The following is a 72,089-nucleotide window of genomic DNA, read 5'->3' as shown; positions in this document are numbered from 1 at the left end:
ACACCCTCAATCTTCCTTGCAATCTTCACTACTAGTTGAAATGGAGTATCAGTTTGCAACTCTCAAGCCATGCATATTTTAATATCATAATCGAGCCCCTCAATGAATCTGCGGACCCATTCTCTAACTGTAGGAACCAAGATAGGTGCATGACGGGCTAACTCACAGAACCTAATAGCATATTCTGACACTGTCATAGTGTCCTGACGAAACCGTTCAAACTCTGTGTGCCACGCATCTCGGAGAGTCTAGGGAACAAACTCTTTCAAGAACATTTCCTAAAATTGAGCCCAAGTTGGTGGTGTTGCATCGGCTGGTCTTCCTTCTTCATAGATTTGCCACAACTGATATGTTGTGCCTGACAGTTGAAATGTAGTAAAGACAACTCCGTTCACTTCCACAATACCCATGATACGGACAATACGATGACAATTTTCAAAAAATCATTGGGCATCCTCTGTAGTTGTTGCACTGGAAGTAGGTGGACTATACATGTTAAACCTTTCAAGTCACTTTTGTTCTTTTTCTGATGCCTTTGGTCCGACCTCAGGCCGAACCAAAATAACATGTTGTACCAGTATTACACCCGGAACCTGACCAACATGAACCTGTTGCTATGGAGTTGTGGTAGGAGTCTGGGCTACTCCCCCAATCTGCGAATATTTGGTGCAACGGAGATCAATCCCGCCTTAGTTAATGTACCACACATACTCAGGAACTATGCTAAAGTCTCCTGAAGTCCGGGGTTACAACAGGTGCTTCTGGTACCTGTCCCCTAACTGGAGCTACTGGTGGCTCCTCAACTGTTGTTCTGACAGGTGCTCTAGTCGCGGCACGTGCCCTTCCCCGACCTCAGCCTCAGCCTCTACCTCGCCCCCCGTGCCTCTTGCAGCCCTAGTAGTATGTGCGGATGCCTGCTCAGCTAACCCGGTAGCATGTGTCCTCACCATCTGTGAGAGAATAGGGATACAAAGACTCAAATTCTACAATCAACAAATCCGCACGATAGGAATGAAAGAAGTAGAAATTTCCGAACAGTTATGTAGCCTCTCGAAGATAAGTACAGACGTCTCCATATCGATCCACAAGACTCTACTAGACTCATTCGTGACTCGTAGAACCTATGGACCTAGAGCTCTGATACCAACTTGTCACAACCCAAAATTCCACTACAAGCATCGTGATGGCACCTAGAGCTCAGCCTAGTGATGTTTCTCGGTCAATACGGTACGGATTTAGATATTTCGGTTCGGTATTTTCGGTATTCGGTTTCTTAATATGCTATACCAATATCATACCTAATTATATTCGGTATGGTTCGGCTTTTCTTCTTTCGGTTTCGGTTTCGGTTTATTCGGAATGGTAACTTCGATTTGTGCGGTTTCAATATAATTAACTAGTGCATAGAGGCATAAACAGTAAATTTCCTAATTAAGTACTCACAAATATAAAAATAAAAACGTTCTACGCTCATATGACTATTGACAAATGTTTTGTCCAAAACCAACAAGTATCAACCTATAGAGAGAAAAAACGTATATAAAGAATAAATTTAATTATTAAAATTATTTTGTTACTTTCTTAGAGCTAATTGCTGAAGTTAGAAAATACAACAAGGACTAATCCAACAGATGCAATTAAATACACGAGAAGGAACACCCTAAACATGCATACCAAAGAAAAGTATTATGTAGCTTAATATGTTATAATCAATAATATGTGTATTGTGTAACTTATTATATATTTCAGTGCGGTATCAGTATTATTTTTTTAAATAACAAATACCATACCTAATACCAATTTTTTTAAAAAAACTTAAACCAAATAGCATACCAAATACCAAAATATCGAATACCATATACCAAAATTTTCGGCTTCGGTACGGTAATTTCGGTGCGACATCGCGACTCATTCAAATAATTTCCATAAACAATAAAAGCGGTTAATTAATTAAAAATGGTAAACGATTAAATGCACTCTAGGTTTTTAAACATGTAATAAATCATATAATTAAGCCAAGTTTAAGTCAATAAAGTGACCGTGTTAGAACCACGGGACTCGGGGAATGAATTACACCTTCTCCCCGGTCAACAGAATTTCTTACCCGGACTTTGTTTTCGCAGACCAATAATAAAAGAGTCAAATCTCCCTTTGAATATGGATTCAAATAAAAGGTGACTTGAAACACCCAAAAATCAAATTCCAAGTGGCGACTCTAAATAATAAAATAATTCCTACTTTTAAAATATCACTTTAATTGGAAAAACTCTTTAACCCACAATAATCCATAATACATATATTTTATGGGGTAGAAAAGGGTGTGACAGCTATGGCGACTCTGCTGGGGATTCTCAAGAATTCAAGCTACTTTATTTGGCTTTATTAGTTTTTGTATATACTATGATTTATTTGGGCCTAATGTGCTATTTGTTCGCTTTTACCGCTTTAATATTGTTAAATTGTACATATAAACTGTCTTCTCACGCACCTCCTCTTAGTTTTCTTGAAAATAAAAATTGGGCATTTGCTTGACATAGCCCGCTTTCTTTGAGATAGCCGAGGTGCTTGTCACCCGATGAAGGATTTTTAGTCACACATGTTTTAGGTGGGGATCACCACCAGCTAAGCCAGAAAGCAATGCTACCGGTACGCTGACCCTCCTCGGCTCGAGTCGTCCGCTCAAGTAAGTCAGTCTAGATACCTTCTCCAATAGGATTTAAACCTAGAAGAACAAACCTCATGCCGGATATCCCTAGTATATTCGCTTTATTTGCATCACATGCATTTGACTTAGCGAAGCTCGGCACAAGGGTCGGGTCCGTATAAGACAGGTATCCTCTTTGAGACCATCATGTTCACTTATGTGCTACTTGTTATATCATTTGGAAGGATTTCTTGCATTGTTGACTAGCTTTAGAAAATTAGTTTAGCGGAATTAACCGGAAAAAAAATCATTCTCCTAGTTTAGGACACATAATCCTTTTTTACTAAGATTTTGTAATAGTCTAGCGTGAGGTGTAAAGATTAATTTTCATAAAAATCAAAAGAGAAAAATACTCGATTTTACCGAACTACGCGGGTCTGATTCTCACCGGATGTGAGATACGTAGGCAAACCTCATCGGTTTCGGCCCCCAATATTCAAAAATCTAAAAATATTTTTCTTTAAATCTTTATTTAGAAAATCCCAAATTAAAAAAAATAAAATCAAAATATTTTCTTTCTTTTTAGAAGTCTTTCTTCGAAAAACAACATAAAACAAACTCTCTTTCTTCTTCAAGAAGTCTTTATTTTCAAATATTCTCTAAAAGAAAAAAAAAATTCGAAATCCAAAATTTTTTCTTTATAAGTATTTCTTTCGGAAATTATAAAGAAAAAGAAAAAGAAATCAAAATCCAAAAAAATAAAATGAGTTTAGTTTATTTACTTTATTCTTAATCTTCCTGAACTACGTAATGATCTGATTCATGCGGCGCCATGATACGTAGGCAATTCTCATCTGATTCGATCAAAGCCATAAATAAATTGAGTGAAAAAATAAACCGAAACAAAGAAAGAACAAAAACAATAATTGGAGTGAAAAAGAAAAGAGTTACAAAAGAATAATAGAGAAAAACAAAGAGCGAAAAACAACAAAAAGAGAAAAAAAATCAAAAAACAATATTTCAAAAAAAAAGGAAAAAAAAGAAAAACAATATTTCAAAAAAAGGAAAAAAAAGAAAAAAAAAGAACCTCCTAGAAGGAATCAGTTTACCCCTGTCGGTGAATCATACTCGAGCATGTTCCAAAATCTAGTCAAGCTAGGTCTACTGCTGCTAGTAGTCCCGAACCGGCCAAATCCTGAGTCCCCCTCGCACAAGGCTAATGCTAGATGTGAATGCCACTCTGGAGTAGTGGGACATGATACGAAATATTGTTGGACTCTTAAGAGAGCAGTGGAAGACCTTATCGAGGTCAAGGCAATAATGCTTAGGGATGAAGAGGCCCATAATATGATGAACAATCCTTTGCATGTTCACACCAATGGGCCAGTAGTCGGAATGATCCGTGAAGATGAGTAATTTGATCCGGCACTAAAGGCCATTTCATCCCTTTCTGAGACAGAAGAAAAGCAAGAAAAACGGTCTCCAAACCTGAAAGTCCCCCATCAGACGGGAGACTCGGTAGCCAGTCTTGCTATCCTTTCTGCGTGCAAATTATTTCAGGGTGTAATCCAGCTGTTTTACATTATTGTCTTACTTTCCGATGAAAACCCTTCTATCTTTAAAATTCAAAAAAAAATCAATTAAATGAAATTAATATTTCATTTCCTAGGAATGTCTCTTTTCTTAATCTTGTCACCTTTCTTATTCTCTTTTTGAGTTCTGTTAATGCAGATTTTAATAACATGACATGCTTGCAGATTTCATGCCCAGATCCTAAAACACCGTCAAACCTCGAAATAATGAATCAAGAAGCAGAATGTGTTGAAGATAAGGCTTGTGAGAAAATAAGTAAAGAATTGGAACACTAGGCCTAAGCCAAGATCCAAATGAAATCGGAAGAAGTTGAGATTCCCTCTCTTCGGATCATTGTTGAAGCCGAGATTGAGGATAAAGATTGGGTCAAGAACCGATTTGAATAATTGACACTGAATAATTGGTTGCAATTTGCCACAAGTAGTTGTTCCAAAAAAGAATGGCCCGTGTCTACAACAAGAAAGTGCGGCCCAGGAAATTTGAAATAGAATAACTCATTATGAGACGTATCCTCCCACCTCATGAAGAAGCTAAAGGAAAATTAGCTCAAAATTGGAAAGGTCCATACATGGTAATGAGAGCACTGCCAAAAGAGAGCGTTGTACCTGGGAAACATCGAAGGAAATGTCCTTGCAACAACAGTCAACGCAAGTGTAGTCAAAAGGTACTATGTTAGTTCCTCTATATATCATTAATGTTCTCCTGTTTGGATGAAGAAGGCTTTATTTCACACTATCCAAATATTCAACCCTTTGCAAACCCTTTGAGCCTGATTTTTTTTATTACCCTCTTTGGAACTTGGAAGTTATTATAAAAAAAAGCAAAAAAAATAAAAAAGACAAAAATAAAATAAAAAGAGAGAGAAAAAGAAAACAAAAGAAAACAAAACAAAAATCCAAACAAGTTCATGTTTCCTTGAACTACGTTCGACTTGATTCCGAAAGGATACGTAGGAAGCCTCTCTTTGGGTTCAATCACACCAAAATAAATATCCACATTTCCAAAAAAAAAAAAAAAAAAAACTGAAACTGGGGTTGATGTTACAATGGTTCGGCGATGGTTTAGCCTTAAAGGTTCCAAAGTTGTAATTCAATCCAAATCCCTTTTACCCAAATCCTTTTCAAATCCTTCCGATCAATCAATGAGAATGTTCAAAATTGGAGGATACAGTCACATGGATCTGGTGCAACCAAAATGAGAGAAATAAAATTAGAGTCTTATTGGTGAAAACCCTCATGGGCACCGTCAGGCAATGATGAGTAAAGAAACTAAAATGAGAGAGTCTTTTTAGTGAAAACTCGCAAGGAGCACTATAAGGCGATGGTGAGAAGAGAGAGGTCAACTGGTGAAAACCCATAAAGGGCGCCACTAATCTAAAAGAGGATCCTCATGGCCATTGGCATCGACATAGTCCTGGGCAAGGTTTCTCGATTTCGAGGCAAAAGTTGTAAGGCATTTCTGAGAGTCGGACGGTTTACACAGATCAGGCATTCAGTCCAAAAGGCATGTCATGTTCATTGAAATCCGCATGTACTCCAGATAAGTCCTTCTTTCCTTTCCTCGAAAGGGATACCTCTTGTCCAAATTCATTTGTTCATTCCATTGTTTGTTTTTCTTTGAATCCCTTTCGGTCTAACTCTGTTCCGAAACTAAGACAAAGAGGGATGGTAAGACTGATTTACAAGGCTCTCATTTGATATAAGCTAATTTATAAAAAAGAGGCACCTAACCTCGGCAGGGGCATCAAGTCAACCCCAACTGGCCATGGTGGCTGATACTTTTAAATCAAAAACTCTCGAAAGAAGGAAATCAAATTGAAATTTCCTGCAAGGGAAAAATGAAGTTGAAAAGGTTAAGTCCCAAGTGGATAACCGTTTTGGCAAAGTTTGAAAAGCCAAAAATTCCCCAATGCTATGAAATTGAAAGTTTTGGAAGAAAGAAGTCGAAAGTGAAATTCCATAAAGGTAAAATAAAGTTGAAAAGTTTAAGTCCCATGCGACCAACCGTCATGTAAAAGTTTGAAAAGACAAAGGCTCTTCAGGGCCAGAAATGCAAGTGGTATTCAGGAAACATCTAGTGGTAGGTTGAAATCATCATCAAAAGAAGATGAGCACAAAGTCAAGATGCCAAAGACATCAAGGCCACTAACCGACCACCACTTTTAAAACTCATAATTTTTCTTTGTTTAAAGAAGGAACAAAGTAATGCAGAATGGCGATTCCTAAAGGACGAATGTCAACAAAGGTGAGTTTCGCAAAATCTCTATTTTCTTTTATTTTCAACATACATCACTATTACAGATTATTTACGTAGCTTAACCCAGGTAGAACCTTTTCGCCTAGGGGGATCCAGCTCATAGTTCCGGGTAGAAGTACTCTTCGCCCAGGCTGTTTTTCGTAGCTTAACTCAGGTAGAACCTTTTTGCCTAGGGGATCCAGCTCATAGTTTCCGGGTAGAAGTACTCTTCGCTCAGATTGATTTACGTAGCTTAACCCAGGCAGAACCTTTTCGCCTAAGGGGATCCAGCTCATAGTTTCGGGTAGAAGTACTCTTCGCCCAAGCTGTTTTTCGTAGCTTAACCTAGGTAGAACCTTTTCTCCTAGGGGGATCCAACTCATAGTTTCGGGTAGAAGTACTCTTCGCTCATGATGTTTATAGTAGCTTAACCCAAGTAGAACCTTTTCGCCTAAGGGGATCCAGCTCATAGTTTCTGGGTAGAAGTACTCTTAGCTCAGGTTGTTTTACGTAGCTTAACCCAGGTAGAACCTTTTCGCCTAGGGGGATCCAGCTCATAGTTTCGAGTAGAAATACTCTTCGCTCAAGATATTTTACGTAGCTTAACCCAGGTAAATACTTTTCGCCTAGGGGGATCCAGCTCATAGTTTCGGGTAGAAGTACTCTTTGCCTAAGTTGTTTTACCTAGCTTAACCCAGGTAGAACCTTTTCGCCTAAAGGAATCCAGCTCATAGTTCCGGGTAGAAGTACTCTTCGCCCAGGTTGTTTTACGTAGCTTAACCTAGGTAGATCCTTTTCGCCTAGGCGGATCCAGCTCATAGTTCCAGGTAGATGTACTCTTCGCTCAACTTGTTTTTTGTAGCTTAACCCAGGTAGAATCTTTTCGCCTAGGGGGATCCAGCTCATAGTTTCGGGTAGAAGTACTCTTCACCCAGGCTTGTTTTACGTAGCTTAACCCAGGTAGAACATTTTCGCCTAGGGGGATCCATCTCATAGTTCCGGGTAGAAGTGCTCTTCGCCCAGGATATTTTACGTAGCTTAACCTAGGTAGAACCTTTTCGCCTAGGGGGATCCAGCTCATAGTTTCCGAGTAGAAGTACTCTTCGCTTAGGTTATTTTTCGTAGCTCAACCCAAATATAACCTTTTCGCCTGGGGGGATCCAGCTCATAGTTCCGGGTAGAAGTACTCTTCGCTCAGGTTATTTTTCGTAGCTTAACCCAGGTAGAACATTTTCTCCTAGGGGGATCCAGCTCATAGTTTCGGGTAGAAGTACTCTTCGCCCAGGCTTGTTTTTTGCAGCTTAACCCAGGTAGAAGCTTTTCACATAGGGGGGTCCAGCTCATAGTTCTGGGTAGAAGTACTCTTCGCCCCAGGCTGGTTTTGGTAGATTAACCCAAGTAGAAACTTTTTGCCTAGGGGGATCCAGCTCATATTCTGGGTAGAAGTACTTTTTGCCCATACTCGCTTTTCGCAGTTTAACCCAGGTAGAACCTTTTCGCCGAGGGGATTCATTTTTATTTCAGTAATACAGGGCACCAACCCCTGGTTACATTTCTTTTCCGTAATATAGGGTGTCATCCTGTGGTTACATTTCCTTTCAGTAATACAGGACGTCATACCATGACTACATTATTTTTAGTACTACAGGGTACCAATCTCTGATTACATTCTTTTTTCGTAATACAGGGTACCAACCCCTGGTTACATTTCCTTACCAGTATCAGGGTACACCAATCTCTAGTCGTTTTTCCAATATAGGGTCTCCACTCCCTAGTTTCTTTTATTTTAGACATAGGATCTCCATTCCCTAGTATCTATTTTTTTTCGGGGTACACCATTCCCGACCCTTTATTGCTTTTAATAAAGAAGTAGTTTAGAATTTTGTTACAATAAGTCACGAAATTTTCCTAGTGCAAACTGGGGCAGAAAAATTTCGTTCGTTTATTTATTTTGGTGTCTGAGTAGGTTTTACCTCAAGGAACAAGGTTCAAGATTACCTAAAGAAGAAGCCACAATTTAGAATAAAATAAAAGAAAAAATAGATGAATCCAAAATGCAAAAGCAGTTGAAAAGATATGGAATGCTCAAGACATGACTGAAGCCACGAGCATTGGAGTCCTGTTTTAATTAGAAGAAGCTATAGAACAATGAACTAGCGCCTATAGATAGCGAGCGTCAAGGTTTAGATCAGAGTCCGCATGAAGAACCAGTCAAGACTCAAGATCAAGTTTCAGAAGACTCATTGTCACACCCCCTTTCTACCCGCAAAATAATATGTGGATTAAAGGGTTTTTCCAATTAAAGTGACAAAATTGAGTAGGGATTATTTTATTTACAGAGTCGCCACTTGGAATTGATTTTGTTGGTGTTCCAAGTCACCATTTATTTGAATCCCTAGTCAAATGAAGATTTGACTCTATTATTATTGGTCTGCGAAAATAAAGTCTGGGTAAGGATTTTTGTTGACCGGGGAGAAGGTGTAAGACATTTTTCGAGTCCCGTAGTTCTAGCATGGTCGCTTTTATTAACTAAAGTTGGCTTAAATTAATTTTGGATAAAGTGTATTACATTAGCCTTGAATTACTATCGTCAAATGCCGCTTAAAAATTAATAATTAAATTTTATTAATTTTTTCTTGGAGCATGTAATCACACAAGGTCTTTATTTAATTATATATACTAAATCAAGATACGTGTCGGTACACATGGTTTAAATGTAATTAATCACCGAAGAACATAATTTATTAAACAAAGGTCAAGGAGCGAGAATGCACACGCGGCCATTTTTTATTAATTACATGGACCAAGGATCGTGTATGAGCACATGGTCAATATTTGGAACACACCTAAAATTGCCTAGCGTTTGATTATTTTACTAGAAGTGATTGAGTTACTAAATTATCTATTCAAGAGGCAAGGATATGACATTGAAATTATCTAATTAAATATGATATCAAACGTAGACAAACTCGTATTTGTTGTTATTTCATGTTGTTGGACCAGTTGAATGATTGGTTGAAGAAAATAGGTCAGCTTTGTTATTAAAAGAAAATGGGCAAACTCTTGAATTTTATTGGTATTGGGCTGCTGCAATTTTTGTATACAAAATGGGCCGGCTGAAATGAAACCATTTGGCCCAATTAGCTATATAAAGAAAATGGGCAGCTTTTTTGTTAAAGAAAAATAGGCCACCTTGGTTTGAAAACAAGAATGGACTAACAGGTTAACCCATTTGGCCCAATCATATTAATTTTAATTAACAATGTGGCCCAATAGCTTAACAACTAACCAAAAGCCCATTATGCATCATACACGGTTGTCACATAACTTATGAGATAATTTTTGCTTTTCTTTAAACGAAACTAAAAGAAATTAGAAAAAAATAGTAAAATCAAGAACAACATTTAAAAAGTGATTAAGTAAAGAAATATGAAAATTAGGAACAACAAGCATTCAGATAACGAAAAACTAACCACAACAGAAACCTTACGACTAAAACAGTAAAGTAATAAGAAATAGATCTTTATGCATTCTTCTAAAACTTTACAGTGAAAAGAATGGCAAAAACTTAAACCAAACAAATTTTTTTGTTTATTAGCCTACTCCAAGGTCTTTATATAACTTTTATATTTTTAAGTGAAATGCTACCATTACCTAGGAAATACTACTTGAAAACTAACATAGGGAAAGCTATTAAGCTAAATATATATATAAAAAAAAAGGAATTAAACAAAATCATGGATTTAATACTTAAACTACCAGATTCGATTTCAAGGTTACACTTTGACATCCGTCCATATTGAAGATGACATATAATCTAAATATGCTCAACTTTTCATCATCTGTTATTAAAGAAAAAGAGCTTGCATTACAAATATTTAGAAGGTTACCTGAAGAGCTGAAAATAAATACAACAGGGGAGGAATTGAAGCTCAGCAACAGAAAACAACAGAGAGCAACAGCAAAATCAGCAGAAATCCAGCAACAAATCATGTTTAAACAGCCCGAAAACTTTAGAGAAGAAACCCAGAACTAACTCTAAAGAAGACTTCTACTTTTCTAAAAGTTTGCACTCTAAGATTCATTCACAAAGCGCAAAAATTTTCAGCTTACTAAAGTATTCAGCTGCTGATGTTTTGTTCAACTATATGTGTGTTCAAGTAACTCTCAAGATCTCTGTAAGTGTAAGATAGAGTCCTTGAAGTGAGGAAATAACAACCCCTTAAATAGGCAAATAAAGTCCCTTTTTTGGGACACATTTTGGTTCACCAAAAATCAGTCCAAAAGACTGACTTTGTGTGCTAAACACTATTCAAGATCTGTACCAAAGGTGAAAGGACAGCCTGAAAATCTGCTATGTCAGAAGCAAGGAGAAAAACAAATGTCATTTCAGTAAAAGTAGGCTACTATGCCCTATTTTGTGATAAAATAACCTAAACTTCAGATTTTAACCATCAACAACAAACTACTTGCTCAACACAAATCAAACTTGAACAACTATGAACTGACAAAGCATAAACTAGACTAAAAACGTAATTGAACTAAGTATTCAAACCAACTTGATTGGAATGAATTCAATTTTTGCAAACTAATACTAAACAAACAATTAAATTCACAAACTAAATGCTCAAACCAGAACGAGCATCGTTAACAATCAGACAACGACTAACAACAACTAAATAATTGACAACTAAGTGAACGATTTAGCTAATACACTAAAGATCATGTTAAAATCAATAACAATCTAACAAACCACTAAACTAAATAGAGATAACTAATTAAATAAACCTAACTTGAAACTCTAATTAACAAAAAACAACCAAAACAGAAAAATCAAAAATCAGAAACTAATCTACTAATATAAAAAATCACAAATTAATTAAAGAGATGACGATTATACCTAACGAGTATGCTTGAAACTGGGCGAGCCACGAAAAAACTCCAGGGATGCCAAGAGGCAGTTGTCCGACTCCGAAGCGCACGTTTCTTTTGGGTAGATGCTAAGAACGAAATGAGTTTCAGCATCTCGCCAAAAGAAGCAAGTGTCTTTGAGTCGAACAATAGCTAAAATAGGGGCTCAGGGCATTTTGGTGGTGGTGAGGCAGTGTGAGCGGCGGCGGGCAGTGGGCAGCGGGCCGGCGACGACGGAGATTTTGGGGGTGAAATGGGTAGGAAATGATAGGTCTCGCGGAGCTCTATCGATTCATGTATGTGCTGTAGGGTGGTGTTGGCCGGAGCTTCAAGAATTTGAGCTAAAAAGTGGCGGCTAAAGTTTCCTAGATCTAAAATTCAAGGAGTTCGAGGGGTTTTAGAAGGAATTGGTTTGGAGATATGGGAAGATGAGGTTGTGGAGATTACATGGTGTTAATTTGGAGGTGTTTGGAGGTGGTCCGCCGCCGGTGGGTGATTTTCGACGGCGGCGGCGGAGAGAAGAGAGAGAGAGAGAGAGAGAGAGAGAGAAGAGAGAAAGAGTTATGGGGGAAATGAGGGAATTTTTCGGAATTTTGAGTCTTTAAATACCTCTTGAGAGATCAAATATGGACCATTAGATCAAGGGGTGATCAATAGGTGAGATTTGATCTTGGGTCACTTAATAAAACGACGTAGTTTTGAGGCAAAACTACGGCGTTTCAGACCCTTTCATGGGCAACCCCTTATCTTGCACGTTTGGCCACTTTCTCTTTCAAATTTGGCCCAATTTTTTTCTTAATCCTACTTATTAAACTAAATTTACACAAACAAATAAATTAACTAAGTAACTTATTCAAATGATTAATTAACTAGATTAATTCACCAATTGAATAGTTAGTTAATTCCTAAAATGCACAAATAAAGAAAGAACTATTTTTTGGTATTTTTATGATAGGAAATATGCAATCAAAGACACAAAAATTGGGAAAAATAATTAAAGTAACAAAACACTAATGACTTTAGGAGGTGTTTAAACAGTACAAAAATTAGGTATTCATACTCATAGATAGGAATCTTGTAACTCATAGCTGATAGGCTTGTTTAGTTTCTTTTTTATTAATAGCAGGATCGCGGACCGAAGCCTCGACGGAACCTCACTCGACTCCTCAACTCATCATTCTACCATTCTCCTTTAACTACACGTGACCTGATTCCCCTATAACCCGGGATATGTAGGTTGTCCAAAAATCAGGACTCGATTACACCCTATCTTTTATTTCTTTTCCTTTTGAATAACGGTTTGGTCAAAAATTAGTCACATGGCTCACCTAATCTTTGCCTGAAAACTCTTCATGTTTCCAAGCAAAAAGGGGTAGCTGTGAGCACCTAATTTTTTACTATATTTAATATAATATTTTTTAGGTTTGTTACATTTATTTTTATATAGGGTAAGAATTAAAAATAATTTAAAAGGTCAAATTATTACTATTAGTATTAGTTTTATTTCTTATCTTTATTTTAAAATAAAATAAATTAAAAAAAACCCAAAAAAATAAATATTTTTTAAATTTTCGGATGGGAATAAAATAATAGGAAAATTAAAAGCATGGAATAAAAAAATTAAAAGTAAAATTAGGTGGAAATTAGTTTTGTTAAAAAGTAAAAGAAAGTGGAAAATTAAAAAATAATAAAAGTAAAAGAATGTGAAAATTTAAAAAAAAATAAAAAGTAAAAGAAAAATGAAATTAAAAAATAAAAGAAAAGGTAGCTGAAAATTTTAATAAAAAAATAAAAGAAAGTGGAAATTTAAAAAAGAAAAGTAAAATAATTGAAAATTTTTTAAAAAAGTAAAATAAGTGGAAAATAAAAAAAAGTAAAGTAAAAAAAGTGAGAAATTAAAAAATAAAAGTAAATGAAAGTGGAAAATTATTTTGTTTTTAAAAAGAAGAAAAATGGGATGTGGGAATTCTTTATAATTAAAAAATAATAAAATAATTTTAAAACAAATCTGAAAAAATTCCGAAGTTTTTTCTATAAATAGAAGAGAAATGTGAGGAGAAAAGGGGGGAGAAAAAAGAGAAAAAAAAGAAGAGAGAGAAGAAGAAGAAAAGAGAGGAGGAATTGAGAGAAATTATTTTTCTTCATCTACGCTAAAGGTATTTCTACTCGTGTCATTCTTTCTTCGTCTTTCTTTCGACAAATCCAGCAAATCATCACCCAAACCCAACAAAAATACTTCATAACATCCCTTTTTACAAGCCAAAAAGTGGAGTCAATAGTTGAGGTCGAGGATTCCGTTGGAGCTCTGTTCACTAGGTTTGATGTTATTCGTCGCTTATGCTTGTTCGACGTTCGTCTGAGTTATTGTACCTGTTCTTGGAGACTCATTTAATTGGAAATTTTGCATTAAAGGTAATTCCATAATTCATTAACTTCACAATAATCTCAAACGTAGGAAAGAAACAAATCATGAATGCGCTAGAATGCTTTAGGTGTACTCTTAATTAATTGAATCATCGTGATTATGTATACGTTCGCGTGACATAATTACGATTCCCAAAACTAAAACCAAAGTATGCGTTCGCGCAACTTTGGGCGAAACAACCTTAAATATAATAAAAATGCTATTAATTGCGTGCACGTACACGTGACATGATTTTGGCACAATAAATAAAACGGATTTACACACGTGATTCATTTCAAAGATAATTCAATATTTTAAAATAAAAGAGGATAGATAAAACACGGAAACCAATAAATCACAGTTTATCTAAAATTAATTCAAGCCAAGTTGTAGTCAATAAAGCGACCGTGCTAGAACCACGGGACTCGGGGAACAGGTGACTTGGAACATCCAAAAGATCAATTCCAAGTGGCGACTCTGTAAATAAAATAATTCATACTCAAATTTGTTACTTTTAATTGGAAAAACTCTTTAACCCATAATAATCTATAATACATATCTTTTGGGGGTAAAAAGGAGGTGTGACACCACTCTATTAAGTAATTTCCAGGAGTATGTTGAAGAAGTGGCACTTACTTTCAGAAGCAAAAAAGAATAAGATCAACTACTCGATGGCTATGTTGGAGATTTCCTGTTATTTCCTTGCACCCTTTTATAAATGACAAGCTTATGCATTGTTTTTTTACGAGATGTGCCTATAGCGTTTTTCAAATAGAAAACTAACATTTTTAGATTGATAACTGATTTGTTGACATCTTGTAATGATTTGTTATGCAGAAGAACAAAAAAATAATGTGCCATCACTTCTCTCCTTGAAGTCCTAGAGAAAGGAAGACACAATTTCTTTGGTGTTGCATATATTGTTAATAAGGTATTGTGCTTCTTTATTACTCATTCCTTCGAGTAATGGTGATATGAATGTCTCGGTTTAAAATAGTCTCTTCTATTCCATCTCCGGAAGGAAGGCGCAAAATTTGTTGGAGATGATCTGTGAAGTGGTTAGTTACGTTCCTAGATATATTTTGGAAGATATTTTTTTAGGTTCCTTAATTCTGAAAGAAGGACTAAAATGGTACCTCATTTATTTTACCGATTAAACTTACTTATATGTAACTATTCATTAGCTTCTAATTTAGTTAATTTATTTCATTCCTAGATGGCTGAGACAGGGATGAAGCAAGTAGTACTAAAAGAAACAGTCCATAACAACATAAAGAAAGTAGTACTAGAAGAAACACATAGATAAAAATGCTCAGCCGAAACATGATTTCAAAAATAATAGTTCTTCCTTTCAAATACATCAGTGAAAACCCAAATCGTTTGCCGAAGTTGCCAAAAATATGAATAATTTGAGAACAGTAATTCTTCCAAAAATCATTTCAATAGTAAATAAAATATCTCATTTTATTTCCCAGATAACCAGTGTAAAACAAATGCATCACTATGCCCATCTGTCAACATGTGTGAAAAATAATGAATAATATGATACCGTACAGTATGAGGGAAACACACCTCTATGCATATATATCATGTGTGCATGTCAATGAAATGTATCTCAGAGATTGCACTCATGTACTCATAGTCTCAGTGTACTCAATCTCATTGTCTCGCATTCTCTCTCACTGTGCTCACCACACTCAATCACTCAGCGCTATACAATACTTGCTGCGACGTGCAGCCCGATCCCTATTTATAGTCGACTGCGCTCAATGGGAGTGTACAGACTCATGAGAGGCTCCTACAACCCAAGCGCTATAAGAACAGGCAACTCACGTGCTGCACGGACTGTCACACCTCTTTTTTGCCACACAAACCTTATTACGAGGTTGAGTTACAAGAGTTTTTTCAATTAAAGTGACGATTTGAAATGGTATTATTTATTATTTGGAGTCGCCACTTGGAATTGAGTTTTGGTGTTCCAAGTCACCTTTTATTTGAATCCCTCATCAAACAGAAGATTTGACTCCTTATTTATGGTCTACGAAAATAGAAGACTGAGTAAGGAATTCTATTGACCGAGCGGAAGGTGTGAGGCACCCCTCGAGTCCCGTGGTTCTAGCACGATCGCTTTTATTGACTTATGTCCGGCTAAAATCAATTCTTGGCTATTCTTTTATTTTTATTGATTATGGTTTGCCTATTATCACTTAATTAATTATTATATTTTATTAATTGTGTTCACCAAGATGCGGTACGCACACAAGGTACTTTTTTGAAATTAAATGTTAAACCAAGGTACGGAATGTACACGTGGTTATAACATAATTATTTTAAATTTAAAGGTATCGAGACGCGGAATGTGCACATGATCCTTTTATTATTTAAGCATATCAATCCAAGGTTCGAGTATGAACACATGAGCTAATATTTAAAGTGCGTCTAAAATTTTTCTAGCGTATTCATGATTTGTTTCTTTCCTAAGTTTGAGATTATTTTGAGGCCATGATTTATGGATATATGGTTATGGAAGGAATATGAAATCTTTTACCTAAATTATTTACAAGGTCGATTATACCACTAAGTTATAAAATAAAAATAAAATTGTGACAAACTTGTTCCTAGCGAATTTGGCAGATTAAAAGAGAACGGAGACAATATACCAAAAGCAATAAAAATATTCTTATTCCCAACTCTCATCTCAGTCATATCCAAACAATTTTTCATATCTATTTATCAATAAAGCTAATAGGTCTCTTAATAACGAGCAAGGTTCCATCACAACACAAAAATGAGATACGGTAACAAACACCTAGATACATAGAAAATGGCTAATAACATGTAGATCAATAACACAAAATGAGATATAATAAAGTGAGATAGAAGTGGACTTTTTTTGTGACTTTTATTTCCTTAAATTGTCTTCAAAGGCTACAGTCTAATGAAACAAGTGGATCTAAATACACATAAATAACAAAATTTTAAAAAATTCGTCTTGACTTTGCGCTACACTAAACTGGACAGTGTGCCTAACTCAATTCACCCAACTTTTATATAGGTTTACCAAATGGTCATTCCTCCTAAAATTATTTACTCAAATCTCGACTTAGGCCGTAGGGATTTTGCACCTCATAAACAAGCTTAAAAATATTATCATTTTCATCTTGAACAAAATTAACGAAGCCGAACTTACTTAATGAGAACATATCTATACAATGAGATTATTCATTTAAGACTAAGATGAGTTGAAATATATAGTAAAGAACAACCTAACAAAGTATAATTACCTCAACCAAACACAAAGTTGATAGACATGATGTACTGCACTTGATCACGAATTTGGTAATGTCTAAGACTTAAACTGCTAAAAACAAAACTAACGAACCTAACAAATGAGATAAGAATTGCAAAATTAAGATCTTTAAATAATTCACAAAGTATGACTAAAGGAAGACTACCACTCCTAGTATATTGATTCATATGAGAAAACCCAGAAAGTAACTTAGGAAATTTTTACATATTATTATTATCTCCGTTAGTCTATTCTATTGAATCATCCGATTCCCTCGAATATTATGCATAGAAATACACACATCTAAATAGCTTAGATATTCTTTGAACTAATTTAGTGAAACATATCAAATCAAAAGGAAACTTCACAACAAATCATTCAAGGAGGAACAAGAGATGTTCAAAATAATTATCTCATTCATCATCGTCAGGTATTATTAGCAAAAGAATATTGGGGAAGAACGGACCTTAAGGAGATTTTAGTATATATAGAAAGAATATGGAATACAACAACTTCCGACGACTGAATTAGATCAATAAAAGCGAACCACGACCAAAACACGAACCTCAATGGCGATAAACTCGAGCAAACCCGCAATCTTTCGAACTCGAACCACAAAGATAGAATTTTGTTTCTTTTGATAAAAGGAAGACAGAGGTGGTGACTTTCTTTTTGAACTAGAGTTTCATCAGAAGAAGAAAGTCATACTTTTTCCTTTATGTTTTCTCTCAATTTTCGTCCTTTTCTTTTTTCTTCTGAAGTGTGTTATATAGATGTGTATGTTGTATAACTGATGTGAGGAAGTGGTGAGAAGAGTGGGAGAAATGGAAAGTGATGGGTGGATATGTGGGGATACGTGAAGGATATGTGGAAAAATGGAGATTATGGTATTTTATTTTTAAAGTAAAAATCATATTTTACATAAAGTTTGATAACAAACTTTATCACTTTAACGTGATTTTACTTCATTTTTTATTTTATTTTTGTCTTTTATTTTAAAAACTAATTAAATTATGAAGATAATAAGAATAACCAACAATTCTTACAATATAAGAAAATTAAATATTTACATGTACTTTAAATGATACTAAGAAAGATTCTATAGCTTGCTTAATAAAAATACTAATTAAAAGAAAGCAAATATATTTATTTTTTGTAAAATTTCCTTTTCTCTTTATAAATAGAAACAAAGTTTGTACTATAAGTATGTGAATATATACTTTTTTTTTGTAATTATTAATTTTTGTCAAATAAAATCTATTAAAAGTAAGACAAAAATTTAAATATTAAGACTAGACCTAAAAGATATATTTACACTAAAATAGTATTGAATTTGGGTGTGGTAAAAAAATAGTTGTTCACAGTATGCCCCTCTTTGCTTGGAAACATGAAGAGTTTTCAGGCAAAGAAAATGAACAAGGTGATTGATTTTTGACCTCACTATTATTTAAAATGGAAAAGAAGATAAAAGAAAGATATGTGACCGAGCCTTGGTTTTAGGCAGCCTACATATCCCGGGTTATAAGGGAATCAGGTCACGTGTAGTTCAGATGAAAAATGACTGTTAGAGTATGCTTAGATGGAGAGCCGAGCGAAGTTCCGTCGAGGTTTCGATCCGCGGTTCCTACTATTATATCAAAAATGAAAAGAAAATTACATACTCTTGAAATCTAAGAGTTACAAATTCCTATCTAAATGCCATTTGGACTCTTGTCTTGATTCTTGACTTGCTTCCCCCATTGACTTTAGACTGAAACTTGATGCTCTCGATGCAACAGACTATGAAATATTCTCACAGGCTTGTTTCTTGATGAGATGATGAGAAGATGTATCTTGAGACCCTATGTCTCCACATACATTATGTCAAAATTGGTTGCGGCTGGTGTTGAGATCAAACGTTCCATTTTTTCTGGCGAGAGCTAGAATCTTATATTTGCACATCCAATCCGTACTTTGCAGAAAAACCTACAAACCATCAGAAACAAACAAAACGAACAAAAATTTTCTTCCCTAGCTTGGACTAGAAATGTTTTGTGAGTTATTGAAAATACAATAAACTATCTTTCCATTGCAAAATAAATAATTGAAAAAAAATGAGAGATTTGTTTTTATAATATTTTATAATAGGGATTGTCGTACCCTATGTTAACAAGAAGGAAGGCAACCAGGGGATGTAGTATCCTGTGTTAACAATAAGATGAGGCTCGTGGTAGTGTAGGATGCTACTAGGGAATGTCGTACCCTATGTTTGCAACAAGAAATGCAACCAGGGGATGTAATATCCTGTGTTGGCAATAAGATGAGGCTCGAGGCACTTTGGGATTCTACTAGGGAATGTTGTACCCTATGTTTGCAACAAGAAATGCAACCAGGGGATGTAGTACCCTGTGTTACCGATACAATGAGGCTCGAGGCACTTTGGGATTCTACTAGGGAATGTTGTACTCTATGTTTGCAACAAGAAATGCAACCAGGGGATGTAATACTATGGGTTGGCAATAAGATGAGGCTCGTGGCACTCTAAGATGCTATTAGGGAATGTCGTGCCCTATGTTAGCAATGAGAAATGTAACCAGGGGTTGTAGTACCATGTGTTGGCAATAAGATGAGGTTTGTGGCACTCTGAGATGCTACTAGGGAATGTCGTACCCTATGTTGGCAATGAGAAATGTAACTCGGGGATGTAGTACCCTGTGTTAGCGATAAGATGAGGCTCGTGGCACTCTAAGATGCTACTAAGGAATGTCGTGCCCTATGTTAGCAATGAGAAATTTAACCAGGGGATGTAGTACCCTGTGTTGGAAATAAGATGAGGCTCGTGGCACTCTGAGATGCTACTAGGGAATGTTGTACCCTATGTTGGCAATAAAAAATGTAACTAGGGGATGTAGTGCCCTGTGTTGAAGATAGGGTATTGATTCCCTAAAATTAAACTAAAAATAGCATGATTATATGTATATTTGAAGAAAATCAAGGATTTTGAGAACTTCACTTGGTGGGGTTCGTCCCTTCACGAACTGTTTCCTAAAACTGTTCAGTTCCTACTTTGAACAAAGAAAAATTCGTTAGTTTTAAAATGGTGGTCAGTTTGTGGCCTTGATTTCTTGGGTGACTTGACCTTGCGTCCATTACACTTGTTAGAAAAACTAACTTCGTCGATTTTCGTACAAATTGCCGGGAGATTCTATCCTTACTTTCTGGAGATCTTCTTTCTTAGCATCGAAATCTGACTTTTTTGCGCCTATCACCATTTGTGTTTATGGTGCAAACAACCTTGCTCCCAAATTTTTTTAACTGAGTAACTTCTGTTGACCCTTAGAACATTGTTCAGTCCTTCCAGCCTTTTGCTCGTGAAGGAAAATCACATATGGCTTTATGTCTTTGCCCATACGGTTTATGCCCAGCAATCTTTGCTTTATATAACGGGGAAACTGTAACCAATTTTGCGGCCTTTTGTTTGCTTTGCTTTGACAAGATTATACTGAAAGGGACTCAAAAATTTAATGCGAAAGAAAATAAGAAGGTGAACTAATAGGTATTACAACTTAATCAAGAAGTGTCCCTTTTAGAGGAAAGAATAAGAAAGGACTTCAATGAACATGACATGCCCTTTGGAATGGATGCCCGATCCGTTTGAACCGTCTAATTCTCGAAATTTGTTGTAAACTTAACTTTGACACTGAGTTCTTTGTCTTGACCATGCTTGTGTCGGGATGTACGAAGCCTTAAATCGATCAATGATGCCCTTTGTGGGTTTTCACCATTTGACCTCTCTCATTTGTTTTCTCTCAACTCATCATTGTCTTATAGTGCCCGTGAAGATTTTCACCAATAAGACTCTCTCATTTATTTTTCTCTCTTTACAATGGTTGAGGCATCACCCGTAGTATACTGACTTAGCATTCTCGAAAGTTGATCAGAAGGTCTTAGCAGGGAAAGGTAAAAAGAACTATTCAACTGAATTACAACTTTTGGAACCATTTTGATGGATCAACCATCGAAAATAAAATAAAATCATGCCCCAGTTTCTTTTTTGAATACTGGGAAATGTGGATTTTTGTTTTGGTGTGACCGAGCCCCAGAGTGAGGCTGCCTACGTATCCTTTCGAAATCAGATCGGACGTAGTTCAATTAACATGAACTTGTTTTGATTTTCTTTTTTGAAGTACATTGGTTCCAAAAGAGGGGAAAACAAAGAAATATAAACAAGGCTTCAAAGGGATAACTAGGGTTGACCAGTGTTTGGGTAGAGAGAATGATAGATTTTCGTCATCCCAACCTAAGAATGCTAAATATAAGAATGCCCTAACAGATCCATGTCAGACATAGTATCTCTTGACCGCATCTGCATTGACGGATATATCAGTCACCTTTCCTTCTATATCTGCCAAGTGTAGAGCTCCTTTTGACAATACTTTCTTGACGAGGTAAGGACCTTGCCAATTCGGAGAGAACTTTCCTTTTGCTTCTTCCTGGTGCGGAAAGCTACGTTTCAAAACAAGTTGTCCTACCTCAAATTGTCTTGGGCACACTTTCTTATTGTAAGCGCGTGCCATTCTTTGTTGGTATAACTGACTAAAACAAACTGCCGCCAAACACTTTTCATCAATCAAACTCAATTGTTCCAATCGGGACTTCACCCATTCAGTGTCCTCAATCCATGCTTCAACAATGATTCGGAGAGAGGGAATCTCAATTTCAGCAGGTATGACCGCTTCAGTTCCATAAACAGATAAGTAGGGCATTGCGCCAACTAATGTACGAACAGTTGTCCGGTTTCCCAAAAGAGCAAAAGGCAGTTTCTCGTGCCATTGTCTAGACCCTTGGATCATCTTCCTAAGAATCTTCTTGATGTTCTTATTCGCAGCTTCAACATCTCCATTAGCTTTGGGACGGTAAGGAGTAGAATTGTGATGCTCAATTTTAAATTGTTCACATATCTCCTTCATCAGATGACTATTCAAATTAGCAGCATTATCTGTAATAATGGTTTTTGGAATACCGAAACGACAGATGATGTTGGAGTGAACAAAGTCTACTATTGCTTTCTTGGTAATTGCTTTCAATGTAATAGCTTCCACCCATTTGGTGAAGTAATCAATTGCAAACACGATGAATCTGTGCCCATTTGAAGCTTTTGGCTCAATTGCGCCAATGACGTCCATTCCCCAAGCAACAAAAGGCCAAGGAGCCAACATAAGATACAACTCTAAAGGCGGCGAGTGAATCAAGTCACTGTGAATCTGACACTGGTGGCACTTGCGAACAAAATGAAAGCAATCTCGCTCCATAGTAAGCCAATAATATCCTGCCCGAAGGATTTTTTTTGCTAGAACATATCCATTCATGTGCGAACCACAAACTCCCGAATGCACCTCATTCATAATCATTTCAGCTTCTTTGGCATCTACACATCTCAACAAATTCAAATCTGGAGTTCTTTTGTATAGGATTTCCCCACTCAAAAAGAAACCATTAGAGAGACGCCTAATAGTTCTCTTTTGATTCCTATTAGCATGTTCCAGATATTCTCTTGTTTTCAGAAACTGTTTAATATCACGGTACCATGGTTCACCATCTGGTTCTGCATCAATTGTATTACAATAACCATGTTGATCCTGAATTTGAATTTCTAATGGGTCAATGTGAGTATTTCCCGGATATGGAAGCATTGAGGCCAGGGTTGCCAAGGCATCAGCTAATTCATTGTGAAACCTAGGAATGTACCTGAACTCGATGGACTTGAACCTTTTGCTAAGATCCTCTACACATTTTCTATATGGAATGAGCTTGATGTCTCGAGTCTCCCAATCACCTTGAACCTGCCGAATAAGCAAATCTGAATCTCCCATCACCAACAGCTCATGCACATTTAGGTTTATTACCATGTTTAGACCCATGATGCAAGCTTCATATTCTGCCGTGTTGTTTGTACAAAAGAAACGAAGTCGTGCCGTGGCAGGGTAATGTTTCCCAGTAGGTGATACAAGAATTGCCCCAATCCCTATGCCTTTGATGTTGCCAGCCCCATCAAAGTATAGTTTCCAAATTTGACTATCATCTTGGACTACTTCTTCAACTAAATTAACATCTTCTTCTGAGAAATATGTTTTCAAAGATTCATACTCATCATCAACCGGGTTTTCTGCCAGATGATCAGCCAAAGCTTGTGCCTTCATGGCAGTGCGAGTGACATAAACAATATCAAACTCTGTGAGCAAGATTTGCCACTTTGCCAATCTTCCAGTTGGCATCGGCTTCTGAAAGATGTACTTCAGGGGATCCATTCGGGATATGAGGTAAGTTGTATTGGCCAAAAGATAATTCCTAAGCTTCTGGGCGACCCAGGTTAAGGCGCAACATGTCCTTTCTAAAAGAGTGTATTTGGTCTCATAAGTGGTGAACCTTTTGTCAAATAATATATTGCTTGTTGCTTTTTGCCTGTGGCATCATGTTGACCAAGAACACAACCAAAAGAACTATCCATTACTAACAAATATAAAACCAGAGGCCTACCAGGTTCCGGCGGGACCAATACATGGGGATTTGACAAATATTCCTTGATCTTATTAAAAGCTTCTTGGCACTCATCTGTCCACTTTATAGCGGCGCTCATTTTAAGCAACGTGAAAATGGGCTCACATGTGGTTGTAAGTTGCGCGATGAACTTGCTGATGTAGTTCAACCTCCCGAGTAAACTCATGACTTCTGTTTTGTTCCTCGGGAGAGGCAGCTCTCGAATGGTCTTTATCTTGGAGGGATCTAACTCAATGCCTCATCGACTAACTATAAAACCCAAAAGCTTCCCAGAAGGAACTCCAAATGCACATTTGGCTGGATTGAGTTTGAGATTGTACCTTCGTAGCCTTTCAAAGAACTTTTTCAAGTCTTGCACATGGTCAGCTTGTGTTCTGGACTTAATGATCACATCATCAACATACACTTCAATCTCTTTGTGCATCATGTCATGGAATATGGTAGTCATGGACCTCATGTAAGTTGACCCTGCGTTCTTCAAACCAAATGGCATGACTCTATAACAATAAGTTCCCCATGGAGTGGTGAAGGCGGTCTTTTCTGTATCTTCTTCATCCATCAGAATTTGGTGATACCCGACATAACAATCCACAAAAGATTGGATCTCATGTTTAGCACAATTGTCAACAAGGATATGAATGTTGGGTAAGGGAAAGTTGTCCTTTGGACTTGCTTTGTTTAAATCCCTATAGTCAACACAAACTCTGATTTTTCCATCCTTCTTTGGAACCGGCACAACATTTGCTAACCATGTAGTATATCAAATGACCCTGATCACATTTGCACTTAGTTGCTTCGTGATTTCTTCTTTAATCTTATCACTCATGTCTGTCTTAAACTTCCTTTGTTTTTGTTGGATTGGTGGAAAATTAGGGTATGTGGGAAGCTTATGAACCACTAAATCGGCACTCAAACCCGCCATGTCATCATACGACCAAGCAAATACATCTTTCTACTCGAACAAAACTTGAATTATGGCATCTCTAGTCTTTTGTTCAGTATGAATGCTTATTTTTGTTTCTCTGGTTTCTTCAGGACTTCCCAAGTTAATTGCCTCAGTTTCATTTAAGTTAGACTTAGGCTTATTCTCAAATTGATCCAATTCTCTTTTTATTTCCTTAAGAGCCTCATCTTCATCCTACTCAACTTCTTGATTCATTATTTCGAGATTAGACAGCTTTTTAAGATCTGGGCATGAATTCCGTGTGCATGTCATATTTTTAAAACCAGCATTAACGAAACTGAAAATGATAAGAAATTAACAAAAATTAGGGAAATGAAAAGACATAATTTTACTATGAAACTGGAACTTCATTTCATTGAATTAGAAAGGATAAAAGGGTTAACATCAAAGCAAAGAAATTAAACTAAAATATCTCGATTACAACCCTTAAAATAATTCAAATACAGAAAAAGTAACAAAACAGACTACCAAGACTCCTTCCTGATGGGAAGAGGAGTTGCTTCCCAGTTGTTGAGCGAGGTATCTGGACCAATCAACTGAATACTTTCACGGCTAGGGCCCTCACCAACTTGAACCATATTGATCTCATAGAACATCTCTTTGAGACCCTGGAAAGCTTCATCAATGTCATCCTCAGTAACAGGATTTTGGACTTCTTCAAATTGTGGCTTGACAAAAGAGTAGGTAATGTAAGGGATTGGTATGGACAAATTCCAACCATTCTTTTTGCGGGCCTTGGCTCTGTCTATGTCAGTTGATGTTGGTTTAAAACCTAAGCCAAAGGTATCTTTCTTCGAAAAAGGAGCAATAGGGTTCACAATTCCCTGCAGAGAGGATCCTAATCATTTTCCTAGTTCATAGTCATTCCTCAACATCAGCGCAACTACCATCATGGATGTGGATGAAATACGGGAATGTAGAATTGGGTTTCCTTCTTCAACTTGGTCAACCTCAATCACTTCAAAAGCTTGATATATGATGGATTCATATCCTTCCTTGGCCTCAATACATGGAAGGGACGGGTCTTTATAGACGGATGAGTCATCCTCCCCATGAACAACAACTTCTTGCCTGACATACTCGAATTTGACCATTTGATGTAGGGTGGATGGTACAGCTCTGGCCATATGGATCCACAGCCTTCCTAGAAGAAAATTATAGGAAATTTCCATATCCAACACTTGAAAGACAATGTTAAAATCAACCGGGCCGATTGTCATGGTGAGTTCGATTTCCCCAATAGTGTCTCTTCTTGAACCATCAAAAGCTCTGATGCTAACATTACTAGTCTGAATTTTGTTAGTGTCAATGTTCAGTTGTTGTAGAGTAGAAAAAGGGCATACATCTACACTTGAGCCTCCGTCAATCATGACTCATTTTACATAGTGCCCTTCACATTTCACCATAAGATGCAAAGCTCTATTGTGCCCAGACCCTTCCTCAGGCAAATCATCATCGCTGAAAGTAATTCTATTTACTTCAAAGAATCTTTTAGCCATTTTTTCTAGCTGATTCACTGTTGTCTTTTCTGAGATATATGCCTCGTTCAGGGTTTTGATCAACACACGGCGATGCTCTTCCGAGTGCAAAAGCAGAGATAACAAAGATATCTGAGCAGGGGTTTTCCTTAGTTGGTCAATGATTGAGTAGTCCTGCATTTTCATCTTCTTAAGGAATTCCTCTACTTCTTTTTCTGCAACGAGTTCTTTCACTGGCAAGTGACTTTCCCTGGCTTTATTAGCTTTTCTCAATTCCTCTGGTGAGTAGTACCTTCCAGAGCGGGTCAAAACCCTCATTTAATATGTTTCTTCAACTATCTCTTTTCCTCTATATGTCATGATAATTCCAGGGAATAGCTTTTGTGTTTGTCACCGGGACTTGTGCAACAAGTCGGATCACAACTGGCTCTGTTATATTTCTCAAACTATTATTCGGAACGATCTTTTGAATGCCCCCAGGGATGTAAAGTTTTGGCCCACCCAATTGAACCTCAAGCTTTTTTGTGCTTCCAGGGACATAGAGAATTATTTTTTCAGAACCTGCCAAGTTCAAACTAGAACTCGCACCTTTCACAATCAATGGTGCCAATTGCGGTGGGCTCTCTATCACTTTTTGTTCTTGCCCTATTGTTCCAACATCCATCTCTGTCTTGCCAGACTGCTTATAATCCCGATCATCATAAATCATCCCAATAAAATATGTATTATCATGAGCTGGGAGCGGATTGTTTGTGATATTAGGAGTATCCCCATTGTTTGTTACCACAATTGCTTTGCTTCAATCAAATTTTCAATGGCTTTCTTTAATGTCCAACAATTTTTGGTACTATGACCTTGGGTGTTAGAGTGATACTCACATCTTGCATTGGAGTCAAAACCTTTGAATTTGGATTCACATAATGCGGCATGATAGGTTTAATCAACTTCAACTGCATCAACTATCGATATAGGCTTGTATACGATTCCCCAATTAGGGGTGAACTCTTTCTTTGGCTCATGTTCTCTTACATATTCCTGTCGCGGACGAGGATTATATGGCGCCTGAAAATTTGGCCAGAGTTGATGGGAGCCTTGTGGAATCGGTGCCCGCCATTGCTGGTGATTGGGAGGCCTAGCATAAGCCTTAGCATTAAACACTGTGTATTGTTGCGGGGGAACTGAGTACCGCAGACCCTGAGGTGGATAGTAATGTTGAGGAGAATTGGATTGTCCTTGTTGGAATTGCACATAAGAAGGAACTATTCCTCTTTGAACTCCCCCGAACCCAGATGCCATCATGGATCCTTCCTCTTTCTTTTTTCGAACTGCCTGGCCCACTTTGAATTGCTTGCGTGGTCGCCTTAAGGGCTGCCTGACTCACAATTTTGCCTGACTTCATGCCATTCTCAACAATTTCACCAATCTTAATCGCCTCAGCGAAAGGTTTACCAATGGCGGCCAACATGTAATGGAGGTAATCAGGATCCTGAGCTTGGAGAAAATAGTCAATCATTTCTGCCTCTTTCACTGGTGGTTTGACCCTAGCAGCGTACTCTCTCCACTTGATTGCATATTCTTTGAAGCTTTCTGTTGGTTTCTTATTTATGTTGACGAGAGAGGAGTGGTCTGGAACTATATCAATATTGTACTGAAACTGTTGGACAAAATCTTGAGCCATGTCGTTCCAAACATGCCAGTGAGATATGTCTTGATCTATGAACCACTATGAAGCAATTCCTGTCAAACTTTCCCCAAAATAATCCATGAGTAATTCTTCTTTGCCTCCTGCTCCCCTTAATTGGTTACAATACCTCTTCAAATGGGCAATGGGATCACAATGCCCATCATACTTATCAAACTTGGGGGTCTTGAAGCTGGGTGGCAAATGAACATGGGGGAACATACATAGATCGTTAAACAAAACACTCTTGTGGCCTCCCAAACCCTGTATGTTTCTCATGGTTTGTTCCAGGCTCTTCATTTTTCTGGTCATTTCCTTTTGTTCCATATTCTTGTCGGGCTTTTCGATCACGATTGGGAACACGTTTTGAGGAGTATGCTTGTATGAATCTGGAATCTTGAAAGCCAGTTCTGGAGAGTAATGTTGGGAATCATGAGCATTCAGTTGTGGATCATTGTTGGACTTTTGAGCAAGAGTCGGTTGAGGAACAGTGGAAGTAGGGACAATGGGTACACAAGGTGGGTCATTTCTGAGGGGTGCGGTTGGAGGACGTGGAATGGAGGTACTGGGGATAGTGGGAAGGTTAATGCTCGGACTAAATCTAGGTTGGTACAATGGGTTACTTGTTATGGAGATGGGCACTTGATTTGCAACTGACACATTATGAAGATTATCCGAAAGCCCTATGGGTAGTGAGGGCGGTTCCTGTCCATTCACCCAAGCTTGGTACATCTCTGCCAATTGTTGTTTCAATACTCTTACTTCTTCAACCAGTCCCGTACCTTGTTCGACCAATTGTCCATGGACATCATCATTATCTGACTCATTCTCACTGTTGTTTACCATTCTACTTTTTCCTTTTGATCTCATGTTGTAAGGGTGAGTCGCTAGTTTAAACCACAAACCAACCACCTCTGTTTAACTCTATCTTTTAAAATGACAAACAACAAACGTGTTAGAGTTAGGCATTTTGCAGATATTAATCACACATTGTATGTCATGCACCTAGTGCCATTTTCATTTCTAAAATGATCTTGGAAGGCTTCATGCTTCATCCCGGCTTATTGGTTTATTTTCTCTTGAATTTAATGCTCTTTTTTTCATTTCTTTTTTAGATTAATTATGGCTATGATCGCATCCGATGAGGATTGCCTATGTATCATGACACCACATGAATCAGACCATTATGTAGTTCAGGGGAGAAATAATAACGATTTTGATTTTTGATTTTTTTTTAAAAAGAATAAAATAGAACAGACTAAAATATTTTTCATTCATTTTCAACCAATTTTTTATATACAATGAGAGAAAAGGAAATATATAGAAACTGACTCTACTGACTCTAAAGATATGATCATGACTGGAATAAAATAAACATTGATAAGAATAAAAGACTCCAAATATAAAATTAAAATGCGACAAACGAAAATGAAACTAAAAGCTAATTGATTGCACTAAAACTTTAGTCTTCAATGGTCTTCTTGCTTAAATTGATATCATCAATGATCTGCATCTCTTGGCCTCCATTCTCCCCCCAAAGTCTCGTACAAATTTTGAAACACCACTGGCAACTGTGGGATGAGGGCACGTGCCTGTTGACCAACTTTCTCATTGTTTAGATGGCGATGATCATCATGAATATATGTTGTTTTTTCTGTGAATCAAAGTACTTGCTCTCTTGCTTGCCCCATATTAACGTGACAATTCTGCAACCACATCTGGGTAGTGTTGAGGGTGTGCCCCATCTGAGCCTCCCGCCCCTCATATTCTTCAATGCGACGGTTTAGCACACCTCTCTCAATCATCCACTATCGCCGCTCTGCCTCAATATTTGCATGTTGATGACCCCTCTTCTGCCTTTTTATTTCTTCTAATTGTGCATGAATCTGACCCTTTGAGTGTATCCAGTGGGCCTTTTCTCTTTCAAACTGCTCTTTCTGCTAATCAAACTCCAATTGTTGTTGGTGCGCGTCCTCTTCAATGATACTCAAGTCTTCTTACAGCTTATGTATTTCAGTATTTTTGTTCGCCTCAACTCTTCTGACTAAACCAATCGTGTTTGCCAGTTCTTCTTCTAAGCGGGCCGCCTTATTTTTAGCATGTTTTAGATCTTTATCCATGACCTATAAGACAAATTGATAATCTTTCTCAATATTTAAACGAATCTGAGCGACTCTGGCTTGCTGCTGGGCTTGTTGTTTGGCTATGGTCATTTGAGCATGCTCCAATTCCTCTTTCAGCCTTTCTATAGTTCTTTGATCATTTCTCCTCTTGTTCGACCCCTCAGGCCTATCTCCAAACGACGAAGGATCATTAAACCAGGTAATATATTCAGGGATCACCTCTCTACGATCTCGGTCTTCTACCATCTCATTCAACTCTGAGACTTTACTTGCATACCAAAGTTTTATAATTTCTTCTTCGTCATGAGATTGATCTTTACCAAAATCATAACAGAACTTGCTCATATCTCGTGTTGGCGGCACCTTTTGTAGTCGTGCAAACTGGCGCATTACCCGAAGTGGAGCATAGGGCTGAACACCATCCAATCCTATGAGTACCAAATAAGAATGGTATGCATACTCATAGATGACCTCTTTAGAGGAAAACCAATCGTAATTCCAAGTGATCCGTTTGGCAGACAGAGTAAGAAGTAGTTCTTTCCAGGCATCTATCCCTTCTGGTAAGTCAGATTCGTCAATTCTTTTCTGGTGATCATAAGTATGATTGGGCCATAGCTCCCTAAAATCAGTGATTGTAGCATGACGATAAAAATGCTCCAAAAACCATATCTGTAGCAAAATGTTGCAACCATCAAAGTTTCGCGCGCCCAATTTACATCTAGTTAAAGCACGAAAAATGCAAGAAAGAATCATAGGGACCAAAGTATAATAATCCCCTTATGATGTCAGAGCCTCAACTACACCTGCCAAGCGGAGGTCAATGCGTCCTTCCCTTTCCGGAAAAACTACACGCCCCAAAAAAGCAACCATAAATGCAAACCTTCTGTGAACCTTCCATATTTCCTTATTTTCCTTTTATTTCAATTTTTCCACATTCCTTTCGAAATTGCATTCTAGGCCATACAAGTGAAACAGAAATCCCAACTTAACCCACTTGTCTCCTAAACCTTCATATTGTCCGTAATTTATGTTCAGGAACTTCAGAATCTTACCCTCATTCACATTTTTTGGTACTATGGGCCTTTGGCGGCAAAGATTGCGGGCCCACCCCTGAAAATGGGCAATTTCCTCCAAGGTCGGAGTCATTTTACAGTCAGTAAAACGGAACACATTATTTTCAGGATCCCAGTGCGGAATCAAAGCTTCGACCACATCCCTCCTGGGCTTGATCGTCATCATGTGAACCAAATGTCCCAAGTACTTCTTTATTTGGTTTCACTCATATTCCTTAAAGTCTCTCCACCAATCCCACAACAACTGTGGTATCTGATCGACAATCAGAAAATCCGGTATCCCTTCTGATCTGGGCCTCTTTTCAGATTTACCTCTTTCCCCACTCATGGTGTACCTGTTTACCCAGAAACAAGGTTAGGCTTTAATCAAATATATTATTGACACAAAAAATCCGATTTTTTGGGTTTTGACTCTATAAAAATAAAAAATAAAATCCAAATTGTGGGACTAAAAAAAATTACATTAGTAAAATAATCATGAAATTAAAAAATAAAAGGCTCAAAATGCCTATTTTTTCGTAAAAACAAGTGAACAGAAAAAAACTGGGCTCTTTTGTTAAAACGACCATTTCGCATTTCTAAGGAAGGTTTCAAGGCTATTTCGACAAAAGGACCGGACGCAAGGACAAAATTAGTTAAAAGAGATAAAACTGATAAAGTGACTATATTATTATTATTATTATTATTATTTGAACAAAATAAATAATAGTCCATAGACAACTTTTTTTTTAATTAATTCTTTTTTAATGGGGTTGAACCTGATGAAGGTTGCCTACGCATCTCACATCCGGTGAGAATCAAACCCGCGTAGTTTGGTTTAAATAAATAAATAAACCATTTTGAAAATTATAATTTTACACATTAGAACCCTTCAAAATTTTATTTTTTTAAAAACAAAAATGGGTTTTTTATGAAAATTTTGAGGAAATTTTCTCTTTCTCTCTTCCCTGTTCAATCAATCTATCCTAAAGCCGGACAACATTTCAGTAAAGCCTATCAAATAATGTTACATGTAGAACAGAAAAATGAACATGTTGGTCTGAAAAATTGGTACTTGTCCTAGACGGGCCCGACCCCTGTGCCGAGTCCCGCTAAGTCCAATGCACATGATGCAAATAAAGCGTAGCCTACTAGGGATATTCATTGCTGGTGGCTTGTTCTTCTAAGTTTTCAAATCCTAAAGGAGATGGTATCTAGACCTGGCTTACCCGGGTGGACGACCCGAGCTGAGGAGCGTCAAGCGTCACCAGTAGTAGAACAACACTGGCTAGCTAACGGCTCTCCCGCCTAAACATGTGTGACTAAATCCTTCACCCAAAGCTGGTAGGCTAACTGGCTTTATCTCAAGACAGAAATTTTGTGATGCTGGTAGGCAAACACAACATAACTACCTATCAGAAGACTCAGAGGGGTGGGAGAGAGGATACAACTTATATCACAGTTCACATAAATATTAAAGCGGTAAATAAGCGACAAATAGCACATTAGGCTCCCAAACACAATAATATCCAAAACATGATAAAAGCCAAATAAGAATTAATATACAAAGCTCGAATTCTTATTAATTGTTTCCCAGCGGAGTCGCCAGAGCTGTCACACCTCTTTTTTGCCACACAAACCTTATTACGAGGTTGAGTTAGAAGAGTTTTTCCAATTAAAGTGACGATTTGAAAAGGAATTATTTATTATTTGGAGTCTCCACTTGAAATTAAGTTTTGGTGTTCCAAGTCACCTTTTATTTGAATCCCTCATCAAACGGAAGATTTGACTCCTTATTTATGGTCTACGAAAATATAAGACTGAGTAAGGAATTCTATTGACCGAGGGGAAGGTGTGAGGCACCCCTCGAGTCCCGTGGTTCTAGCACGGTCGCTTTTATTGACTTATGTCCGGCTAAAATCAATTCTTGGCTATTCTTGTATTTTTATTGATTATGGTTTGCCTATTATCACTTAATTAATTATTATATTTCATTAATTGTGTTCACCAAGATGCGGTACGCACAAAAGGTACTTCTTTGAAATTAAATATTAAACCAAGGTACGGAATGTACACGTGGTTATAACATAATAATTTTAAATTTAAAGGTATCGAGACGCGGAATGCGCACATGATCTTTTTATTATTTAAGCATATCAATCCAAGGTTCGGGTATGAACACATGGGCTAATATTTAAAGTGCGTCTATAATTTTTCTAGCGTATTCATGATTTGTTTCTTTCCTAAGTTTGAGATTATTTTGAGGCCATGATTTATGGATATATGGTTATGGAAGGAATATGAAATCTTTTTGCTAAATAATTTACAAGGTCGATTATACCACTAAGTTATAAAATAAAAATAAAATTGTGACTAACTTGTTCCTAGTGAATTTGGCAGATTAAAAGAGAACGGAGACAATATAGCAAAAGCAATAAAATTATTCTTATTCCCAACTCTCATCTCAGTCATATCCAAATAATTTTTCATATCTATTTATCAATAAAGCTAATAGGTCTCTTAATAACGAGCAAGGTTCCATCACAACACAAAAATGAGATACGGTAACAAACATCTAGATACATAGAAAATGGCTAATAGCAGGTAGATCAATAACACAAAATGAGATATAATACATAGACTAAGATGAGTTGAAATATATAGTAAAGAACAACCTAACAAAGTATAATTACCTCAACCAAACACAAAGTTGATAGACATGATGTACTGCACTTGATCACGAATTTGTTAATGTCTACGACTTAAACTGCTAAAAACAAAACTAACGAACCTAACAAATGGGATAAGAATTGCAAAATTAAGATCTTTAAATAATTCACAAAGTATGACTAAAGGAAGACTACCACTCCTAGTATATTGATTCATATGAGAAAATCTAGAAAGTAACTTAGGAAATATTTACATATTATTATTATCTCCGTTAGTCTATTCTATTGAATCATCCGATTCCCTCGTATATTATGCATAGAAATACACACATCTAAATAGCTTAGATATTCTTTGAACTAATTTAGTGAAACATATCAAATCAAAAGGAAACTTCACAACAAATCATTCAAGGAGGAACAAGAGATGTTCAAAATAATTATCTCATTCATCATCGTCAGGTATTATTAGCAAAAGGAAAGTGGGGAAGAACAGACCTTAAGGAGATTTTAGTATATATAGAAAGAATCTGGAATACAACAACTTCCGGCGACTGAATTAGATCAATAAAGGCGAACCACGACCAAAACACGAACCTCAACGGCGATAAACTCGAGCAAACCCGCAATCTTTCAAACTCGGACCACAAAGATAGAATTTTTGTTTCTTTTGATAAAAGGAAAACAAAGGTGGTGTCCTTCTTTTTGAACTATAGCTTCATCCGAAGAAGAAAGTCATACTTTTTTCTTTATGTTTTCTCTCAATTTTCGTCCTTTTCTTTTTTCTTCTGAAGTGTGTTATATAGATGTGTATGTTGTATAACTGATGTGAGGAATGGTGAGATGAGTAGGAGAAATGGGAAGTGAGGGGTGGATATGTGGGGTTACGTGAGGGATATGTGGGAAAATGGGGATTATGGTATTTTATTTTTAAAGTAAAAATCAGATTTTAAATAAAGTTTGATAACAAACTTTATCACTTTAACGTGATTTTACTTCATTTTTTATTTTATTTTTGTCTTTTATTTTAAAAACTAATTAAATTATGAAGATAAGAAGAATAACCAACTATTCTTACAATATAAGAAAATTAAATATTTACATGTACTTTAAATGATACTAAGAAAGATTCTATAGCTTGCTTAATAAAAATACTAATTAAAAGAAAGCAAATATATTTGTTTTTTGAAAAAATTCTTTTTCTCTTTATAAATAGAAACAAAGTTGGTACTATAAGTATGTGAATATATACTTTTCTTTTTGTAATTATTAATTTTTCTCAAATAAAATCTATTAAAAGTAAACACAAAAATTTAAATATTAAGACTAGACCTAAAAGATATATTTACACTAAAATAGTATTGAATTTGGGTGTGGTAAAACATTAGTTGTTCACGGACAACTCACGTAATATAATAATATCTGGATCCACAAGGCCAACTCACGTGCTATAATAATATCTGGATCTGCACGGCCAACTCACGTGCTATAATAATATCTGGATCCGCACGGCCAACTCATATGCTGCACGGCCAACTCACGTGCAATAGTATAATATATAGATTCGCACGGCCAACTCACGTGCAATAGTATAATATATTTAAAGCCAACATGGCCTGTTGCGGCGTGCAGCCCGATCCCAAAAATATCCTCACAATCAGGCCCTCGGCCTCCCTTAGTCATCAATCTCTCCAGTCTCTCTTTTATCGGCCCACACTGTCATGAGAATAGCCCAAAATTGATGATATGATGTATCAATAAATAACAATAGAGACTGAGATATGATATGCAATGAAATGAATATGACTGAGTATAAATTTTCATTTTAAAAATAAATATTTTACAATAATATGACCTCTGTGGGTCCCAATAATACTGGCAGATAGCCTCAACATGATTTTTAATATACTTTTCAGCTCAATTTCTTTAACTCATAAAATCGCATGGAAAATGCCAAAGATCATTTAACTACAAACTTCCACATAAACAATTATGTCATAATTTCTACAGTGCACGCCCGTCACCTAGCATGTGTGTCACCTCCCAAAAATTTACGAAATACATATATTCAAGGTTCATACCCTCAACTCCAAGATTAGAAGAGTTACTTACCTCGAACAAGCCAAATCCAATGCCGAGCAAGCTAAACGATGCTCCAGAAATCCCATTATGTGCGTATCAACTTCCAAACAGCTCGAATCTAGTCAAAATAATTTGATTCAGCCCATAAAAATTATAGGAATTAATTTCATATCAAAATACAAATATTTTCCAAAAATCCGAAATTGCGCCCCAAAAATAACCTGTAAGGCCCACGTCTCGAAATCCGGTAAAAATTACAAAATCCATATCCCCATTCAACCACGAGTCCAACCATACCAAAATTACTCAAATCCGACCACAACTCGGCCTTCAAATCTTCAATTTAAACTAAGAGGATTTTCAAACTTTTCCAACTTAATTCACCAATTAAATGATAAAAACAACCATGGATTCGGGTAATTTAACCAATATTGAGTTAAGAACACTTACCCCATTATTTCCTCTGAAAATCACCTCAATCCGAGCTCCAAATCGTTAAAAATCCCATTTTCTGAACTTAAACTTTCTGTCCAGGCCTCTTTTCTTCGCAAACGCGACAGGTCCCTCGCGTTCGCGAAGCACAACTCGACTGCCCACAAATTTAACTCTTCGCGAACGCGACCGTGGCTTCGCGAACGCGAAGCTTTACAAATCTTACCCTTCGCGAACGTGAAGCTTTACCAGCTCAGACCTTCGCGAACGCGAACACCACTTCTCGAACGCGTAGAACAAGAACCTGGGGTCCCCAATCGCCACACTCCTCTTCGTGAACGTGACACCTCTCACGCGTTCGCGATGCACACACAGACCATACCTTTGCGTTCGCGTCCTCTCCTTCGCGAATGCGAAGAACAAAATCTCACACTCAGAAAACAGTCTTCGCGAACGTGAGGTCCCACTCGCGAACGCGAAAGAGAAAATTAGAAAAATGCAGCAACAAATATGAGCAATCTCACCAAGGCCAAAAATGATCCGTTAACCCTCCGGAACTCACCCGAGCCCCTCGGGACCTCAACCAAATATACCGACAAGTCCTAAAACATCATACGGACTTAGTCGAACTCTCAAATCACCTCAAAAAATGCTAAAACCATGAATTATACCCCAATTCAAGCCTAATGAACTTTGAAATTTCTAGTTTCTACAAACGACTCCGGAACCTACCAATTCACGTCCGATTGACCTCAAATTTTGCATACAAGTCATAAATGACATAACGGAGTTATTCAAATTTTCAGAATCAGATACCGACCCTGATATCAAAAATTTAACTTTCGGCATTTCAAGCCTAATTCCACTACGGATCTCCAAATAATTTTTCGGACACGCTCCTAAGTCCAAAATCACCATACAGAGGTACTGGAATTATCAGAATTAAATTCCGAGGTCGTTTACACATAAGTCGACATCCGGTCACTATTTTAACTTAAGCTTTAAACCTTGGAACTAAGTGTTCCAATTCATTCCAAAACCTCACCAGACCCGAACCAATTGCCCCGGCAAGTCACACAACAATTGTAAATGGAGGAACGAGGTTGTAGTACTCAAAACGACCGGTCGGGTCGTTACATTCTCCCCCACTTAAACATAGTTCGTCCTCGAACGTGCCAAGAGTTGTTTCCAAGCCATCAAATCATTATTCCATCTTACCACACATGTACTCGGGGGTGAACCCACGTCACCCTATTCCACAGAGGCTTGACTACACAATACAACTGAAAATCATTAATTTAACCTTAACCCATAAACCTTGGAGTTTAATTTCGAACCTTTAGAATTTCTTTTAAGATACAAATCTTACATTTACACACCGTATAAGTCCGAACAAGTTGCATCGAGCTATAACTATAACCCCCGGATATAATCAACCAACATATTACATAACTCGCATGCTCGTAGCACCATTCCTGATCGCAGTGACTACTCCAAAACCACCTGCATACTAGTATTAAATCCATATCGAACCAAACTTTATCCCAAAACCTTCGTACACTATTGATAATAAAAGAAACACGCAGAATCTCATAACCCCTTATCAGACCAACAAGTCATGGAGATCTCTCGCCCCAACCGGAACCATAATCACTTTCTGAGCCGACTTTCAATATTATACTCCTGAATATACCGAAATTAAACCTGATAGTACCCATTCTAGGTCCAATGACCTTATATTACTAAACATAATTGTTCCACAGACATACCGCACCAATATAACTCGGAGCCACAACTCGTGCCATCCGTGCACTAATACGCAACAATTCAAATGTACCCAGTCATGGAAAATGACTCAAATGAAAGAATTGCCCCGCCAGATTAACAAGTACCTCTGCAACGAAATGCAAAAAATTCATCATACACCGTAGAACCATCACCCGATTCTAACACGAGGCTCATATTATATACCCCGAGACACCCTGCTCCAAATTAATAACTACGGAGAGGCAATTGACAAAAATACCACACAAAATCTGAAAGGACATAACCATTACGTTATCGATCACGTAATACCCAAATACTCATCACACTCAAATTCCGCTAAAAAGCTCAAATAGAACTGCACCATCTGTGCACATAACCAATGAATCAATACTCCTCGTAGAATAAAGGAGTAACTCATAGATCATTTGAGAACACGAATAAGTTCAACATCAACCGAATGACACATCCCTCAATAATAGCAGTATGGAACCAACGATTCCGGCTCGGTGTAGAATACACATCTTAATTGGGCCTATCAATGGATCCCCAAATCAACTCTGGTCACCCACAATAGATAAATAACCCTCCAAAATTTCACCGCGACTAATTCATAATACATCCTATCATCTGACTAGCTTCGGCCACAACTTCACAATCCGGAACCATGTACAATCTGCTCCTGAAACTCCCAAATTCCAAATTCATAGAACACGCAAATCACCATATTTGATTCCATCTCCATCGCCTGAATGCCTAACACCTCTCTCATACACGATCATCCCATGAGAAATACTTTAAAAGTTCTTCCGTGCCACTTAACAAAATTTGAATATCACAGTCTATCAACCATGTGAGTACCGCAATACTAATTTATACATCTGTAAGTCAAAATACAATGCGCCTTTTGAAGTCCGCTCCTTTCTCATACAACACCAATAATTTACATACCATTTTAGTTAGAAACCTTTCTCTTGCTTCTTTCCAGGAGGAAATCACAATACCCAACACGTTCTCCACACCGGTAGAAACCATCAAGAATACTTTGGAATCCCTTTGCACATAATCAAGCCCTTAAAACTAAATTCGTCTAACTCGACCAAGCCACGCAGGTCGCCAAGTCCAGGTGTATTGCCACAAAGCACCTGTAAAAAACCCCCACATTATAAGCACCCAAAGAACTGATCATATCCATTATCATACTGGTCCAACCTACTACCAGTTGTCTTATTTTCTCCGAGTCCCTTCCGAATTTGTCTTCAGATTGATACTTCTTCTTGCTAAAATACCATGATCTTTAACCACAACTTACCCTACAAACCTTAGCATAGAACCACAATGCCCTACGACCCATAAGCAACTGTACTCTTCTTAAGCACCTTCAAAACTACTACAACTGTAACCCTTACTCTGAGAATACCTTATGTGAATTTGAAATTGTTCTTCTTACCTTCCTTATATAAAAGTGTAGAATCCATAGTCATACAAAATTCCCGCAAGTCCAGGCACCATCAAATGAAAATCTCAGATTTTATCCATACGCAAGTCCATAAACTTTCGCAATTGTTATATATAATTCTCATACCCATTAGAATTTTCTCGGGAGTCACCCTCTTTGCATAAATTTAATTGCACCGCCCAAATGGGCCAAAAGACACGTGCCCCATTAGCACAACAACACTCAAAGAAGTAACTCTACTTTAACACCACCTATCAAATTCATACTCCGTGCGCACTACATCATTCACCCATAACAACTCACTCATCCCACGATTTTCATATACTCATAAAGTACAATATAACCCGTATCCAAGAATTCGTTTACTCAAGTCATTCTCGAACTCCATCTCTACAAGTCATAACTAATCCATAAGTATTCCTCAGACCAAAACTAAAATTTAATATATAACCATGAAATTAAGTCGTCTGCAGCAGGCTCCCCCACTTGGCTCAAAGCCATAAATTTAAACACTCCATAACTCACAATATCCATACTCTACTACTGCCCTAATACTTCCGTCAGTTCAACAAAAAATTCTCCTCAAGCTCATACAATGCGAACTATAAAAATACCCCAAATCATGTGCTAAGCTCGCAATCATTCTCTTGATACTCAAGTCAACTTTCTCTGCCAGATTTAAATTCAAATCTAAACACATACGCCCTACTGGCAGAAAAGTAACTCTCCACTCACATATAAGGAACACACCTACGTAGATTACTCTCGAGGAGATAACCCACCTCCCTAGCCTCAAATTGGCATCTTGTTATATCTTTTCGCAGTCACAATTACTATGCAATCACTTAGTCAATATGAGTCCAAATCATTGCCCAGACATGAGAATTTAACTTACCCCAAAATTTAACAATATGAAAGATCCTTCAAAACATTCATACTCGAGACTATACGTCACATTAAAACGAAAATCAAGCACCCAATGGCCATTTCTTTACATTTCAAGGAAACACTTCTCGTCACATTTAAATCGTATTAACACATCCCGCGGTCACATCATACCCATCATACCGCTATTCCACCGCTCATCGAGCCACAAATTCCACTGTAGGGTCATTATCGGACATATGAGTCCAATTGTACAAGTTATAACTGAAGCTCTCGAGCTTAAACTACGGTCTAACCATGGCCTCAAGTCCTCCAGACTGGCCCATCACCAAAACATAGAATTCACATCTCGCACATCATCCCTAAAATCACAAGCCGGCGATACACAACTGATACCGAGCACTCATGTGCGCATACGAATACGTGGAAGGAATTCAAAGAGTTATGTCCCAAGCTGAATCAATCCCGCACGATAAGGAAAGAAAGATGTGAAGTATATATCCTAAATGCCCAGCAACCTCTCGAAGATAAGTATGGACGTCATCATACCTATCCACAAGACTCTACTAGACACTTGCTCATCATTTGTAGAACCTATGAACCTATATCTCTGATACCACCTTGTCACGACCCAAAATTCCACTAGTCGTGATGGCACCTAACCCAACCCGTTAGTTAAGCCAATTTCCATCTATCTAATTCCAATGAAATTAATTAAAAGAAAATATCTAAAACCAATACATCTCCCCAAGAACTGGTAGTACAAATCATGACCTTCTAAGAATAGAGTGTACAAAGTGAAAATAAAATAAATACATAGTCTTTTTGAATAATACATAAACAGGGATTTTATAAATCTAAGGCTACCCTGAATAAGAGGCAGCTACAACAGGAACACAGGTACATCTTCAGATCCCGCAACCATCGAGCATAGCAACAACGGGAGTCAATATCTGCACGCAATGTGCAGAAGTGTAGTATCAGTACAACCGGCCACATGTACTGAGTAAGTAATAAACCTAGCCGTAGGTTGAAAGTAGTGACGAGCTTCTACCAAGGTCGGGTCCAAAACCACTTATCCACAACAGTCTATAACAACATAAAGCAAATAGTACCAGAAGAAACACAGAGATAAAAATGCTCAGCCGAAACATGATTTCAAAAATAATAGTTCTTTCTTTCAAATACATCAGTGAAAACCCAAATCGTTTGCCGAAGTTGCCAAAAATATGAATAATTTGAGAACAGTAATTCTTCCAAAAATGATTTCAATAGTAAATAAAATATCTCATTTTTTTTCTCAGATAACCAATGTAAAACAAATGCATCACTATGCACATCTGTAAACATGTGTGAAAAATCATGAATAATGTGATACCGTACAATATGAGGAAAAGACACCTCTATGCATATATGCCATGTGTGCATGTCAATGCAATGTATCTCAGAGATTGCACTCATGTACTCACAGTCTCAGAGTACTCAATCTCATTGTCTCGCATTCTCTCTCACTGTGCTCACCACACTCAATCACTCAGCACTATACAATACCTGCTGCGGCATGCAGCCCGATCCCTGTTTATAGTCGACTGCGCTCACTAGGGTGTACAGACTCATGAGGGGCTCCTACAGCCCAAGCGCTATAAGCACGGACAACTCACGTGCTACACGGACAATTCACATGATATAATATCATATCTGAATCCGCACGGACAACTCACGTACTGCAAGGACAACTCACGTGCTATAATAATATCTGGATTCACACGGCCAACTCACATGCTATAATAATATCTGGATTCACACGACCAACTCACGTGCTGCACGATCAACTCACGTGCAATAGTATAATATATAGATCCGCACGGCCAACTCACGTGCAATAATATAATATATAGATCCGCACGGCCAACTCACGTGCAATAGTATAATATATATAAAGCCAACATGGCCTGCTGCGGCGTGTAGCCTGATCCCAAAAATATCCTCACAATCAGGCCCTCGGCCTCCCTCAGTCATCAATCTCTCCAGTATCTCTTTCATGGGCTCACAATGTCATGAGAATAGCCCAAAAATGATGATATGATATATCAATAAATAACAACAGAGACTGAGATATGATATGCAATGAAATGAATATGACTGAGTATAAATTTTTATTTTAAAAATAAATATTTCACAACAATATAACCTCTGTGGGTCCCAATAATACTGGCACATAGCCTCAACATGATTTTTAATATGCTTTTCAGCTCAATTTCTTTAACTCATAAAATCGCATGGAAAATGCCAAAGATCATTTAACTACAAACTTTCAGAGAAATAATTATGTCACAATTTTTATAGTGCACACCCATACGCCTATCACCTAGCATGTGCGTCACCACCCAACAATTCACGAAATACATATATTCAGTTTCATACCCTCAACTCCAAGATTAGAAAAGTTACTTACCTCGAACAAGCCAAATTCAATGTCGAGAAAGCTAAACAATGCTCTAGAAATCCCATTATGCGCGTATCAACTTCCAAACGGCTCGAATCTAGTCAAAATAATTTGATTCAGCCCATAAAAATTATAGGAATTAATTTCATATCAAAATACAAATATTTTCCAAAAATCCGAAATTGCGCCCCAAAAATAACCTGTAAGGCCCACGTCTCGGAATCCGATAAAAATTACAAAATCCATATCCCCATTCAACCACGAGTCCAACCATACCAAAATTACTCAAATCTGACCACAATTCGGCCTTCAAATCCTCAATTTAAACTAAGAGGGTTTTCAAATTTTTCCAACTTAATTCACCAATTAAATGAAAAAAACAACCATGGATTCGGGTAATTTAACCAATATTGAGTTAAGAACACTTACCCCGTTGTTTCCTCTGAAAATCGCCCAAACTTCGCCTCAATCCGAGCTCCAAATCGTTAAAAATCCCATTTTCTGAACTTAAACTTTCTATACAGGCGTCTCTTCTTCGCGAACGCGAAAGGTCCCTCGCGTTCGCGAAGCACAACTCGACTGCCCCCAAATTTAACTCTTCGCGAACGCGACCGTGGCTTCGCGCACGCGAAGCTTCGCAAATCTTACCCTTCACAAACGCGACCACGGCTTCGCGAACGCAAAGCTTTACCAGCTCAGACCTTCGCGAACGCGTGGAACAAGAGCCTGGGGTCCCCAATCGCCTCACTCCTCTTCGCGAACGCGAACGCCATTTTGCGAACGCGTAGAACAAGAACCCTGGGTCCCCAATCGCCTCACTCCTCTTCTGGAACGCGACACCTCTCACGCGTTCGCGATGCACACACAAACCATACCTTCGCGTTCGCGTTCGCGTCCTCCCCTTCATGAACGCGAAGAACAAAACCTCACACTGAGAAAACACTCTTCGCGAACGCGAGGGCCCACTCGCTAACGCGAAAGAGAAAATCAAAAAAATGCAGCAACAGATATCAGCAATCTCACCAAGGCCAAAAATGATCCGTTAACCCTCCGGAACTCACCCGAGCCCCTCGGGACCTCAACCAAATATACCGACAAGTCCTAAAACATCATACGAACTTAGTCGAACCCTCAAATCATCTCAAACAATGCTAAAACAATGAATTACACCCCAATTAAGGCCTAATGAACTTTGAAATTTCTAGTTTCTGCAAATGACTCCGGAACCTATCAATTCACGTCCGATTGACCTCAAATTTTTCACACAAGTCATAAATGACATAACGGAGGTATTCAAATTTTCAGAATCAGATTCCGAACCCGATATCAAAAAGTCAACCCCACGGTCATACTTTCCAGAAATTCAACTTTCGGCATTTCAAGCCTAATTCCACTACGGACCTCCAAATAATTTTTCGGACACGCTCCTAAGTCCAAATTTACCATACAGAGGTATTGGAATCATCAGAATTAAATTTTAAGGTCATTTACACATAAGTCGACATCCGGTCACTATTTTAACTTTAGCTTTAAACCTTGGAACTAAGTGTTCTAATTCATTTCAAAACATCACCGGACCCGAACCAATTACGCCGAAAAGTCACACAATAACGGTAAAGCCTAATTTGAGTAGTAAATGGAGAAACGGGATTGTAGTACTCAAAACAATCGGTCGGGTCGTTACATTGATGTAGTCGAACCACCCTTGAATGGCTCGTGTGAATTGAGAACTTTCTCATTACTAATATGCTGCCTTTAACTAATTAGTATTAGTTTACTAGTCCTATTTTGTTATTGAAATGCTTGTGGTTTATATGTTTCTCATCAATATTTTCATTTCATTATTTCAGCTTGATGGTGAGTTTACTTCACTTACGGAATAAGAGGATCATCGGGTGGCATCAATACAAATCACAAAGCAAATAGACAGTACTTTTTTATCTATTTATAAATTGTAAAAGCACTTTAGATTTGATAATGCTTAAGTTACCATTCCGTTTAGTAAAACTTTTGAGTTACCTTACATGAGTTATTATTAGTTTAGTTTGATAACGATTTGAGCTTCTTATGCTTAGTATTATTGTTATTTGTAATGGAATTTTATTTTTGTGTTATAAGTTATTCAATAAAATTGTTTTTTTAATGCTATAATCCACTATTTTTAAATAATAATAATATCATATTACGGGGGTTATAGACCCCCACAAATGATTTGTTTAGAACATTGGGATCATATTGTGCAAATTATAAACTGCTACTAATTGTATTTGAAAACTGTCACAAATTCAAATTCAATTTGTGGGGGTTGTCGTGGAGGTTTTAAACAATCGTCGCAATATTGCTCGTGGTAATCATAATTGTGGCATTTTTAAAAACTATCACAATTCATTTTGTTGGGGTCAGAAACCGCCACAAATTATCAAAATAACCCCCACAAAATAAGTATTTTCTTGTAGTGTAAAGGTAAAAGACTTTATACACAGTACAACTCTCCTAATTGTATTACAATCTCCTAAATAAAATAAACTCCTAACATTGGACTACAATAAATATATTTAAATATTATAGCTGCACATGTTAATTCTAGCTTCAACAAAGTCACAGCTCATGCTTTTAATGTTTTTGTATGCTGGAAAACATATAATAGCTTAAATTATATTGTTTGTATAATAAATTACTAATTATCTCTCTTTAAATTACATTTTATCTCTCGTTAATGTCTCACTTAATTAGTACAAAAATATGTATATAATATAGGCGTTAGGTAATATATTTCAAAATTAACTTTTTTGCTTTCATTGAGTTGAATTATGAGAGGAACTGATCCCTACCAATTCGGCGTCAAGTTTATTGGCCCTTTCTCCCGGTTGAAATCCAGAACAAATTTACACTTTTGTTACTTTAGTTTGATAAAGAATGTGGAATATTGTACTTTTATTGTTAATTTTATGGATGGTCAATGAATTTTTATTTTATTACACCAAAGTCACTAAACTATTTTTGGTAACAAAAATATCATTTTGCGCCAGTGTTTTAAAAGGCGTGGGCGTAAGGCGGGGCGTTTTACATATGCCTCAGTGGGGCGTAAGCCCCGAGGCGCGGGGCGCAACCCACATAGGTATTTAATTTTTAATATTTTATAAAATAATATAATGACAGTTAATATTTATAAACAGGTAAAATTGCATAAAAATTAAAGAAAACTATGTATATGTGTGCTCCATCCCCACAAAAAACTAATCAAAACAATCTATTATACGTTACATACAAAAACAATTAATTTGAGTCTAAAAGAATAAAGTTTTCTATATGGAGGAACAAAAAGGATGATCTGCAATTTGAACTTTGAATTTGTTGCTATGAAGAAAAATGTAGTTCTCTTTGTATTTATAAAAAAAATTAAATATTTTTTGCTTTTTGGGAGATATTAGCAGACCAGCGGACAAGATAAAAAATTAGAAAAATCATGAATTAGGGCTTAAATCAATAAAAAAAAAGGTCTTTACTTTTAAATTTAATACTTTTTAGTTCCTTTTTAAACCGTATGAGTAATTAACAAATTGACTTTTGAGAATTTGGGTATTATATGAAGGACTAATTCAACAAATTTTATTTTAATTTGAAAAAGTCTCTGGGGCTTACTCCTTACTAAAAACACGCGCCCCGAACTCCCGGGCGTACGCCCCGAACTCTCGGGCATATGCCCCGAACGCCCGGGCGTACGCCCCAAATTGCGGGGTATACGCCTCTTGAGATTTTCGCCCCACACCATCGCTGCGGGCCGTTTTTGGTACGCCTCGCCCCAGAAACGCCTTTTAAAACAGAGTTAGCGTGTCCTCAGTATCACGAAAGTCATAAACTATTTTTGTAACTAAAAAGTTAATCAACTTTATCTAATTATCATAGATTATTACTAAGCGGAAATAATTGAGACATTTAATTTCTATGATATCTAAGCAAAGTTGAGTACTGACCTTTTTAGTTACAGAAAAAAAATTAGTTACTTTAATATAATAAAGTAAAAATTAAATGACTATTCATGAAATTACTTTGTTTTATATAAGTGTTCAGCTCCTCTTTTTATTCTAAATAGTTTTGGTTTTAAAATCTAGAAAATCAACATAAGTAACATTAATTGGTAAAGGAATCCTAAACCTAAAGTGATTAAAATTCTATTGAATCCTAGGTAAGAAAATCCTAAACCTAAGGTGATTATAATTCTATTGAATCCTAAACCTAACTTTTCCTATATAGCCCACGGCAGTTTTTGTATCCAACAGAAAACGGCAATAAATAACAATTAGCACACACACACACAAGAATTAATAAGAAAATTGATATGATCAAGTTTGGGCCAGTGGGAGGAAAGAAGGGAACTGTTTGGGATGAAAAGGGAAGAGGTGAAATAGCCAAGATTTTTCTTTCCAGCAATCCTACTGACACAGATTATATTCATTCACTTCAATTCCTGTTCGTTGAGAATGGCCACTCTGTTTTGTCGGACAGACATGGTCCTGATTACAACTACAGCTATACTACAAACTTCACTACAGTAAGTTTCTATCCTCTCTCTTTTACTTTTTCTATGGTCCGGTCCTTTTTCGGACCTCGCGTGTAGCGGAATATCGGGTCGACTTTTATAAGTTTTGCACTCACAATTTGTTTATAATGATGGATACGAATTCTGTTTATGCACACTTATTTTTCAGTATTTTTGGTTTTTCATTGAAGGTTGTATTGGATTATCCATCAGAATATCTTACTTGGATTAGTGGTACCAATTATTCAACTGGTTTAAGATCAATAATATTTGGCACCAACAAAGGTTCCTATGGACCATATGGCAGCACTAGGATCCATCCATCAATCCCTTACAAAGAGTTCAAGTTTGAAATAGGAGATGATCGTTCTTTTGGTGGATTCCACGGCACCAAACATGATACTTTCATTGGGAGTATTGGTGTCTATGTGAATACCATCACATCACATCCACAAATTCTGGAGTCATGACAAGTTCAAAAAGGAAAAAGAAGATAAATTAATATTCAACGGAAAACGTCAAATATACCCTTGTACTATCAGAAAAGGTTTAAATATACTCTTCGTTATATTTTGAGTCCAAATATACCTCTTTCATTATACTATTGGTTCAAATATACTCTTTTTCGTTTAAGTTTGTCCAAAGTGGACATCTAATTTTATGTGGCACTAATATTTGATCAGGTAGATGCCACATGGTTTGCTACCCCAGCGCTCCTAACCCGTTTTACCCCTCCCTTTTAATATCTTAGCCCTTTTTGCCGAATATTCAATATATATATACTTCTGTTAGTCTTGTTGAATTCTCATATGAACTAGAGTGCTTACTATTTCACTTTATGCTTACCTTTTCCTATGTTTGATAGTTGATGCTCATGAATTTTTCATATTAGATCATTTAATTTGTTGCTTTCTTGTTATGGTTACTACATAAGAATTTTGAAGTGAGTTTATTAGCATAGAGTGATGAATTATCAGCAATTGTTTGCAACTTTCTTTGTATATGTGCCTTTGTTTTAACTTATATTGTTTTCCATATTCCTTGGTGCCAGCCAGTCTATTTCGTCATTTGGGAAAAGCATAAGGATATTGGAGTGGGCCATTAATAACCATAGTAATTAATGTTTGACACTATGTTTGTTGCTGGAATGTTAACGAACAATAATCAGTCTCTCTCGAATGGTACTTCTTGATCGTTTTCATTAAATTCATATTACATCAACTTGATCGATCGAGATTTTGTTATAGAAACATTGATTTAATGAAGCACACCCAATAGTTGGAATCTGTCAATCTTGAAAATGCTGAATAATTGTCTAATAGGCGAAAGAATTACGCAAGATATCTCTCGATGTTTATTTAATATATTTTTCATTGATAAGAAAAAATTTCTATTTGAAGAAACTAGAGATAGTGACATTAGAAAATTGCCTTTGCTTAGGAGAGGATAGAAGGGAAAGAGATTGAAAACGAAATATAAATAATCAAATTAGATCAATAATATATATCTTTTCAAGTAATAAATAAAAAAGAAGGAATATGAAGCAATACGCTAAAAAAGGTGAAAAAAATAGAATATAGTGAGAGATCGAAAAAGAAAAAGAATGTGGGGGAAGGTACACATTCGTTTAATTCAGGTCATAGAGTATCGAAATTAAATCTTTTTTTAACATGTTTGAAATGTGAACCTAGATGTAAAACAAATTTATACTTTCAATCAAAATCAAATAGGTACTCTCTAGAACTTTGTTTACTCGAAAAAAGGATAGAGTTGAATTTATACGTAATTCTAAGGGTACGCGGTATAACTTGACGCAAATCGTATAAGCGGAAATATCGAATATTGACTATCAAGAATGAAAATACAAACAAGGTTGAAGGGAGAATGATTTATGAATGAGCAAGATGAAAATAATGTATAAAGCTCAAAATGGTATCTGAGTTATGGTTTCTTCATGTCTCAATGCCCCCTTACAGAGATAATAGCCATCCCTCTTATAGTGGGGGATCCTATTTTAGATATAATTAAAAATACATAGTGGAGAACCATAATAAATCAACTTTCCCCTTTTTCCTGCCGAGATTCTCTCCTTTAGTGCAGTTGTAACGACTCTTGTCTACAGGCTGGATATTGACCTGAGCTCGATACTGAATTGAGCTCGATATTGATTCGAGCTCGATTTTGACTCGGGGCCCGATACTGATTCAGGCTCAGCATTGGTCGGTCTTTGGCTCTCAAGCTCGATAACGTTGCTTCACATCATGGTGCGATTTGGATTCGAGCTCGATAATGACTTCGGGCTCAGTATTGATCGGTCCCTGAAACTCGAAGCTAGGTAACCCGGCTTCGGATCTTATCCCGAAATTATAAAGACGCTCTTCGGTCCATTATGTTGCCATCTCAACCAGTCGTACGAAGGCTGAAATCAGTTTCAACCATATACAGATAGTCCCCTCGTTTCTCGGGAAGGATGTGGCGAGAAACGATATGATTTCCCAATGGCTCGATAAGATATATACTGATGTTTGCATCGAATCCGACCATGACATACGTGATAGTTGTCCCGTCGGTTCCATTTACTAACGCATTAAATGCATGTCAGATGGTGGTCGGCGACTGCTGATATTGAACCGTCATTCCCCAATCGATAAATAGCTTCTCTTTTTACCATTTATCACTTTTACATCTCCACTTTCCAAATTTTCTAAGTTCTTTCTCGCATCTTCTGAGTTTATCTGTAAGCCTATGATTTTTATTGCAAAATCTTCCTTCTGTGGTTTTCACTGCAAAACCTTTCTTCAAAATACCACATCTTTGTCATCTATTTCTATTCTCGATCTTCAAAACCAAAATGGTGAAAACATAAAAAAACCGTTCCTCAAAAAGAAAAAGCTTCTTCTTCATAGCCTGCCGCTGACAAAATATCGGTGGTGCCATAGCCTAAGGAGTGTGTTCCCGAGGCGTGTGTTCTTACCTCCGATTTTAAGGTCAACAAAGGCTCATCGGTTCTCGGACGATGCGACCCAATATCGAGGTATCTGTGTTCGATAACCGAGGGGCATATCGAACAAATAAGAAAAGATAGCAACTGGGAGAACAAAGAATTGGTAATCTCGTCTCCAGAAAAAGATATTACGACTCATGTGAAAGGGTTTTTAAGTGTGTATACTTACCCTTTCACGTTAGGTCCTCTCGATCCTATTAGTATTGATTTTTTCCATCAATACCAAATAACCCTAGGCCAAATTAATCCTTCTTCTTGGCGGATCGTTATTTTGATCCGTTTCTTTGTGAACAAAATCAAGTGATATCTTTCACCCTCGACCACCTCATTCGATTGTACAGCCCCCGCCTCTTTTGTGGCGGGTTAATAAAACTTCAGCGCCGGGCTACCAAGGTTCTGTTCTTGAGCATAGACGAGGACAAGGATCGAGGTTGGATGGGTAGGTTCGTTCAAGTGAAGACTTCGGACCTAATACCGGCCGAGAAGATGCCATTTCCCGAGGAGTTGAACATGAAGTGTAAGTATAACTCCTCTGTTATCTCCTATTGTTTTGCCCCTTCGTTTCTTTCTCACTGATATCCCCTTTTTGTGATGCAGCAGTTCCTTGGATGCCCGGTGCAGTTCCTAACCTCAAGAACTGGATACGGGACCTGGCTTCGACCTCTACATACGCCGAGCGCTCATGGCGTGATTTGTCAAAGGGCCGATGGGAGGCCAGAAATCATGGTAAGCCTCTTTCTCGTATATACTAAATACGAATCATAGGAATTAATTCCATATGAATTTACTAATTTTCCGAATAAAATTCGAAATTCATTAAAATATTCGGCAGTGAGACCCACGTCTCAAATCTCAAAAAAAATTACTAAATCCGAACACCTATTCCGCAATGAGTCCGGATATACAATTGGTTTTGGAATCCAACCTCAATTCGAGGTCTAAATCCCCAAATTTTGAAATTCCTAAGTTCTACCCAAAAATCCTAATTTCACCATAAAATTTCTAGATTCTAGGTTGAAATCTTGTTATAAGATGTAAAAGATTGAAAGAGACTAGTTTAGAATCAGTTACCTATGATTTGGGGAAGAAATGGTCTTTGGAAAATTGCCTCTTGTGTTTTAGGTTTTGAAGATTTGGGAAATGAATCAAAAATCCCGTCCAAAAGTCATTTTGATCAGCTGCAGATGTCGCATTTGCGACAATCGCCCGCAAATACGAGAAAAATATCACAAATGCAAACTCCTCGCATCTCTACTGCCTTCGCAAATGCGAACCATTTGTTCGCAATTGCTAACATTGAACCATCGCAAATGCGATGAAAATCTCGCAAATGCGAGAATACCATTCCCAGCCCATCTTCGCAAATGCTGCCAGTGATGATCGCAATTGCGATCCTTAACTTCGCAAATGGGAAACTTCATTTCTCACCAAATTTCACAGACAAGTCTTAAATATCATAATGAACCTGTACCGAGCTCCGGAGCCAAAATACGGACCCGGCACTAACAATGCCAAACATCAAACATTTCTTAAAAATAATTAATTTTTCAGACTTTTAATTTTCATCAAAAATTCATAACTTGAGCTAGGGACCTCCGAATTCGATTCCGGACATACGCCCAGGTCCCATAATTCGATACGGACCCACCGGGACCATCAAAACATGGATCCGCATCCGTTTACAAAAAATGTTGATCACAGTAAACTAAAATTAACTTTTAAGGCATAAATTCTTATTTTCATCAATTTTCAACATAAAAGCTTTTCGAAAACCAGCCCAGACTATACACACAAATCGAAGAGGGTAAAATGAGATTTTTAATTCTTAAGAGAGCAGATTCGAGTTCTAAAACATAAGATTACCTTTTGGGTTATCACACACACTCTTGGTGACTACACTGCTAGGATTTAGTATGTTGGACATAACTTTCTCTACAGATGTCCAAATGATGACCTCTTTAGCTTTCTAGAAACTAGACACAAAGGGCTACAACCTTCGTTTTTGAATCATCTCAATATTCCTTGTGGATCAAAAGTTATAAGCTTCCGAAGTCGGACCATCGAATCTGAGATTCCTGAGTGCGACCGCACACAAAATTGTGCGGTCCGCACAACTCCCCTGAGGTCCGCACTTCCCTTTTTGCCTCAGCACTCCCGAAACTCATCCGAAACCTCCCGAACACAAACCATATATGAATTTCAATCATAAAACACGCTACGGACCTGCTCGCGCACTCAAAACACTTAAAAGAGGTCGCCTTGACCCAATATTGATCATGGTCAAACTCCCAAATTTCTTAACTTTACTAATCATTCAACCAATGAACCAAAATATATACCCAAGTCCCTCGGGAGCTCAACCAAATAAACTAACACGTTCCAAAATACAATACGAACTTAGTGGAGGCTTCAAATCACGTCAAACAAATGTTTGAATTACGAATCGTCTCGAATCGAATTATGCATTTTCGGATCTTCCAACTTCTATATTTTGCGCTGAAACGTATCAAATCAATCCGGAATAACTTCAAATTTTGCACACAAGTCATAATTGACGTAATGGAGCTATTCCCATCATTGAAATTCCATTCCGGTCATTTGCTCAAAAGTCAACTCTCCGGTCAACTCTTTCCATTTAAGCTTCTAAATAAGAATTGTTCTTTTAATTAAATTCGGAATCTTCCGAAAATCAAACTAGACCACACCCGCGGGTCATAATACTTATTACAAAGTTGCTCGAGATCTTAAATTACTGAACGGGGCATTAATTCTTAAAATGACAAGTCGGGTCGTTACATTCTCCACCTCTTAAACAAACGTTCATCCTCAAACGTGCTAAGAATTATTATAAGCTTACCAAATTGATGATTTTACTTTTACACATATACTCACGGTTGATCCCACATTACCGCATTTGAGATAAGACCGACAACACCATCTCAATTGAGATTATTTCTTTTATCCATATTTGTAATCTTTAAGACCAATTTCTTACACTCCAAACATTTTCAAATGGCCTGATTTTCACAACAACGCACGGTTATTGTCTAAACTGGCTATAGTAACTCGTGCCTACGCAGACATCAACTTTCTTGATAGTGTTGAAGTACTTCAAAACTTTTCTGGGGTGTTACATTCTTCCCCGCTTAGGATCATTCGCCCTCAAATACATAACATAATTTATCTCTTTTTTTGCACGTCTCAATCCTCCAAATTTTTACTAACTCCCAAATTTTTCAGAAATTTCTGCAGAGTCTCTCATGTAATTGTGCATATCCACCTGCCAGAGTAATACCAAAACAACTCCTAACAACACGTCCACAATCTAACAAAATACCACAAGGTATATATCAATAATACTAATCTCAGCATTACAAGCACTGTATTATCATAATGATATCAGGACATGAAGCACATCATATGTATGCCCATCACCACATCCCTGGTCTTAAAAGCTGTTCATAATTAATTCCAGCATCATCAATAAATCTCATATTAACCACCACCTCATTTTGAATTTTCACAACACTGACAACAAAATGTGAGGCATGAAAACCTCATGGTTACTTACTCGGATTAATGAGTCACATTTAACGCCACCTGGGCACTCATCTCATAGGCTAAAACTCAATGTTTACAGCACGAAAATGGATGAATATGCATAAAAAATATACAAGAATTATCAAATAAGCCTAACAGGCATGACTCCCTATTAATACTATTATACAAATAAAATTCACTAAGGGAGAATTTTTAAACTCATAAATATTTTACCACAAGGACCTCTTCCTTATATAACTTCCACCGTGACTTGTAGCCCAGTTTAAATGTTTCACATCATATAAGAATCAATGCGAGGATCTCATCCTCAACTCCGTATCACAAGTATTTTGCACATTGTGCCAACTGAAATTTTCATTTTCCTTTTTTTCTTTCTTTCTTTCTTTTCAATAAATTTTGTAAACAATTTTTTTGTCATAACACATAACGAACCTTCATACCGGTATGGCATATAATTCATAAAAATTGGAATCAATTATTCCGAAACACATTAAACCCACTGTAGTGAATAATAAACATTACTTTTGGACTTATAGTCCTCAATGGTGTACCAAATAAAATGGCAGACACGGGCTCACATCTTTAAATCTCCCAACAGGGATAAACATATAAGTAAGTCACAAACTTACGAAGCTCACCCATAAGCGGAGCATAATAGGAGGACTCACCTCAATATTCAGATCTGAACCCAACTAAGGGGAAATATTCTTTTATAATAAATTGGGATCGTACCTGTAACGACACCATATGTTATATCGGCCTCAGCCAAATCATAGAGATTATATCAACGGGTCGGGCCTCAACCTCTTAGGCGCCCACTACTCGCCTGTCCTCCACCTCTAGCTGACTGTGCACGTGGAGTATTAATTGGAATAAAGGTTGTAGCTTGAGTGCTCTGATGAAATCCACCCCTCCCAAGTCTGGAACAATCTCTCATGATGTGCCTAGCATCACCACACTCATAACAACCCCTCTGAGGTCGCGGCTGCTCGTACTGAATTTGTGCCGGATAACTGAAATAATCATTATAGGAATCTCGTGCCGGTGGTGCATTATAAGAACTTACTGGAGCACTCCGAGTAATCTGATGTGCGGACTGAGCTGGCCGACTGCTCGAGCCTCCGCTATAATGGGTCCTAGCTGAAGAGTAAAATCCACCGAACCCTCGAGATCTTCGAGACCGTTTGGCCTTCTTAGACTCCCTTTCCTCGCCTAAAACACCCTCAATCTTCCTTGCAATCTCCACTACTTGTTGAAATGGAGTATCAGTTTGCAACTCTCGAGCCATGCATATTTTAATATCATAATCGGGCCCCTCAATGAATCTGCGGACCCATTCTCTAACTGTAGGAACCAAGATAGATACATGATGGTCTAACTCACTGAACCTGATAGCATATTCTGACACTGTCACAGTGCCCTGGTGAAACCATTCAAACTCTGTGCGCCACGCATCTCGGAGAGTCTAGGGAACAAACTCTTTCAAGAACATTTCCTAAAATTGAGCCCAAGTCGGTGGTGTTGCATCGGCTGGTCTTCCTTCTTCATAGATTTGCCACAACTGATACGTTGTGCCTGACAGTTAAAATGTAGTAAAGACAACTCCGTTCACTTCCACAATACCCATGGTACGGAGAATACTGTGACGATTTTCAAGAAATCATTGGGCATCCTCTGTAGTTGTTGCACTAGAAATAGGTGGACTATACCTGTTAAACCTTTCAAGTCTCTTTTGTTCTTTTTCTGATGCCTTTGGTCTGACTTCAGGCCGAACCGGAATAACTTGTTGTACCAGTACTACACCCGAAACCTGACCAACGTGGACCTGTTGCTATGGAGTTGTGGTAGAATATTTGGTGCAATAGAGATCAATCCCGCCTGAGTTAATGTACCAAACATACTCAGGAACTATGCTAAAGTCTCCTGAAGGTCGGGGTAACAACAGGTGCTTCTGGTACCTGTCCCCCAACTGGAGCTACTGGCGGCTCCTCATCTGTTGTTCTGACATGTGCTCTAGTCGCGGCACGTGCCTTTCCTCGACCTCTGCCTCAGCCTCTACCTCGGCCCCCCGCCTTTTGCAGCCCTAGTAGTATGTGCGGATGCCTGCTCAGCTAACCCGGTAACACGTGTCCTCACCATCTGTGAGAGAATAGGGATACAAAGGCTCAAATTCTACAATCAACAAATCCGCACGATAGGAATGAAAGAAGTAGAAATTTCCTAACAGTTATGTAGCCTCTCGGAGATAAGTACAGACGTCTCCATACCGATTAAGACTCTACCAGACACATTCGTGACTCGTAGAACCTATGAACCTAGAGCTCTGATACCAACTTGTCATGACCCAAAGTTCCACCACAAGTATCGTGATGACACCTAGAGCTCAGCCTAGGGGTGTTTCTCGGTCAATACGGTACGGATTTAGACATTTCGGTTCGGTATTTTCAGTATTCGATTTCTTAATATGCTATACCAATACCATACCTAATTATATTCGGTATGGTTCCGCTTTTCTTCTTTCGGTTTCGGTTTCAGTTTATTCGGAATGGTAAATTCGATTTGTGCGGTTTCAATATAATTAACTAGTGCATAGAAGCATAGACAGTAAGTTTCTTAATTAAGTACTCACAAATATAAAAATAAAAACGTTCTACGCTCATATGACTATTGACAAATTTTTTGTCCAAAACCTACAAGTATCAACCTATAGAGAGAAAAAATGTTCATAAAAGAATAAATTTAATTATTAAAGTTATCTTGTTACTTGCTTAGAGCTAATTGCTGAAGTTAGAAAATACAACAAGGACTAATCCAACAGATGCAATTCAATACACGAGAAGGAACGCCCTAAACATGCATATCAAAGAAAAGTATTATGTAGCTTAATATGTTATAATCAATAATATGTGTATTGTGTAACTTATTATATATTTCGGTGCGGAATCAGTATTATTTTTGTAAATAACAAATACCATACCTAATACCAATTTTTTTTTTTTTAAAACTTAAACCAAATACATATCAATACCAAAATATTGAATACCACATACCAAAATTTTCGGCTTCGGTACGGTAATTCGATATTTACCAAATTATGCATGACCCTAGCTCGGCCTCATCAGATCTTTGGTTAAGGACATCTATTGATGGTACGAGCAGTAGCACGAAATATTTGTCCAATAAATTTTCATGATCGTCTATATTATATTGAAGGTTGTGTTGGATTATCCATCGGAATTCCTTACTTCAATAAGAGGTACCTACTATTCAAACGGTGTGAGATCAATAATATTTGGCACGAACAAAGGTTTCTATGCACCATATGGCAGCGTTAAGGTATCATTCACTTATTACGCAGAATTAAATTTTCAAATATGTATATTCGATGTTCATGATTCTTTCATATTAGACTATTTGGTTAGGAGATTGTAATTATTGGTGTTGCCAAGTAACACTACAAGAAATAAGTTAAATTGTGGAGGCTTATTTGTGGGGTTATAAGAACCCCTACTGTAAGATCATTTTATGGCATTTCTTTTAACCCCCAGTATATAATTCTTTTTGTGGCGATTTTATTGTGGAGGATGGTATATGTTTAAATTTGTTACAGGGGTATTATGTGAAAGAATGGTATATGTATAAATTTGTGGAGGTTTTTGATAACCTTCGCAAATTGCATCAAATAGTGGAGGTTTTCACTGCAATTTGTGGCGGTTAATAACCGTTACAATTTTGGCTACAATCAAAAACTTGAACTATGGAAAAACACATAAGAGAGTATGCGTTTTACGATAAGTATAAGTAATTAAAGCTGAATACATGCACTATAAGTTTAGTGAGGAGATCAAAGTTGAATTGAGACAAAACAGGATTGCAGTGTCAAAATACAAACTATTTCGATATTTTGGCTCGTTGTTTCAAGATGATGGAATGATAGATAATATGCTACTTATAGAATAATTACAATCAGATGACTGATATGGAGAAGTGTTACAGGGGTATTATGTGAAAGAATGATATATGTTTAAATTTGTGATGGGTGTTTGGATTGAAGAATTTGAGGAAAAGAAAATCCCATGAGTGTTGATAGTTATGTATCCTCGCCTTTCACTTAGCGAGTTACTAGGTGATGGTCAGCCCAAAGAGAAAAATTAGAACTATAATAGTAATTAATTCGATCAACCTGTACATCTGTCTATTTTGCAATCTTCTTTACATTGTTCGTTAACTGAAAGAATGTTGATGCTTCGATGTTATTGGTCAAGATTAGCATTTTGTTTATGCCTGTGTATATTGAAATGTCATTCCCTAGTCTTGAAAAGTACTTTGTGTGAGTATTTAATTTTTTACCATGTTTGAATTTTTTTCCCCACTCATCTTATCAATACCTCACTTCTCACTCCATCTTTCCCGCTCACATCTCCCACACACTTTGTCCTCACTCCACTTTCCCTTGTTCCCCATGCTTGTCCCCCACTCACAAACCCCATACCCAAAATCAGCCACAACTACATTTTGATAGCTATATAAAGCTCATATTCTTCACCCAAAAATAAATCAGCATTAAACCATCCTAAAAATCCCCCCAAAAACCCAGCTTTAAACAACTCCAAAAACTGCCCTCAAACCACCCCCAAAACATTTCCGAACAACCCAAAATGCCACAGCGTAACCCCCTCTAAACCCCTTCATGAATTAGCCCTTAAAACCATCCTGAACTTGCCCCAAAATCACGCCAAATCAGCATGAAAAATCAGCTGAAAGTAACCCCAAAAATACCTCCAAACCAGCTCTCAAAACCAGTCCATAAACCATCCCAATAAAACACCATAGCTGCTGCAAAATCAGCTATTTAGAAGCCACGGAATCAGTCCAAAAAGCAGCAAAATCCAGCCCAAAAAATGCTGAAACCTGCCCCAAACTTTGCCAAAAAACAACCATGAACCGAGCTCCAAAAATCGATCTCCGTACGCAGCCATGAAACCTGCCTGAAGCCTCCATGAAACAGTCCAAAAATCACCTGAACGGAACCCAGTTTCCTTTCTTTTATCAAAATCGTGGAGGTTGCCGTTCGAGTGCTCCTGCCGCGGGTCTTGTTCGAGTTCTTTATCCGGGTTGTAATCTTGGGATTCATATATTTTGATTACGTTGGAATCTCTGCATTTTGATCTATTCAAGAAGTTTATTTGCTGAGTATAAAGGTTCATTCTTACCTTTCCTAAAACTTTTGTTTGTTCATGAATCTTTTCCATGTGTTTTGTTTGGGTTATGTTAATGCATTCTTGATGAATTCGTGATGCCTCATTGTGAATGAATTTGGACAACATTTAAGTTCTGAGTTTAATTAGAATAAAAAGTTTTGATTTTCAGTTGTATTAAATAGGTAATATAGTAAAAGGGGATTTGGCCCAGTAAGGAAATAGTTGGGTTTGTTAATTAGCAATTACTTGAAGCATGAATTTTGGTTATTAAACAAAGTGATTAAATGAAAAGCTGCAGACCTTTTATGTATTGCTTTAGAGAAATTGATGAATTGTTTCATTACTGAAATGATTAAAAAATTATAGCTATAATCGTTGTTAAATATGTAAACAAGGTCATTATCTACTTTATTACTAGTAATGTGAGATTAAATAAATTATCGTGACTATGGGTACGGTTCCCGTGGCATAGTCATGATATGTAACCCCAATTCGGGTGTGCATTTCATGTGACCCGATCATAACATCAAATAATAATAATAAAAAATAAACATGTTGTAAATCGCGGGCGCGTTTCACGTGACGCGATTCACAATATGTACAAAAATAACGAGTGCGCGACATCGCGACTCGTTCAAATAAATTTCATAAACACTAAAAGCGGTTAATTAATTAAAAGCGGTAAACGATTAAATACACTATAGGTTTTTAACACATGTAATAAATCATATAATTAATCCAAGTTTAAATCAATAAAGCGACCGTGCTAGAACCACTGGACTCGGGGAATGCCTTACACCTTCTCCCCGGTCAACAGAATTCCTTACCCGGACTTTATTTTTACAGACCAATAATAAAAGAGTCAAATCTTCCTTTGAATATGGATTCAAATAAAAGGTGACTTGGAACACCCAAAAATCAAATTCCAAGTGGCGACTCTGAATAATAAAATAATTCTTACTTCAAAAATGTCACTTTAATTGGAAAAACTCTTTAACCCACAACAATCCATAACACATATATTTTGTGGGGTAGAAAAGGGGTGTGACAGCTATGGCGACTCTGCTGGGGATTCTCAAGAATTCAAACTTGTACATTGACTTTATTTGGCTTTATTAATATTTGTATACACTATGATTTATTTGGGCCTAATGTGCTATTTGTTCGCTTTTACCGCTTTGATATTGTTGAATTGTACATATAAACTGTCTTCTCATGCACCCCCTCTGAGTTTTCTTGAAAATAAAAATTGGGCATTTGCTTGACATAGCCCGCTTTCTTTGAGATAGCCGAGGTGCTTGTCTCCTGGTGAAGGATTTTTAGTCACACATGTTTTAGGCGGGGATCACCACCAGCTAAGCCGTAAAGCAATGCTACCGGTACTCTGACCCTCCTCGGCTCGAGTCGTCTGCTCGAGTAAGCTAGTCTAGATACCTTCTCCAATAGGATTTAAACCTAGAAGAACAAACCTCATGCCAGATATCCTTAGTATGTTCGCTTTATTTGCATCACATGCATTTGACTTAGCAAAGCTCGGCACAAAAGTCGGGTCCGTATAAGACAGGTATCCTCTTTGAGACCATCATGTTCACTTATGTGCTACTTGTTACATCATTTGGAAGGATTTCTTGCATTGTTGACTGGCTTTAGAAAATTAGTTGAGCGGAATTATTAAAAAAAAAGATCATTCTCCTAGTTTAGGACACATAATCCTTTTTTACTAAGATTTTGTAATAGTCTAGCGTGAGGTGTAAAGATTAATTTTCATAAAAATCAAAAGAGGAAAATACTCGATTTTACCGAACTACGCGGGTCTGATTCTCATCGGATGTGAGATACGTAGGCAAACCTCATCGGTTTCGGCCCCCAATATTAAAAAATCCGAAAATAATTTTCTTTAATTCTTTATTTAGAAAATCCCAAATTAAAAAAAATAAAACCAAAATATTTTCTTTCTTTTTAGAAGTCTTTCATTCGAAAAGAAATTCAAATCAAAATCCAAATATATATATATATATATATATATATATATATATATATATATATATATATATATATATATATATATATATATATATATTTCTTCTTTAGAAGTCTTTCTTCGAAAAATAAAATAAAAACAATTCTCTTTCTTCTTTAGAAGTCTTTATTTTCAAATATTCTCAAAAAGAAAAAAAAATTCGAAATCCAAATTTTTTTCTTTATAAGTCTTTCTTTCGGAAATTAAATAAAAAAGAAAAAGAAATCAAAAACCAAAAAAAGAAAATGAGTTTAGTTTATTTACTTTATTCTTAATCTTCCTGAACTATGTAATGATCTGATTCATGCGGCGCTATGATACGCAGGCAATTCTCATCAGATTCGATCAAAGCCATAAATAAATTGAGTGAAAAAATAAACCGAAACAAAGAAAGAACAAAAAAATAATTTGAGTGAAAAACAAAAGAGTGACAAAAAAATAATAGAGAAAAACAAAGAGCGAAAAACAACAAAAAGAGAAAAAAATCAAAAAAAAATATTTCAAAAAAAAGGAAAAAAAAAAAGAAAAAAAATATTTCAAAAATGAAGGAAAAAAAAAAGAGCCTCCTAGAAGGATTCAGTTTATCTCTGTCGGTGAATCATACTCGAGCATGTTCCAAAATCTAGTCAAGCTAGGTCTATTGCAGCTAGTAGCCCCGAACCGGCCAAACCCTGAGTCCCCCTCGCACAGGGCTAATGCTAGATGTGATTACCACTCTGGAGTAGTGGGACATGATACGAAATATTGTTGGATTCTTAAGAGAGCAGTGGAAGACCTCATCGAGGTCAAGGCAATAATGCTTAGGGATGAAGATGCCCATAATATGATGAACAATCCTTTGCATGTTCACACCAATGGGCCAGTAGTCGGAATGACCCGTAAAGATGAGGAATTTGATCCGGCACTGAAGGCCATTTCATCCCTTACTGAGACAGAAGAAAAGCAAAAAAAACGGTTGCCAAACCTGAAAGTCCCCCATCAGACGGGAGACTCGGTAGCCAGTCTTGCTATCCTTTCTACGTGCAAATTATTTCAGGGTGTAATCTGGATGTTTTACATTATTGTTTTACTTTCCGATGAAAACACTTCTATCTTTAAAATTCAAAAAAAAATCAATTAAATGAAATTAATATTTCATTGCCTAGGAATGTCTCTTTTCTTAATCTTGTCATCTTTCTTATTCTCTTTTTGAGTTCTGTTAATGCAGATTTTAATAACATGACATGCTTGCAGACTTCATGCCCAGATCCTAAAACACCATCAGACCTCTAAATAATGAAGAAGCAGAATGTGTTGAATAAAAGGCTTGTGAGAAAATAAGTAAAGAATTGGAACACTAGGCCTAAGCCAAGATCCAAATGAAATCGGAAGAAGTTGAAATTCCCTCTCTTTGAATCATTGTTGAAGCTGAGATTGAGGATAAATATTGGGTCAAGAACCGGTTTGGAACAATTGACTATGATTGATGAAAAACGTATGGCCGCAGTTTTCCACAGGCAGCTGTACCAACAAAGAATGGCCCGTGCCTACAACAAGAAAGTGCGGCCCAGAAAGTTCGAAGTGGGGAAACTCGTCCTAAGACGTATACTCTCGCATCATGAAGAAGCCAAAGGAAAATTGGCTCCAGATTTGAAAGGTCTATACATTGTAACAAGATTACTACCAAAAAAGGAGCGTTGTATTTGAGAGATATCGAAGAAAATGTCTCTGAGACAATTGTCTAAATAGACACGGTCAAAAGGTATTATGTTTGACCCTTTTACGCATCTTTAATGCTCTCTGATTAGGATGACGAAGGCTTTCATTCTCGCTACCCAAACACCATTAACCTTTTTGCCTACCCTTTGAGCCGATTACCTTTCTTTGATTACCCTCTTTGGAACCTGAAGATGTTACTTAAAAAAAGAGAAGAAAACCAAAACAAAGAAGACAAAAAATGGTAGAAGAAAAAAGAAAGAAAGAAAGAAATGACAAAAGAAAATCAAAAAGTAGTTACATTGAACTACGTTCGACTTGATTCCGAAAGGATACTTAGGCAGCCTCTCTCTGGGGTTCAGTCACACAAAAACAAAATCCACATCCCCCAAACGTTGAAACTAGGGAAAATGTTACAATGGTTCGGCGATTGTCTCGCCTGAGAGGTTCCAAAGTTGTAAGTCAATCCAAACTTTTTTTACCCAATTCTTTTTCAAGTCCTTCCGATCAATCAAAGAGAATGTTAAAAATTGGAGGATACAGTCACTTGGATCTGGTGCAACCAAAATGAGAGAAATAAATAAGAGAGTCTTATTGGTGAAAACCCTCAGGGGCACCGTAAGTCAATGGTGAGTAAAGAAACTAAAATGAGAGTCTTTTTAGTGAAAACTCACAAGGAGTACTATAAGGAGATGGTGAGAAGAGAGAGGTCAACTGGTGAAAACCCACAAAGGGTGCCACTAATCAAAAAAAGGATCCTCACAGTCATTGGCATCGACACAGTCCTCGGTAAGGTTTCTCGATTTCGAGAAAACAATTTTGATTTCTTTCCTTTCCCCGAAAGGGATACCTCTTGTCTAAATTCATTATCCATTCCATTGTTTGTTGTTCTTTGAATCCCTTTCGGTCTAACTTTGTTCCAAAACTTAGGCGAAGTTCTTTTCCCGCTTTGTTAATCTTCGCCTCTAACGCGGGCCGGCTTTTGTTCTAATAGTAACCAAAGACTGATTTACCAGGCTTTTGTTTGATACAAGCTAATATTCAAGAGGCACCCAGGCTCAGGAGGGGCATCAAGTCAACCCCGATTTTCTATGGTGGCTGATGCTTTGAAATAAAAAACTCTCAAAAGGAGGAAATCAAATTGAAAGTTCCTATAAGGCAAAATGAAGTTTAATAGGTTAAGTACCACATGGCTAACCGTTTTGGCAAAGTTTGATAAGCCAAAAGTTCCCCACTGCTCTGAGATTGAAAGTTTTGGAGGAAAGAAATCGAAAGTGAAATGCCACAAAGGAAAAATAAAGTTGAAAAAGTTAAGTCCCATGCGACCAACCGTCATGTAAAAGTTTGAAAAGTCAAAGGCTCTCCGCGGCCAGAAATACAAGTGGTTTTCATGAAACATCTAGTAGAAGGTTGAAATCAACATCAAAAGAAGATGGGCACAAAGCCAAACTGCCAAAGATATCAAGGCCACAAACCGACCACCACTTTTAAAACTCACAATTTTTCTTTATTTGGAGTAGGAATAAAAGAGTGCAGAATGGCGATTCCTAAAGGACAAATGACACCAAAGGTAAGTTTCCTCAAAATCTCCACTTTCCTTTATTAATAGCATGCATCGCTAATGTTCATACCTCTCATTTTCGTAGCTTAACCAAGGTAGAACCATTTTTGCCTAGGGGATCTAGCTTATAGTTTCGGGTAGAAGTACTCTTCGCCCAAGTTTGTTTTATATAGCTTAACCTAGGTAGAACCTTTTAGCCTAAGGGGATCCAGCTCATAGTTCCGGGTAGAAGTACTCTTCGCTCAGGATGTTTTACGTAGATTAACCCAGGTAGAACCTTTTCGCGTAAGGAGATCTAACTTATAGTTTCGGGGAGAAGTACTCTTCGCTCAGGATATTTTACGTAGCTTAACTCAGGTAGAACCTTTTTGCCTAGGGGGATCCAGCTCATAGTTTCAGATAGAAGTACACTTCGCTCTGGTTGTTTTACGTAGCTTAACTCGAGTAGAACCTTTTGCCTAGGGGAACCAGCTCATATTTTAGGGTAGAAGTACTATTCGTCGAGGTTTGTTTTATGTAGCTTATACCAGGTAGAACATTTTCGCTTAGGGGGATCCAACTCATAGTTTCAGGTAGAAGTACACTTAGCTCATGATGTTTTATGTAGCTTAACCCAGGTAGAACCTTGTCGCCTAGGGGGATCCAGCTCATAGTTCTGGGTAGAAGTACTCTTCACTCAACGTGTTTTATGTAGCTTAACCCAGTAGAGCCTTTTCACCTAGTGGGGTCTAGCTCATAGTTCCGGGTAGAAGTACTCTTCACTCAGGATGATTTACTTAGCTTATCCCAGGTAGAACCTTTTCGCCTAGGGGGATCCAGCTCATAGTTCCGGGTAGAAGTACTCTTCGCTCAAGATGGCTTTCGTAGCTTAATCCAGGTAGAACCTTTTTTGCCTAGGGGATCTAGCTCATAGTTTCGGGTAGAAGTACTCTTCGCTCAAGTTTGTTTTTCATAGCTTAACCCATGTAGAACCTTTTCACCTAGGGGGATCCAGCTCATAGTTTCGGGAAAATGTACTCTTCACTCAGGATGTTTTACGTTGCTTAACCCAGGTAGAACCTTTTCGCCTAGGAGGATCTAGTTTATAGTTCCGGGTATAAGTACTCTTCGCTCAGGATGTTTTACATAGCTTAACTCAGGTAGAACATTTTCACCTAGGGGGATCCAACTCATAGTTACGGGTAGAAGTACACTTCGCTCAGGCTATTTTACGTAGCTTAACCCAGGTAGGATGTTGTTGCCTAGAGGAATCCAGCTCATAGTTCCGGTTAGAAGTACTCTTCGCTTGAGATGTTTTACGTAGCTTAACCTAGGTAGAACATTTTTGCCTAGGGGGATCCATCTCATAGTTCAAGGTAGAAGTACTCTTCGCTTAGGATGTCTTATGTAGCTTAACCCATGTAGAACTTTTTCACTTAGGGGGATCCAGCTCATATTTTTGGGTAGAAGTACTATTCAACGAAGCTTGTTTTTCGTAGCTTAACCCAGGTAGAACCGTTTCGCCTAGGGGATCCAGCACATAGTTCCAGGTAGAAGTACTCTTCGCTCAGGTTGTTTTACGTAGCTTAACCCAGGTAGAACCTTTTCGCTTAGGAAGATGCAGCTCATAGTTTCGAGTAAAAGTACTCTTCGCTCAGATTGTTTTATAAAGCCTAACTGAGGTAGAAACTTTTCGCCTAAGGGGATCCAGCTCATATTTCGGGTAGAAGTAATCTTCGCCCATGCTCGTTTTCGCATTTTAACTCAGGTAGAACCTTTTCGCCTAGGGGAATCCAACTCATAATTCCGGGTAGAAGTACACTTCGCTCAGGTTGTTTTACGTAGCTTAACCCATGTAGAACGTTGTCGCCTAGAGGGATCCAGCTCATAGTTCTGGGTAGAAGTACTCTTCGCTCGAGTTGTTTTACGTAGCTTAACCTAGGCAGAACATTTTCGCCTAGGGGGATCCAGGTCATAGTTCAAGGTAGAAGTACTTTTCGCTTAGGATTTCTTACGTAGCTTAACCCATGTAGAACCTTTTCACCTAGGGGGATCCAGCTCATATTTCCGGGTAGAAGTACTCTTCAGCGAAACTTGTTTTTCGTAGCTTAACCCAGGTAGAACCTTTCCTCCTAGGGGATCCAGCTCATAGTTCCAGGTAGAAGTACTCTTCTCTCAGGTTGTTTTACGTAGCTTAACTCAGGTAGAACCTTTTCGCTTAAGGAGATCCAGCTCATAGTTTTGGGTAGAAGTACTCTTCGCTCAGATTGTTTTACGAAGCCTAACCGAGGTAGAAACTTTTCGCCTAAGGGGATCCATCTCATATTTTGGGTAGAAGTACTCTTCGTCCATGCTCGTTTTCGCATTTTAACCCAGGTAGAACCTTTTCGCCTAGGGGGATCCTAGTCATAGTTCCGGGTAGAAGTATACTTCGCTCATGTTGTTTTACGTAGCTTAACCTAGGTAGAACCTTGTCGCCTAGAGGGATCCAACTCATAGTTTTGGGTAAACGTACTCTTTGCTCGGGATGTTTTACGTAGCTTAATCCAGGTACAACATTTTCGCCTAGGGGGATCCAACTCATAGTTCCAAGTAGAAGTACTCTTCGCTTAGGATGGCTTACGTAGCTTAACCCAAGTATAACCTTTTCACCTAGGGGGATCCAGCTCATATTTCCGAGTAGAAGTACTCTTCAGCGAAGCTTGTTTTTTGTAGCTTAACCTAGGTAGAACCTTTTCGCCTAAGGGATCCAGCTCATAGTTCCAGGTAAATGTACTCTTCGCTCAGGTTGTTTTACGTAGCTTAACCCAGGTAGAACCTTTTCGCTTAGGGGGGATCCAGCTCATAATTTCGGGTAGAAGTACTCTTCACTCATATTATTTTACGAAGTTTAACCGAGGTAGAAACTTTTCGCCTAAGGGAATCCAGCTCATATTTCGGGTCAAAGTATTCTTCGCCCATGCTCGTTTTCGCATTTTAACCTAGGTAGGACCTTTTTGCCCAGGGGATCCAATTTCATTTCGGTAATACGTGGCACTAACCCCTGGTTACATTTTCTTTTCAGTAATACAGGGCGCCAACCCCTGGTTACATTTCATATCAGTAATACAGGGCACCAACCCCTGGTTACATTTCTTTTTCAGTAATACAGGGCGCCAACCTCACTCGACTCTCCAACTCATCATTCCATCACTTTACTTGAACTACATGCGACCTGATTCCCCTATAACCCGGGATATGTAGGCTGTCTAAACGAGGACTCGGTTGCACCCTATCTTTTATTTTTTTTCCCTTTTGAATAATGGTATGGCCAAATATTTGTCATATCGCTCATCTTTTCTTTGCCTAAAAACTCTTCATGTTTCCAAGAAAGAGGGGCATGCTGTGAGCACCTAATTTTTGACCCTGTTTGAATTTGTTTCCCCACTCATCTTATCAATACCTCACTTCTCACTCCATCTTTTCCGCTCACATCTCCCCACACTTTGTCCCCACTCCACTTTCCCTTGTTCCCCATACTTGTCCCCACTCACAAACCCCATACCCAAAATCAGCCACAACTTCAGCACCTTCAGCCATTTTGATAGCTATACAAAGCTCATATTCTTCACCCAAAAAAAATTAGCATTAAACCATCCTAAAAATCCCCCCCAAAACCCAGTTTAAACAGCTCCAAAAACTGCCCTCAAATCACCCTTAAAAAATTTCCTAACAACCCAAAATGCCACAGCGTAACCCCCTATAAACCCCTTCCTGAATCAACCATTAAAACCATCCTGAACTTCCCCCAAAATCACGCCAAATCAGTACGAAAAATAAGCTGAAAGTAACCCCAAACCAGCTCTCAAAACCAGTCCATAAACCATCCCAATAAAACACCATAGCTGCTGCAAAATCAGCTATTTAGAAGCCACGAAATCAGTCCAAAAAGCAGCAAAATCCAGCTCAAAAAACGCTGAAACCTGCCATGAAACCTGCCCCAAACTTTGCCAAAAAACAACCATGAACCGAACTCCAAAAATCGATCTCCGTACGCAGCCATGAAACCTGCCTGAAGCCTCCATGAAACAGTCCAAAAATCAAGTGAACGGAACCCAGTTTCCTTTCTTTTATCAAAATCACCTGTGATTCATATATTTTGATTACGTTGGAATCTTTGCATTTTGATCTATTGAAGAAATTTATTTGCTGAGTATAAAGGTTCATTCTTACCTTTCCTAAAACTTTTGTTTGTTCATGAATCTATTCCATGTGTTTTGTTTGGGTTATGTTATTGGATTCTTGATGAATTCATGATGCCTCACTGTGAATGAATTTGGACAACATTTAAGTTTTGAGTTTAATTAGAATAAAAAGTTTTGATTTTCAGTTGTTTTAAATAGGTAATATACTAAAAGGGGATTTGGCCCAGTAAGGAAATAGTTGGGTTTGTTAATTAGCAATTACTTGAAGCATGAATTTCGGTTATTAAACAAAGTGATTAAATGAAAAGCTGCAGACCTTTTATGTATTGCTTTAGAGAAATTGATGAATTGTTTCATTACTGAAATGATTAAATAATTGTAGCTATAATCGTTGTTAAATATGTAAACAAGGTCGTTATCTACTTTATTACTAGTAATGTGAGATTAAATAAATCGTCGTGACTATGGGTACGGTTTCGTGGCATAGTCATGATATGTAACCTCAATTCGGGTGTGCATTTCATTTCGTTCTTAGCATCTACCCAAAAGAAACGTGCACTTCGGAGTTGGACAACCGCCTCTTGGAATCCCTGGAGTTTTCTCGTGGCTCGCCCAGTTTCAAGCATACTCGTTAGGTATAATCGTCATCTCTTTAATTAATTTATGATTTTTTATATTAGTAGATTAGTTTCTGATTTTTGATTTTTCTGTTTTGGTTGTTTCTTGTTAATTAGAGTTTCAAGTTAGGTTTATTTAATTAGTTATCTCTATTTAGTTTAGTGGTTTGTTAGATTGTTATTGATTTAAACATGATCTTTAGTGTATTAGCTAAATCGTTCACTTAGTTGTCGATTATTTAGTTGTTATTAGTCGTTGTCTGATTGTTAACGATGCTCGTTCTGGTTTGAGCATTTAGTTTGTGAATTTAATTGTTTGTTTAGTAATTAGTTTGCAAAAATTGAATTCATTCCAATCAAGTTGGTTTGAATACTTAGTTCAATTACGTTTTTAGTCTAGTTTATGCTTTGTCAGTTCATAGTTGTTCAAGTTTGATTTGTGTTGAGCAAGTAGTTTGTTGTTGATGGTTAAAATCTAAAGTTTAGGTTATTTTATCACAAAATAGGGCATAGTAGCCTACTTTTACTGAAATGACATTTGTTTTTCTCCTTGCTTCTGACATAGCAGATTTTCAGGCTGTCTTTTCACCTTTGGTACAGATCTTGAATAGTGTTTAGCACACAAAGTCAGTCTTTTGGACAGATTTTTGGTGAACCAAAATGTGTCCCAAAAGAGGGACTTTATTTGCCTATTTAAGGGGTTGTTATTTCCTCACTTCAAGGACTCTATCTTACACTTATAGAGATCTTGAGAGTTGCTTGAATACACATATAGTTGAACAAAACATCAGCAGCTGAATACTTTAGTAAGCTGAAAATTTTTGCGCTTTGTGAATGAATCTTAGAGTGCAAACTTTTAGAAAAGTAGAAGTCTTCTTTAGAGTTAGTTCTAGGTTTCTTCTCTAAAGTTTTCGGGCTGTTTAAACATGATTTGCTGCTGGATTTCTGCTGATTTTGCTGTTGCTCTCTGTTGTTTTCTGTTGCTGAGCTTCAATTCCTCCCCTTTTGTATTTATTTTCAGCTCTTCAGGTAACCTTCTAAATATTTGTAATGCAAGCTCTTTTTCTTTAATAACAGATGATGAAAAGTTGAGCATATTTAGATTATATGTCATCTTCAATATGGACGGATGTCAAAGTGTAACCTTGAAATCGAATCTGGTAGTTTAAGTATTAAATCCATGATTTTGTTTAATTCCTTTTTTTTTATATATATATTTAGCTTAATAGCTTTCCCTATGTTAGTTTTCAAGTAGTATTTCCTAGGTAATGGTAGCATTTCACTTAAAAATATAAAAGTTATATAAAGACCTTGGAGTAGGCTAATAAACAAAAAAATTTGTTTGGTTTTTGCCATTCTTTTCACTGTAAAGTTTTAGAAGAATGCATAAAGATCTATTTCTTATTACTTTACTGTTTTAGTCGTAAGGTTTCTGTTGTGGTTAGTTTTTCGTTATCTGAATGCTTGTTGTTCCTAATTTTTATATTTCTTTACTTAATCACTTTTTAAATGTTGTTCTTGATTTTACTATTTTTTTTCTAATTTCTTTTAGTTTCGTTTAAAGAAAAGCAAAAATTATCTCATAAGTTATGTGACAACAGTGTATGATGCATAATGGGCTTTTGGTTAGTTGTTAAGCTATTGGGCCACAGTGTTAATTAAAATTAATATGATTGGGCCAAATGGGTTAACCTGTTAGTCTATTCTTGTTTTCAAACCAAGGTGGCCTATTTTTCTTTAATAACAAAATTGCCCATTTTCTTTATATAGCTAATTGGGCCAAATGGTTTCATTTCAGCCGGCCCATTTTGTATACAAAAATTGCAGCAGCCCAATACCAATAAAATTCAAGAGTTTGCCCATTTTCTTTTAATAACAAAGCTGACCTATTTTCTTCAACCAATCATTCAACTGGTCCAACACCATGAAATAACAACAAATACGAGTTTGTCTACGTTTGATATCATATTTAATTAGATAATTTCAATGTCATATCCTTGCCTCTTGAATAGATAATTTAGTAACTCAATCACTTCTAGTAAAATAATCAAACGCTAGGAAATTTTAGGTGTGTTCCAAATATTGACCATGTGCTCATACACGATCCTTGGTCCATGTAATTAATAAAAAAAATGGCTGCGTGTGCATTCTCGCTCCTTGACCCTTTGTTTAATAAATTATGCTCTTCGGTGATTAATTACATTTAAACCATGTGTACCGACACGTATCTTGATTTAGTATATATAATTAAATAAAGACCTTGTGTGATTACACGCTCCAAGGAAAAATTAATAAAATTTAATTATTAATTTTTAAGCGGCATTTGACGATAGTAATTCAAGGCTAATATAATACACTTTATCCAAAATTAATTTAAGCCAACTTTAGTTAATAAAAGCGACCGTGCTAGAACTACGGGACTCGGAAAATGTCTTACACCTTCTCCCCGGTCAACAAAAATCCTTACCCAGACTTTATTTTCGCAGACCAATAATAATAGAGTCAAATCTTCCTTTGACTAGGGATTCAAATAAAAGGTGACTTGGAACACCAACAAAATCAATTTCAAGTGGCGACTCTATAAATAAAATAATCCCTGCTCAATTTTGTCACTTTAATTGGAAAAACCCTTTAATCCACATATTATTTTGCGGGTAGAAAGGGGGTGTGACAATGAGTCTTCTGAAACTTGATCTTGAGTCTTGACTGGTTCTTCATGCGGACTCTGATCTAAACCTTGACGCTCGCTATCTATTGGCGCTAGTTCATTGTTCTATAGCTTCTTCTAATCAAAACAGGACTCCAATGCTCGTGGCTTCAGTCATGTCTTGAGCATTCCATATCTTTTCAACTGCTTTTGCATTTTGGATTCATCTATTTTTTCTTTTCTTTTATTCTAAATTGTGGCTTCTTCTTTTGGTAATCTCGAACCTTGTTCCTCGAGGTAAAACCTACTCAGACACCAAAACAAACAAACGAACGAAATTTTTCTGCCCCAGTTTGCACTAGGAAAATTTTGTGACTTATTGTAACAAAATTCTAAACTACTTCTTTATTGAAAGCAATAAAGGGTCGGGAATGG

General features: G+C 37.2%; 2 protein-coding genes and 2 long non-coding RNA genes across 6 annotated transcripts; 2 read left to right on the top strand and 2 right to left on the bottom strand.

The window, feature by feature from the left end:
• Positions 1-27,778: 27,778 nt before the first annotated feature.
• LOC138903447 (uncharacterized) lies at positions 27,779-28,582 on the bottom strand. Its single transcript, XM_070191418.1, has one exon. The coding sequence runs from the start codon at positions 28,580-28,582 to the stop codon at positions 27,779-27,781; it is 804 nt and encodes a 267-aa protein (XP_070047519.1).
• Positions 28,583-28,987: 405 nt separating this feature from the next.
• LOC104085034 (uncharacterized) lies at positions 28,988-34,419 on the bottom strand. The gene is made up of 2 exons (XR_011413055.1): positions 34,076-34,419; positions 28,988-31,267 (listed from the first exon to the last, which is right to left on the bottom strand). It is a non-coding gene; the product is annotated as an uncharacterized lncRNA (long non-coding RNA).
• A 12,450-nt stretch (positions 34,420-46,869) lies between these two features.
• On the top strand, positions 46,870-57,316 carry LOC138903536 (inactive protein RESTRICTED TEV MOVEMENT 1-like). 3 transcript variants are annotated; one of them, XR_011412744.1, is made up of 2 exons: positions 46,870-47,197; positions 56,964-57,316. XR_011412744.1 is itself a non-coding variant. In XM_070191837.1 (2 exons), the coding sequence occupies exons 1-2, from the start codon at positions 46,985-46,987 to the stop codon at positions 47,653-47,655; spliced, it is 492 nt and encodes a 163-aa protein (XP_070047938.1). In that variant the 5' UTR covers positions 46,927-46,984; the 3' UTR covers positions 47,656-47,768. The 3 variants fall into 3 exon arrangements, 1 of the variants encoding a protein (XP_070047938.1); XR_011412745.1 differs by lacking the exon at positions 56,964-57,316 and adding an exon at positions 48,237-48,469; XM_070191837.1 differs by lacking the exon at positions 56,964-57,316 and adding an exon at positions 47,377-47,768 and having other exon boundaries at positions 46,927-47,197.
• Positions 57,317-57,447: 131 nt separating this feature from the next.
• On the top strand, positions 57,448-68,716 carry LOC138903591 (uncharacterized). Its single transcript, XR_011412894.1, has 2 exons — positions 57,448-58,951; positions 62,205-68,716. It is a non-coding gene; the product is annotated as an uncharacterized lncRNA (long non-coding RNA).
• Positions 68,717-72,089: the final 3,373 nt, after the last annotated feature.

This window comes from Nicotiana tomentosiformis, chromosome 12, assembly GCF_000390325.3.
Source record: "Nicotiana tomentosiformis chromosome 12, ASM39032v3, whole genome shotgun sequence".
Classification (NCBI taxonomy): domain Eukaryota; kingdom Viridiplantae; phylum Streptophyta; class Magnoliopsida; order Solanales; family Solanaceae; genus Nicotiana; species Nicotiana tomentosiformis.
Note: the sequence above shows the minus strand (reverse complement) of the source record. Positions and strands in the feature narration are given on the sequence as shown.

Coding starts and splice junctions, on each gene's coding strand:
- LOC138903447 (XM_070191418.1), bottom strand. CDS start 28,582: ATGGTAAACAACAGTGAGAATGAGTCAGATAATGATGATGTCCATGGA.
- LOC138903536 (XM_070191837.1), top strand. CDS start 46,985: ATGATCAAGTTTGGGCCAGTGGGAGGAAAGAAGGGAACTGTTTGGGAT. Junction 47,198..47,376: donor ATACTACAAACTTCACTACA/GTAAGTTTCTAT, acceptor TTTTCATTGAAG/GTTGTATTGGATTATCCATC.